The sequence below is a fragment of the Nelumbo lutea genome, chromosome 7 (assembly GCF_056320005.1).
Source record: "Nelumbo lutea isolate HS-2025 chromosome 7, American lotus-T2T, whole genome shotgun sequence".
NCBI lineage: Eukaryota > Viridiplantae > Streptophyta > Magnoliopsida > Proteales > Nelumbonaceae > Nelumbo > Nelumbo lutea.
Genome location: NC_142690.1, coordinates 1 through 59,740, shown reverse-complemented (window position 1 = coordinate 59,740; position 59,740 = coordinate 1). Strand labels below are relative to the sequence as shown.

The window sequence follows — 59,740 nt, the reverse complement described above, 5'->3', positions numbered from 1 at the left end:
ATTGTTAGGGGGCTGAAGAAAAGAGGGAAAATTCTATGGAGATGTGTAAGAGCAATTATATGTTGGACTGTTTGGGAGGAAAGGAACCAACGGACCTGTCATGGGAAAGAAAGAAATAAAGCTATAATTATTGAATTAATTTCCATAAGGGTGATTTAGTGGGCTAAGACCTTGCAACTTTTTGAAAACTACTCAGAAGGAGATATCATTAGGAAGTGGAAAGAAGTGACTTGGTCAGTTCCAAGGAAGAATGTATTTCACCCAGTTTGGTCCCCTCCAACTTCAAGGTTCACTAAATTAAACTTTGATGGAAGCAGCGAAGGAAATCCAGGTCTGTTGGGTATAGGAGGAGCTTTCAGGGATGATGAAGGTCAAATTATTGCATTGTATTCGGGTCCTATTGGTTGGGGGGACTCTCTTAGAGCTGAAATATTGGCTGCTATGGAAGGGTTAAAAAGAGCTCAAGAGATAAATATAGGAAACCTGATAGTGGAAGGTGATTCTAAATTGACTATCAACTGGTTAATGAAAGATGATTCTAGTTTGTGGAAGTTTCTGAATGAAAAGAAGAAAATTAGATATCTCATACAAAATATGGAAGTCAAGTTTCAGTGGACTAAGAGGTGCACCAATTCCTTGGCAGATTCATTGGCTAAACAAGGGGTGGGAAGAGATAACATGTTCTGGGCAACTTTGTAATCTGAATTGTTCTCTTGGGAGGGTTAAGAGTTTTTACCCCTCCCTTTGTATTTTTCTATATTAATATCTCTTGCTAAAAGCCTTTGTTATTTATCAAAAAAAAAAAATCCATCGCCTAGGTGCCCAGGCGCCCCCTAGTTGCCTAGCCTCACCTTGGCGCCTTGAAAACTATGCCTAGGACCTGGGCGAGGTGCATACCCTAAAATGTGCCTAGGCATGCCTCAAGCGCACCTTTTAAATCATTGAATCCACCATTTTGCCCATCCTGATCTAATTCTATAGGTGACATTCTCAATCTCTCCTGTGTTATGACTTATAAATTACGAACCAAAGTTTGTTAAGGATTTGGGGATATGTTGGATCATGCCAAAGTTTGTTAAGGATTTGCTCTGTAGCTGGAAGATCAATAATATGAAGAAAAGAGGGAAGCTGGTCTGGACTTCCATCCCGATAGTAGTGCTCTGGACTATTTGGTCTGAGAGAAACAACAAAACTTTTAATCAAAGAATGATAGGGCCAGAGGAAATATGTCAAATGGTTGTTTGTAAATTGATATCCTGGATTTTAGTACCCCAGAATTCAAACATGTAAATGTAGCTCAGTTACTGAGAAATCGGTCAATTTGGTGTGCTTGTAATGGGGGGTTCTCAGGCTTGTTGTTGTTGGCAGGTTCCTGCTTTGTACTCTTAAAGTTTTTAACCTAATAAATTTACCTTACCTTTTCAAAAAAAAACAAAAAAAAAAAGTTCTCTTCATCTCCCTAAGTTTACTCCTACTTATTTTAAAACATCTTGTTTCCAAGATATTCATCTATAAATTTTAAAATGTGTTAATTTCTACTTATGGTTCTTAAACCATTTGCAAGGCATATGATTATCATCAACCAAAAAAATCCATTAAGCAGTGATCACAATTGAAGATAATAAACCCAAAGTTGTTCCAATGATTTAAAAGGCGCGCTTGAGAATAGGCGAGGCACATTTTAGGGTAGGTGCCTCACCACCTAAGTCCTAGGTGCAGCACTTTCAAAAGGTGCACGCCTAGTGAGCCTAGGTGTGCACCTGATGTGCCTTGCGCCTTGGCCCAGGCATGCGCCTTTTGAAAATTGTACGCTTTTGAAAATTATGAGAGCTCCATATTTGCTAATGTTGTTCATTCATTAATCTTAATAAAATATCTTCTTAAAAGGCAATTAAAATTATAAAATCATTATTTTTATGTGATAATTAAGAATTTAAGACCCTAACATGGACTTGCTTGGGCTTTCCTTGAGGGGCATGGCACAAAGGTGACTCGTAGAATTAGAAATGTAATATGTTTTACATCACATTAGCTACTTGAAGTAATGTAATTGAGTAAAAAAAGAGATCATGGGCGTTCCATGCTTGAAAATGTTTTATATGTTTGATTTAATTTTTAACTTTTCATTTGAATATGCTTTACATGTTATGTTTATGTATTTTAATTTTAGATAATAGGTTTTTTAAAACATTAATTTTAAAATTTAAGTTTATATTTCTTATTAATATTATGTTTGATATTTTTTTGAATTTTCTAACATCTTTTTTATTTGTTAGTAATTTTTTGTATTTCTGCGCCTAGTCTAAAAAGGTGCACGCCTTGCCTTGCGCCTTGCACCTCGGGCACAAATTGGCCCTTGCGCCTTGCACTTTTAAAACACTGAGTTATTCTAGGAGAAGTTCAAATAAAGTTTCACCTATAGAAAATAATCACGAGGCAATGACAAGATACATCAAGCTTCAATTTTGGGGAAAAGAAAAAAGGAAATAAAGAAGACAATCATAGAAAAGAGAATTGAAAGAACCCCAATGCTTTGTCCCCTCCACTTGTATCATTAGTTATTACTATAACAACATTGACAACAACAATAATATAAATTAGATTTGTTGGTGACAACCCAGATTGTTGAGATACAAAAATAGAGAACCATAATAGTTCTTTTAATGGATATAGAGGACCATAATAGTTGATTACAACAAGGGTAAATTACAACTAGAAACCATGTACTTAGGGGTGGTAACATGGCCCCCTGAACTTCTAGATTCCAACACTTTGCCTGTTTGTCCCTTGCCCACTAACGGGGTTGATGATGAAAGTAAAATTACTAAATTGCCCATTTTGGGATTCTATATGAAAATAACCATTTCAAAGCACAAATTGTCCTAAAGGCATTTTCAAGATGAATTATGTTGAAAGAAAGTTGAGAAAAACACATCATAGCTGGGATTTTATAAAGACTAGGTTAAAAGGGCAAAATAGTCTCATAAAATAAAATAAGGGTAGTTTGAGGTTTTAGAAATGTTTAAAGAAACATTCTATGAAGTTACTAACGGACTGCTAACAATGGGAGCAACATGTCCATAAGTTCATGGGGATCTTTGTCACAAAATAAAGTAGAGGGGGCTAAGTGTCAATACCCCCCCAAGTATAGAGTGGCTGTGTAATTTACACTTAAAACAAATTATAAAATTGAGGGTACAAAACTGAAAACAATATCAATTGACTGCATAATGCGTTAAATTCTTTTTACGGTGCTTCAAGAAGTGAATAACATAGATATTTCCATCCTTACCTATAATGAAACACCAGAATCAATTATGAACTAAAATAAGTTGAAAACCAGAAGTTACATTACGTCCAACAATGAAATAAAATGCCACCTGAGGAGACAAACTATGCTCACTCCACTGGCATTAAATGAAAAATTGGTGTTTCTACCAGAAGAACAAGTATTAGTCAGGACTCAGGACCAACTAATAATGTTTTAACTTTTCACTCCACAAAGGAATGTTAAATTAATAGTTATAGACAACCGAAATATACAGATCATTATTATGTTTTTCTCTATTCCGGATGCTCCAATAAGTTAGTGCATTAGAAATGTATGGTCATAGAACAACATAATTGGATCAGCTGCTAACCAAATGAGCCTTCCTGAAAAAAGAAAAAAAAAAAAAAAGAAAATCTTACTATGCCCCAACCTTCACAAAACATAAACCTCCACACACACACACATTAAGAAGCACCTAAATAAATGCAAATTGTTTTCGTTTATATGATAGTCCAGAAAATAGCATCAAAAGTATATGGAGTACTAAAGGAAATTTACCTTCAAAAAGCGACCCCTTTTATTCTCGCCTATGTCAAAGTAAAACACCTATACGAATAACCACTAGACACAGTCACAGATCTACATCCAATTACACAGTTCTTCAAATTGATAAGAAGCAATGCGGAGAAGATAAAATAGAACTAAAGAGCCGGCAAAGAAGGTACACCTTGGTGTCGAACTGCAATTCCTTGCTAGAAACATCCTGTTCGTCGGAATTAACATAGTAATTAAAGAGATCTAAGAACCAGGAAATGCCGCTAACAGGAAAAATGATGGTTGATCTCGTCGCGGAAGTTTTCTCAGATATCTTCAAGTAACGACCTCGAGGGTTCTCCTTGAGGTCGAAGTAGAAGAGTTTGTGCTCCACCTGGAGAGTTTTGCATAGAAGTTCGACGTCGTTCCCGCCAGAATTCCCCTCCATTATTTCTGACGCAGAAAAGAGAAAAGCAAGATCCAATCCCTTGCACAAACAACTAAAGCTCTATGCTTATGTGAACCTATTTAACTTCGCTAACAGAATTCCTTGCCGGATACATACGAAGCAAGAAAAACTTTAATTTCAAGGGATGAAGTAGGATGAAAATGGAAACCCGAAATAAGGTTTCTTTTTTATAATTTTTGAGAGAGGCGGACTAAGGTGCCGCGAGATCTAGAGATTTTCGGGCCTGTACTCGTCTTCTTTCTTCTTCTTCTGGGTTCCTGTCTGATTCTTCTTCTTGTTGTTGTCGTTCTGCAAATTAGGGTTAGGGTTTGGAGACATGGTGTTTGACCAAGTTCCATCGTCATGCTCCTTTTAAGAATAACCCCCACACCCCTTTCCCCTCCCCTAACAAATCGCGATTTTACGCTCACCATGGGTCCATGGGCGCGCATTGTTCTACCTTCACGCTTCACCCCAGTAAAAATCCATCCATCCAGCCTCCAGCGCGTGCTAACCTCTGCCGCTACCGCTACCCACACAGACAGACTCACCCGTTTGGGGAAAATATTATATGGGATATGCATCTATGGGGTAAAAAAGATTAATTGCCTTCACCAATTTGACCAAAATAACAATCAGAGACTGAATGGGTTAACAACATATACGTGCGTGTCATACTCATGCATGCCCAACAACGTTCCCAACTCTCCATTTGCAAGTGTTTTTATTGTTTAATGCAGTGGCGAAGGTTATTTTGATTAAAAGCCCAAAGCACTTGCGTTTGCGTCATCCTTAGGTGCCTATTTGGGAGGGCTATCGCACCGCGGCTTCTCGCGTTTTGAGATGCGCCCTGTTCAGGTCATGATTAAGCTGGCTTTGAATGCCACGTGGCCATGTCAATGCCATGCCACTTCCGCAGCCACGTCAGCACCATGCCACTTCTATGGCCCCACCTTATTCCCTCAACTACGACGACTCTATGACATGCAGATAAGCATGACCAAAGACAGAAGAGCGGATGGGAAAAACTTTGTAGGGATTAGTCTTATCCCGAAGACCTTGGCAGCTAACATCATCCCGATAATTCCAGAAGCTTAATCCGATTAAGACACATACCTTCAGTTATAAAAAATTTCCTCCCACTCAAGGTAAAGGATTCATCCCTTGACTCTCATACCGTTACTCTGTTCGGACCAGTGATGAGAGTAGAATTTATCATATTTTTATCCCCAAATATTCTGTCTTTCATACTGAATTAGTACTTAATTGGACTCATATTTGTTGTATTTTGGTTCAGGGCATGAAAGAAGGCATCGGAAGCAAAGAAAGGCAAATCGGATGATTTTTCATAGTTTCGGCATCGTTTAGTAATTTGAGCCTAACTCGCGTACCCGAACTCCAATTGGGCTGATTCAAGACCCAATGGAAAGATAAGAGAAAAATCCACAACTTTTGTGTTTTAGGATTTTGCAGATTCGGCCTGCATCGAAGTCAAATCCGGGCCCGAAGTCAGGAAAAATTTGTAGGAAGGCCCAATCCGCAACTGAAGCCCAACTTGCAGAAAAGCCTGGCAGCAGCCCAATCCAAGAACAAAAAACTGAGAAAAGTCATTCCAGATCTAAATTCTTGATGTAATCTTAGAAAGATAAAATGATTGACTAGATAAAGAGATAAGAGTAGGATTAGACTAAGACTTTCTATTCTTGCAAGATAAACTTCAAGAGGAAGTAGGAAACCACCCCCTCCCCTTTAAGCTATATAAATGGGGGGCGGACCAGCTTTAGGCATCATTCAATCTCTGGATTGAATCAAGAAGCAAAGGAGCAATCAATCAAGAAAGGGAAAAACAAATCAAGAAACATAGGGAAGGTGATCAAGAATTCAAGAAACCTCAAGAAGAAGGTGGCGGCAAGAAGAGGAAATCTCAACACCATGGGCAAATTCAAGAGTTCTTTCTTTCCCTTTGTTTGCTTTAATTCTTTTATTATGAACTGATTTGTTTCTTGTTAGGGCTATGGAAAGCTTAACTAGGTTAATGAACATATTTTTATCTTTATAATTTATCCAAGATTGTGATTTCCATATAGTCTATGAATTATTGTGTTTAATGCAATTAAGAGCTTGGCCACCTCTTAATTGATTTGGGTTATGTGAATGAATCAAGAGAGGAATTCACATAATCGACTGAATAGTTCATAGTGTGAATTGAATGGTATATAGAGATATATATACATGATTCATCTGAATTTAATGGTTTTTCTTGGATTTAATGCACTTCCATCTTGAGAGTTCTACTCGAGAGATCGAATGGTTACCTGATGGGCATAGTTTTAGTATATCTCGAGAGAGAATATTAAATAAAATTGGAAAGACCCCAACTTATGGGAATGACAAGTAATCTTGGTTAATTGAATCCATTAATATTCACTACATTGGTTAGGTGGACCAAAAGCCCTAGCAATTTCATCCATTGCATATTCGGTTAGTGATCACCATTGCTTATATTTTCTTTTCCTAGTTTTTATTTTCAGTAGTTCATGCTCAAATCTGAATTTCGATTGTCCACATAATTAGGGAAGACTGTGGTTCTAATACTTATTAAATTCCTGTGGGAACAATATTTTTATACTACTTGATAACTAGTACACTTGCTAGGGTTATATTTATAACTATCAACCAACATCATTCTCCAACTACTCGACCCAACCACTTATTGCCTTCTGCTAACTTGAGCGTCAGAGTACTTACTCGGGGACAACTTCTCGGGTCTTTGACTTTTTCTTGGTTTTAGATCACATTGCCCGATTTCGTCCTTCCACCTTGCCTCCGCCTAGTTGACAAGGATTATCTAACTACGACCTCGATTCTTGCACCACCTAGGATCAAACAGCATCAGGCTCCATATGGAAAAGGCGGAAGTGATCTTTGGTGAAAAATCATAACGTAGGAGTGTGTGACTTCCAACAATGTTGACTGTTGAGAGAACCAGACTGGTCATAAAATTATATAAAGGAGAAAGAGGTTTACGGTTCAATGTTTCATCATGATTGAATAATATGAAATATGTGTAAAATAAAATTTTAGGGAGAATTGTGGTTCAACCGAATCAGAATTTTTAAGTCTAAAGTATAGTTGAAGTGGGTACAAGCTCGAAATTAATGTCAATTTATGAAGGGGCATTTAGTGAGAGTTTTTGACATTTTGAATATTTATAGCTTTGTAGTGGAATTCAGAAATCTGCACTGAGGTTGTCTGTATTTTTCCAAATTATAATATAATAAAGAATTATTAAACAACACAAATAAAAAATTGAATTAATTGTAATATTATAAAGTAATTTATGGAGGATGATTTGGCCCGACCTACGAAATGGTGGCACATGGATCTGACTCAGCACGAGCAACAACTCAACATCGTGGCCTAATACGATTAAGTAACAAGCCCATAAAGCAGCTCACTACGTCGTAGTTTGCAAAAGAAGGAGCTCGCTACAATGCGAGCTCCGGGTTCCTTGAGCTACCCCGAAAGGGATATTCCGATGAAACTTTAGTTCGCAAGCTAGGGAAACCAGCTCGCCCGAGCCCCCAGGCAGATAAGTCATCCCAGGTTCCAATTCTACTAAGGGTAACCCTGAAGCATTCCGAGCTCGCTACAAAGTAGCTCGCGATTGAGCAGCACAAGCGTTCCTCAGGAAGCTTCCATCTGACAGGCCATACCGATCAGACTGCACCACGTCCCTTAACCGATGGCACAATCCCTGTCCTTTTGACAGTCTGCACCCACGTCTCTCAGCAAGCGGAGGCGTGCCTACCCTTTGGAGACGTGTCACTCACCCGAGCAAGGAGTACGTTGCAACGGCCACCTGCGCAGCGCTGGCAGGTAACGGCTGTGGTAGGGGCCAGTGGCGGTTACGCCCGATCTGACAAGAACGCCCCTATAAAAGCCCTCAGGGTAGAAGAGAAACTTCTTCTTCAGACTTCTAATCTCTCAAGCATAGTGAAAAAGCACGACCTACACTCTTAGCTACCGCATACTTCTTTTCTCTTTCTCCTGCGTTCTAACTTAAGCATCGGAGTATTCCCACCGAGTAAAAATCCCCGGGAATCCTTCGTTTCCATCTTCTCAGGTGCCGTCCATCGCCAACAAGGAGCCAGTCAGTAGCCAACTAGGAGTGCCCAGATCATGCTGCATCATTTGGCGCCGTCTGTGGGAAGCGCTTCTAAAAGCCTCCCTCTAAACTTTCACAGTTTCTTATTTTCTGAAAACTTAGCACCCATGGCTTCTTCAAGCAATGTCGGACGTAGCATGGAAATGGACATCGTCGGGGAACAACCCCAGGTCCCTGTGGTCTGTATTGGGCAGTTCACTATTCCTCTTTCGGTGGACGGAGTCCCTAGCCTGAACGTGCCGCGAGCAGTGGTGCCTGTGAGTGTTCCCCTTACCCCCTCTGTTGAGACAACCTTTACCGAACTGACTGTTGTCCCTTCGACGACAACCCAGAGCCAACTTGACAACCTGGTGCAGTCCATGCGGGCCATGCAAGCCCAGATGCAACAGTTTCAGCAGTTCCAGCTCTACCAGCAACAAGTGCTGCACCAAGTCTCTCAGTATCACTATCAGCAGCAATTCCCTCAGCTTCAACCTCAGCTCCCCCCCGGCACCCAGCCTCATGGCAATCTAGGTCTCGCCGCCAGGATGAACGCCCTTCTTGCCAAGGAGAGGCTTCTAAGAGCCAAGCCTCCTCTTGAGGCTGAAATGAAAGACCAGCCACTCTGGTCTCACCGCAGGCAGTCAGGTCGAGAGGACCCTAGCTCGCCAGGTCTACGTCACCTCAGCAATCGAAGTTTGAAGCCCCACTTCTAGAGAACCGGTTCGAGATCCTAGTTGCAGACTCTAAGCAGAACCCCTCTATCCGCAGCCATCACCAACAGCCCGAGATGCTTCATACGCAAACTATTCCTGATAGCACGGAGGTGAGCAATACTAATGTGGAGCCTGCCAAGAAGCAAAGACGCCACCGCAGAGCTCGCCGAACTACCACCCACAACCTGCCCGAGCTCAGAGGTAGGGAAGAGGTAAGCTAGGGTGAAGTTAAAGCTCCCCCCCTTTATGTTCCATCCCCCCTGTCTCTCGAGCTCATGGTTGTTTCAATGCCCAAGGACTTCAAGCTCCCCCTTCTCGACAAGTATGGCGGGTCATTCGACCCGAACGATCATGTAGACGCTTTCCAGCCACAGATGCACCTAGCGAGGGCCAGTGAATCTTGCATGTGCATGGCTTTCTCCACCACTTTCAGAGGAGTGGCCCGCACATGGTACTGAAACCTTGCACCTGGATCGATAAGAAGTTGGGCGCAGTTCACGCAAGTCTTCACGTCCCACTTCATCACAAGCAAGTGGTGCCCGCGAGCTGAGGAAAGTCTTCTCAACATAGTCCAGAGAGAGGGAGAGTCCATCTGGGGCTATATCAAGCGGTTCATGATGCACGCATGCAGATACCACGCCTGGATCCCACAGTGTGCCTTGCAGCAGCCAAGAAGGGCATGACGCACAAAGAATTCAAGTGGCACATGGTTGTCAACTAGCCGGCGACCATAACTGAATTCCTTAGGCTTGCAAACAGGTTCATAGCCACGGAAGAAGAGATCAACTAGAAGGGCGAGAGCGTGCTCGAGAAAAGAAAAAGAGAAGGAGAACCTTCCAGCCAAGGAGACAACCGAAAGAAGAAGGACGTAGTTTGGGGGGCAAAGCCGGGTCAGCCGTTCCAACTCCCTGTAGCGGACCGAACTGATTACACCCCACTGAATGCGAAGCGGGCTGAAATCCTGATGGCAATCAAGGACGCCCTGTACGTGAAGTGGCCCCCCCGCCTGAGGGGGAATCCCAATGAAAGAACTAAAAACTTATATTGTAGTTTTCATAGAGACCACAATCATAGTACCGAGAACTGTAAGAATCTCTGTGACGAGATAGAGGAACTCATTCGTCATGGATATCTAAGAAGTTTTGTACAGAATAACAACAATAATAATAATAAAGTAGGTCGGCAAGGGGAGCACAGTAAGGACGCTCCCGAGTCTAGTAGCAGGCCGACAGAACAGTCATAGAGGCAGCCTCCAAAAGAGAAGCCAATTCGGGGCACCATCCACATGATAGTTGGAGGCTCGACCGTTGTAGGTTGTACCTCAGCAGCAGCTCGGGCGTTAGTTCGCGAAGCTTCCAAGGGAGAACAAAATCCTCTGAAGCAGCCGAAGACGGAAGAACCAATCTTCTTCACGGAGGACGATGCGCGAGGGGTCCACTACCCCCACGATGACGCGCTTGTCATAAAACTAAGGATCAATGATTTTGAGGTCAAGCGCGTCCTCATTGACTTAGGTAGCTCGGTAGATATCCTCTTCAAAGTCGCGTTCGACTAGCTTCAATTGCAGGGAAGTGACTTGCGGCCCACGAACACTTCCTTGGTGGGTTTTAGCGGAGAAGAAGTCAGGCCCCTTGGGAAAGTAACAGTACCTATGGAAGTTGGCACATGGCCCTGCGTAGTCAGACTCAACCATGACTTCCTAGTGGTTGCGACCCCCTCCCCATACAATGCCATAATAGGCCGGCTGATCACCCATGTCCTATGGGCAGTGGTCTCCACTTATCATTTGGCGATGAAGTTCCCTACAGACTTTGGTGTGGGGGTAGCGTGGGGTGACTAGCTTGAGTCCTGCAAGTGCTATGTCGCTGCCCTTAAGGGGTAGACCAAGGTGGTTGACGACCTCGAACTGGAGCGGCCTACGGAGCAGAGCGAAGAGCGAGCTGCACCCATGGAAGAAATAGTTGATGTTCCAACTTCAGCAGAAGACCCAGCTCGGACACTTCAAACCGGTGCTTCTGTCCAGGAACCCCTGCGATCCGAACTTGTAAGTTTCCTACTTCAAAACCTAGATATTTTTGCATGGTCCGCGGCAGAGATGCCCAGCATAGACCCTAGTCTTATAACTCACAAGCTGAATATTGATCTGTAGTTAGGCCCGTTAGACAGAAGAAACGCAACCTAGCCCCGGAGCGATGGAAAACAGTCGATGAGGAGGTCGCAAAGCTTCTCGCAGCCAACTTCATAAGAGAAGTCAATTACCCGAGCTGGGTAGCTAACCCTGTTCTGGTAAAGAAGGATAACGACAAGTGGCGCATGTGCCTCGACTACATCGACCTAAACCGAGCCTGCTTAAAAGACTGCTTCACCCTCCCCAGAATCGACCGCTTAGTGGATGCGACCTTGGGGCATGAGTTGCTGAGTTTCTTAGACGCCTATTCGGGCTATAACCAGATCAGGATGGACATGGCCGACGAAGAAAAGACTGCCTTCATCACAGAGTTCGGTCTATATTGTTACAAGGTTATGCCCTTCGGGTTGAAAAACGTTGGGGCAACCTTTCAAAGGCTTGTAAATAAATTATTTGAGCCCTTAATTGGCAGAAAAATAGAGTGTTATGTAGACGACATGGTCGTCATAACTCAGTTCTCACACGAATTAATACAAGACTTACATTTTGTCTTCCAAATTCTAAGATGATTTAACATGAAATTGAATCCAAACAAGTGTGTTTTCGGTGTTACCTCAGGCAAATTCCTAGGATACATCATTAACTGGCATGGCATTGAGGTCAACCCGGATAAGATTAAGGCCATTTTAGATATGAGACCACCCTGGAAGTTGAAGGAGGTTCAGAGATTGAATGGCCGCGTAACCGCCTTGAGCCGCTTCATGTCCAAGTCAGCGGACCGCTGTGTGCCTTTCTTTAAGGAAATTAAGAGCAAAGAGTTCGAATGGACCCAAGACTGCCAGCTCGCGTTTGACGAGCTCAAGAAATACCTCGCTAGTGTGCCAATCTTAACCCACAAAAGAGGGTGATGTTTTAGAGATGTACTTCTCGACGAGCGACGAAGTGGTCAGTTCGGTACTAATAAAGGAAGTAGATCGGGTCCAGCGACCCATCTATTATGTTAGTAAAGTATTGCAGGGAGCAGAGATGAGATATCCAGAGATAGAAAAGCTAGCCTACGCGCTAGTCATTGCAGCTCGGAAGCTCCATCCGTACTTTCAGGCTCATACTGTTATTGTCCTCACCGAAAAACCTCTAAGGCAAGTTTTACTTAAGCCTGAGGTCTCTGGTCGGTTGACGAAATGGGCCGTTGAGCTCTGCGAGTACGACCTCCAATACAAGCCGCGAACTGCTATTAAGGCCCAAGCCTTAGCAAATTTCATTGCCGAGTGTGCTTTCAGCTCCGAGGTCCCTAGGCCGGTTGATCACGGGGCTCCCAGTTTAGGTGAGCCCGGAGCTCCCAGGCTGGTTGAGTTCGAGTCCCGTGAGGTAGCAACCAGTGTGGCATCTCTCGTAGTTAGGCCAAGAGCGAACTGGAATGAGGAGTCCTAGATCCTTCACGTGGATGACTCCTCGAACCAACAGGGCAGCAGAGTTGGAATAGTTTTGCATGGCCCAAGTGGCACGAAATTGGAGTACGCACTACACTTCGAGTTCGCGGCATCCAACAATGAAGCGGAATACGAAGCATTGATAGCTGGACTAGCTCTAGCCAAAGAAGTAAAAGCCAAGCACATCGTCATCTGCAGCGATTCCCAGCTCATAGTCAACCAAGTCACGGGAGATTACGAAGCTCGTGAACCAGCCATGGTTGCTTACTTAGCCAAAGTAAGAGAAACTCTGCTCAACTTCCAGTCACACTTCATCAGGCAAATCCTGAGGTCGGAGAACGCTGAGGCCGACGCCCTGTCTAGGTTAGTCAGCACCAGCGATATCACTATGAGAACCGTGTATATAAAGGACCTGCCTCGGCCTAGCATTCTCGGAGGGGCAGAGGAGGTCGCTCCCGTCGTTCAAGTAGAGTCGAGCTGGATTGACCTGCTCGTGAGCTTCTTGCTACAGGGGACCATCCCTACAGATCTTAATGCGGCTAGAAGGGTGGAGCGCTAGGCAGCCAAATGCCTCATAATAGACGAACGGGTGTACCGGAGATCCTACACGCTCCCCTACCTGCGTTGCTTGTGACCTACCAAAGCCGAGCTCGTACTCCGCGACACTCGTGAGGGTTTGTGCGGCGAACACTTGAGGGGCAGGGCCCTCGCCCAAAAGGCAATACGACTGGGGTATTATTGACCAACAATGAAGGCAGACGCCACCGAGCTCGTAAGAAAATGTGACAAATGCCAAAAGCATGCCAATATTCACCATCAGCCTGCAGCCGACCTCAAGTATCTCACCAGCCCGTGGCCTTTCGCACAGTGGGGCATCGACATACTTGGATCGTTCCCGCCAACAGCAGGCTAGAGGAAGTTCTTAGTAGTAGCAGTGGATTACTTCACCAAGTGGGTAGAAGCTGAGCCTCTTGTAACGATCACAGCCCGAAACGTCCAAAACTTCTTTTGGAAGAACATTGTGTGCCACTTCGGGCTACCTCGGGTACTAATTTCTAACAATGGCAAGCAGTTCGAGGACATCAAATTCCAGAACTAGTGCCATGATATGGGGATACAACAGAATTTCACTTCAGAGTCATCCTCCGCGGACTGAAGGCACGGAGAAAACCGCCACAGGAGAGACTCCCTTCAACCTCACCTACGGCATCGAAGCATTCATCCCGGCAGAAATTGAAATACCTACACTGCGACTGGAAGCATACAATGATAAGATGAATGAAGATGAGCTACATACCAACCTCGATCTCTTCGACGAAGTAAGGGACCTCGTGTACATCAGGACCGCAGCGTACTAGCAAAGAGTAGCTCGGTATTATAACGCCAGGGTCAAGAAGCGGAACCTCCGCGTTGGCGACCTGGTCCTGCGTAAAGTTATGGTACCTGAGCCTGGCGCTGGTAAGCTCGGGTCCAACTGGGAAGGACCTTACTGAGTGAAATGAGTGATCGGGGAAGGAACATATGAGCTCGAGACCCTCGAAGGGGAACAAGTGCCTCGGGCATGGAATATTGTCAACTTAAGACAGTATTACTTGTAACAACTGAGTAGACTATGAGTCACTCCTAGAGCTTAAGGGCCAAAATGCCGAGCTAACGTGACCTCAACGTAATAAGACCCAATCGCCTCCATGGCATGGGCGGAATCCAAGAGTGGACTATGAGTCACTCCCATAGCCTAAGGGCCAAAATGTCGAGCTAACGTGATCTCAGTGTAATAAGACCAATCGTCTCCGCAGCATGGGCAAACTCCAAGGGCAGACTATAAGTCACCCCCGGGCTAACGAGCTAAAACACCGAACTAACTAACACTGTGACATTAAGAAAGACTTAGCCATTCCGATGATGATGGCAAAGCACGAAAAGCGTAAGCAGCTCGGGTTTAAACCCCGCCTCACATAGCTCGTTTTAGTATGTTGATTGAACCAAAGAACAACCGGCAAGTTTATGATTCGGGCACATATGGTAATCGCTTCACTGCGCACCATAGAGATGCCTTAAATGATTAAGGGACAGTTCAAAATAACGACTACGGAGAAGTCCTACTTCGGGTATGTAGCTCTAATAGCTCGGGTGTTGAGATCGACTTAGCAATAATAAAGAGAGCACATCATACTTGGAAGAAAAAGAAGAAATTTCATTACCATAAAAAAAAAGAAAAAGAGAAATAAAAATAACAAGGCAATAACCGAGCTAAACAGCTTGGGAAAGTCTGACAATCAAAGGGCACAACTGCCCAACCAAAGATCTTTAGAAGACCGGGTTTATGGTACCCGGGAACCACCAGCTGTCCAAGAAGACACCGCCAAAGCCTCTGGGATCCGCCTCCTCATCTTCGTCCTCTGGAGAGTCAGGCTCCACTTCCTCCTCCTAGTCCGCCGTCTCGGGAGACAAGCCCTTCATAGTGATGTCGTCAAGGTTGAGCCCAGAGAATTTCTTCCAAACCAACCACCGGCAGAGCTTAAACCCAGAACGGTATGAACTCGAGCCGTATTCCACCTGGAGGTCATGATATTCCTGGGAGTCCTTGAAATCCCAGACTGCTTTCTCTCGTTCAGCCTCCACCATCTAGTCAAAATTCTGAGTCCGATCCAAAAGAGTAGACTCCAAGTCTCGCACATGCTACTGGAGGAGTTCCCTCTCCGCCACCACCCTCGATGACTCCTCCCTATAACGCGCACCCTCTTCAGAAAGCCGGGCAATCTGTGCCTCCTGGTCGCAGATGGGCAACTCTTGAGATTGACTCCCCTTGTGAGTGTGATGGAGCTCGCCCCGAGTTTGGTCGAGCTCGCCCTGGAGCTTCTGATTGGTAGTCCGCTAGTCGATGGCGTCGCCATGGTGGATGCACGTTTGGAGGGCCATAGCATGGATGGCGGTATTCACCTGCCAACAAAAGGAGGATTAGAAGACAGCAAAAGGAAGCAAAACGAGAGAAGAAAGGAAAGAATCACTTACCACCATGCAGTGAGAGGAGACAAACACGACGAGGTCATCGGGCTCCATTTCCCCCGACTTGGTGACCTCGTCGTTACAGATCGCCCTCCGGCTCTTCCGTCGAGCCATGATGTAATCATTCACCCCCTCCCAATTCCCCACTGGGAACCGCGGATAAGGGAATGGCTGGAGAGGATTACGGGGAGTCACCCCCTGCCGTGGGAGCTCACCTCCTTCAAAGCCAACCCCACTAGCTCCTTCGGGGGGAGGTGGTGGGATTTCAGGTGGCGGAACCTCAGGCAGTGGAAAAGATAAGACCGGTTCGGCCGATCCGAACTCGGTGCCCCCCGAGGGGGGAGTCCGATTAGAGCGCGACCTCTTCTCTCTACGCCTCTGGTTGCTTGAAAGGAGGCGACGCGAGTCGATACTAGACATGATGGCTCCCAAGAAGAAACCACGAAGTGTTAGTTCGGTAAGAACGAAGTATATATAAGCACAATGTTATGACAAGCACTACGCGACCTAAAAAGGCAACCTACCCGGTCTTAGGCCGGCCTGCACAAGTTTCTCCTCGGTCAAGTAGTCCGAATAGAGGAAGCCTACCGATGCCCAGGACAGCATCGTTTTTTGAGTATCGGGGTCCAGCTCGACCCCGGAGTCTTGGATGGTGCCCCTCCAAGAAGTAGGGAAGGCCCACCCTTCAAGGTTGTGGACCAAAAAATAATCCTGCTTCCAAGCAGGAATATTTTTCGGAAGCTCATGCAAGAGCTTGTAGCCATGACAGGGAGAGAAGTAATAGAGACGCCTCTCCGATGGAGCCCCGGGGGTGGCATTCTTTATATAGAGGATAGCGGAAAAAATATCGAGATTCAAGAGAAGACAGTATTCCCAACACAAGTATATAGTCCCAACCATGTTCCGAATGGCATTGGGATGGAGTTGATCAATAGTGACATTAAAGTGGTTTAGCACCTCCACTCTCAAGGGGTGCAAGGGGAGACGCAGGCCAGCTTTGAGCTGCTCCTAGTAAATGACTATCTCATTGGGACCATGCTCCCATGAGACCCAGAGGGCCCTCCTATTTATAGCCCTCGCATCTCCGAATCAACGGCCCAGATTAAAGTGGATCCAATAGTTTGCAGGCATACTGACCGCATGCCTTCTGAAACCTGAAAGCGATTGGCTGCACGTCTTCCAGAATTAACGTAATGACGGCTATACGATGTCCGGAGTTAAAAGCCACTTCAGAACGTTTTGGGAATTCGAAAAGTCAGAAGATCTCCTGATTCCCACGAATGCATTTAATGTGAGTAGTCAATCAAGTTTGAATTTTGGTCAAATCAGTCTGTCATACTTCATGAACTCCTCGCCCTAAGGCAACGCTCTCAGCTCGAGGAGTGGGGGGGGTCAATTGATGGAGGATGATTTGACCTGACCTACGAAATGGTGGCACGTGGATCTGACTCAGCACGAGCAACAACTTAACATCGTTGCCTAATACGACTAAGTAACGAGTCCATAAAGCAACTCGCTATGTCGTATTTCGCAAAAGAAGGAGCTTGCCACAACGTGAGCTCTGGGTTCCCCGAGCTACCCCGAAAGGGATATTCCGAGGCAACTTTAGCTCATGAGCTTGGGAAACCAGCTCGCCCGAAACCCCAGGCAGATAAGTCATCCTAGGGATCAATTCTACTAAGGGTAACCCTGAAGCATTCTGAGCTTGCTACAAAGTAGCTCGCGAATGAGCAGCATGAGCATTCCTCAGGAAGCTTCCATCTGATAGGCCATATCGATCAGATTGCGCCACATCCCTTAACCGACGGCGCAGTCCCTATCCTTCTGACGGTCTGCACCCACGTCTCTCAGCAGGCGGAGGCGTGCCGGCCCTTTGGAGAATGCCCCTATAAAAGCCCTCAGGGCAGAAGAGAAACTTCTTCTTCAGACTTCTAATCTCTCAAGCATAGTGAAAAAGCGCGACCTACACTCTTAGCTACCGCATACTTCTTTTCTCTTTCTCCTGCGTTCTAACTTAAGCATCGGAGTATTCCCACTGGGTAAAAATCCTCGGGAATCCTTCTTTTCCATCTTCTCAGGTGCCGTCCGTCGCCAACAAGGAGCCAATCAGCATCCAGCTAGGAGTGCCTGGATCGTGCCGCATTAGTAATAATATCAAAATAAGAGGTAATGGATTGAATCCTAACCAATTTCATAAAATTGGGATTAGTTTATCAATCTTTTGGTTAAATCGGATTTTAGGTATTACGGTTCTTAAGCCCTGGGTACACTGTTTTTCGAGCGCTACATTTATGACTGTTAAATGAACGTTCAATGCCCATTTGGGAGGTCTCTCGAGACAGGCTTCTATCAATCATTGTGTATTGAATGTCTAAACCATAGTTTAAATAAGAAGTTACCATGGCTGAATCACTACATCTCGCTTTTAACACATAAGTCCTCTTAGGGCTGCAAGTCGGGCTGGGTTAGGTCAGGTTGAGCCCAACCTTAACCCAATCCTAAATTCTAAACCCCAACCCTAACCCTAACCCAACTCGGCTTTCAACCCGATCAACCCAATTCTAACCCTAACCCTAGCTAAATTCCTTCAACCCTAATCTAATTGGGTTTGGGTTGGGCCCAACCCAACTTTCTTCCCATCCCTTTAAACCTCATAGAATTTCTCGATTTTAGATATTAACTCAACTCTCACTACATATATTAGTCCTATGTTTCATTGATATTTATTTGTTGACGTTCTTTTTTTTTTTTTTTTGTTCTTTTGGTACAAAATTCAGAAAAACAAGTGGCAGAAATGACTATAGTTTATTATGAGTTATGACTTATGGTAGATCTTTCTTAGGCAACAAATAACATAGAGGAGATGAAGAATAAAATTTTCAAAAAATATAAAATAATGTTATTAAGGTTTTAGTCTTTCTTATTAGAATTAAGTGAAATGATTATCTTAAAAGAAATACATGATATTATATGGTGGGGGCTATACAAATATCATGCATCTAAACAAATCAATGTATGTTATATATTACATATAACATATATTTATATATTTATATATGACATGTACTACAAAGTCATGTTCAATTTGGGTCGGGTTGGCTAAGGGGTCAACCCTAACCCAACCCGAAGTAAAGTTGGGTTCATGAATTTCAACCCTAACCCTAATCCGAACATCAACCCGACCCAACCCAACCCAACTTTTTCAGGTTGGGTTCGGGCCAACTCGACCCAAGTTGCAAGCTTTAGTCCTCTCAAATTAGGAATGCAAATGGATCAGATGGGATTTGAATCAATGCATATTCGAATTTGATTTGATATTGTTCATGTCAGATCTGATTTGATTCAAAGATCCGATCGGATTTAATAGGACTCGATTTGAATTCGAATTTTATTGGTAAGTGAGATCTTTGGATCTGATTTGATTCAATTTGTTCTCTTTAAAAATTAATAAATTATTAAAAGAAAATTAAAATATACTAATTTAAATAAAGTAAAAACAGAAAATACAAGTATTTTTAAATTATTTTCATCATATATATACATGTTTTTTATAAAAAAATAAATAATATAACAAGTTTATAAAATATAAGGTAAATTACAAAGACCCCCTATACTATGGGGTTTATGACAAAGACCCCCCTATACTTTGTTTTGCGACAAAGATCCCTTATACTATGACCGTGAGACAAATACCCCCTTCTGTTAGCTTTCCATTGAAATACGTTGCAATATTTTTTAATCCCCATACTATTCTTGTAATAACTATTCAGACAAGTGGAAGAAAAACACTATTCATCTTCCTGTACATGAATACAAACGGTGGCAATCCCTTCTACCTCAGATTCCTTCACATTTGTCTCTCTCTTTCACTCGACTAAATCCAGATTTTGTAGTAAAGAAACTGCGACATGCCAATTAACTCTTCCCCTAAATAAAGTCATCACGATTTTTACTTTGATGCTTAAGGCATTAATCAATTTTGAATTTCCGGTGACCTGAATCAGAAATCTTATCATGTTTTCATCATTTTCCGGGATGGGTGTACCTAGCAGCCTGGTGAACCATGTGTGGTCACCGTGAATTGTTCAGACAAGACCTGCCTTGGATGCAATCTTTGCAGAATAATCTTCGAATTCGGGCCTTGCATTACTAGAGGAGGTCAGTGCGATCCTTGAGTTTTAAAGAAAGAATTAAATTATGCAATTGACCGGTATAAATAGAAAGTATATGAAAATGATATTACTACTTAAGAAAGGAAGGTGTTTCATAGTTAATAAATAGAAAGTATTAGTCTACTACTACTTAAGAAGGGTTTAGTAGAAACACTCCTCCCAAAGGTAAAAAAAATTATCTGAAGGCAATTACGAATGTCTTTGTTACCAAGGGATAGTAAATACATGGGTGTTCTCCTTCTCTAGAGGAAAAGAAAGCATGAGTCCTTAGGTTTTGTTTTGGACAAGCTGAACAATAAATTAGCTTCCTGGAAGGTCACTTGTCTATCTTATGCAGGGAGGAAAACTCTAATTCAATCAACCTTGTAATTTGACTTGTTCATGGGCCAGGTAGCCGGACGGGCTGGCCCAGCCCGATCCGTTATTAAGTCAGGCTTGGTCATAATTTTAGGCATGCGGGCTTAGGCCTAAAGCACCAAGCCCGATTTTTTTTGGGGTCGGGCTCGGGCTTTCTTAAAAAAGTCCAATCCGAGCCCAAGCCTGACTTGATACAATATATTAAATAATAAAAAGATATTTTATTTAATAAAAATATATATACACAATATTTTTTTTGTTCTTCTTCTATTTTTCCAAGTAATAGTGAAATGTTTATTATTTTTAAGTTTTAAAGGTTTTTAATATAAATAAAACACTTTTTTATTGAATAAAAAAGAAAAAAAATTGTTTTCAAATTTCTGGCCGAGCTCAAGCTCGGGTCTGGGCTTCCAGCTTTATATGAGGGCCGGGCTCGAGCTCAAGACTTAGGCCCGATGGTCAAGGCGGGCTCGGGCTTGGGCTTGAGTGTATTATGTTGGTACATATACAAGCCCGACCTAAACCCGACCCGACCCGGCCCATGAACAAGTCTAATTGCAATCTATTCCTATGAATTATATGACAATGACCGAATTCCCTTTGAAGACATTGAAAGAAATAGAAAAAAAATCCAACACAACTTCTGGTGGAAAGGTTCAAAAGAAACCAAAGGATTTAGGTGGGCCAGCCAGAATAAGTTAGCAACTTCAAGGAAGGATGGTGGTCTATGTTTTAAGAGAGCAGATATTCTAAACAAGGCTTTTTTGTTCAAGCTAGGCTAGAGGTTTCTCAAGGAACCCCAATCTCTTCGAGTAAAGGTTTTGAAAAACAACTATCTCCACCAAAAGAAACTGATTCCTTATAGAGTTTATGCATCAACTTCTCCTATTTGGAAATTTATCTGCAAGTCTATGTGGTTGTTGTTTCCAAACCTAGGAGTTCAACTTAGTAGGTCCTCGAATCTCAGTGTGTGGAATTTTCCTTGGATTAGGAATGGCTTGGGTTTTCTAACCCCAATGGGTCCCCCATCCTAGAGGAGACTGTTATAGTGTAGTAAGTGATTTTGTTTTGGATTGGTATGAAATGGAACTCTCTCAATCTTTCTCTCTATCAAAGGTGGAGTTGATACTCAATACCCATATTCACGGCTTCTTGTGTTAGGATGTGTTCATTTGGCTAGGCTCTAGTAATGGTAACTTCTCGATCAAGGACATGCATGCTCAACTATAGAATGAAATCAATGAACCGGTGGGTGAGTTTGTCAAACAGTAATCCATAAGGTTTGGAAACTTCAAATTCCCCCAAAATTCAAACTATTTCTTTGGAGATTGGCTAGGGGATTTGTGGTCACAAAGAGTAGGTTATGCCAGCTTGGCCTTCCTTATGACCTTATGTGTCCATTCTATGGTTTAGAAAAAGAAAGTCCAGTTCACCTTTTCCTAACCTACTCCTTTTAGAAAGTTGTGCTTTTTGCTTCCCCTTGGGGTTTTAGGTTTGGGATGTCTAAAGACTGAAGTCTCTTCTCTGAATGATTTCTTTAAATATCTTGTAGATTCATTTAGGGATAGGGCAATTCTAAAAGGCGTTATGAGTTGGCTTGCTATAGATTTTTTATTTTACTAGTAATTAAGCACATGCGTTGCACGTGAGGAATTTTTCTTCATATTAATTATTTGAATTTTAGATATATCATAGTTAAGATAGAATTGAAAATTAATAAAAGTAACAATATGATTAAAGATAAACTTAAATGCTTGTACCAATTAACAATTATTATTATTATTATTATTATATTTTGTGTTCCATTTCTATCATAAATAAAAATAACTTTTATTTTAACAATTATTTTTATTTAATATGATGAATATATAACATTAGAAATGTTTTCAAATGTTCTTGACAAAATTCTGTATATTTTCATTTTTTGGTGTTCTATCCTTTATTAAATATGTATTATTCAATTATGACACCATGGGTTTCTTAGAAAAGTTGGATCATTGACCCACCATCTAGAAAAGAAAATAACTTTGCTTTCAGATTAATTTTAAATTAGGGAAAATTATAGTCAGAACTGGTTATACATTTAAAATTAAGCTACAGGTTAGTGTAGAAATCAACAAAACTCTGACAATAGACTCTACTTTTCAAATTATAAAAAAAATTGCCATGTCATCGGAGGCTTATGTGGCTATTGCCAACATGGGGTTCTTGATCCATGTTGGACACAACAAAAGGCTTATACTGAAATTGCCCTTTAATGCTAGATGACTGGAAAATAAGAAAATGGTTTTTAGTTTCTCTCACTCATCCTCTCTCTCTCTCTCTCTCTCTCTCTCTCTCAGAGTCATCTCTCTCTGCTCAACGACTATGGTTTGAAAATAAATAAAAATGGTTTTTGGTTTTTGTATTTACGTTTTCTCTATCAATTTTTCTCATTCTTTCTCTACCTATCGTTATCCCCCAATCTCTCTCTTTCTCTTTTAAGGTTAATCTCTCATTCACTTGTAATTTCTATCATTCTCCCTTAGTTTCTCTCACACTCATTCTCTTGTTCTTTTTTTTTTTAATTTTCTTATACACTTATATGGTATTAATTAGACCGTATAAAAGAACATGAGACCAAACTTGGTATAGTTCAAAATTCATTACACCAATTTGATAAAAGTTCATAAGAAACTACTAGCTATGAAATTTACACCAATTTGATAGAAATTTATAACTTGATTGTACAAGTGGTTGGTCCTTTTAGTTCTTTTATACGGTTTGATTAATATTATAAAAGTTTGTAAGAAAAAAAATGAGAGAGGTAATGGGAGAAAGACTGAGGGAGAAGGACATATTAACCGAGATGGGGAGTGAGAAAGAAGAATGAGAGAGAGAGAGAGTGATTTGGCTACATACCAAAGCTGAGAGAGTGAGAGATCGAGAGATGACTACGAGAGTGAGAGAGAATGGAGGGAGAGCGAGAGACAGAAGGAGCAAGAGAGAAATTGAAAACCTATTTTCGGAATAGTTTTTTTTTTTTTTTGTCCAACATGGATTGAGAGTCCCATGTTGCCAACAACCACATAAGGCTCTAATGACATGGCAGGGTTTTTTATAATTTGAAATGTAGAGTCGGCTATCAGAGTTTTGTTGGTTTTTGGACAAATCTACAACCTAATTTTAAATGTATAACCGGCTTTGACTATAATTTTCCCTTTAAATTATATTTCATTTACATTATATAAATAATTTTTACTTATCACACTAAATTTTTGTTTGTCTATGATATCATTTGATCCAAATCACTAACCCACCACCCAAAAAGAAAAATAGTTTGATTTCTAGGTTGACATTAAATTTTGTATTACATTTCCATCATTGATTTTTTTTCTTATGTATAATACTTATTTTTGTTCAATATAATGAATGCATAATATTAGAGATGTACCCAATATTTTATTTTTTATAAATATATAACATTAGATATGTGCCTAAAAACTTCTCTATCTTTTTTTTTTAATTTTTGTGATTCTTTGTATTTTTTATTTTTAAAAATTTTATTATTTGACTATGACATCAAGAGACACTATTCAAAATTAACAGTCATTACCTATTAACTACCTTTTAATAGTCACAATTTTTGAAATTGTGACTATTCAATGAGCCTTTTTTGAACCAACACCTTTCTCTATTCCATGACTATTTAGAAATTATTTAAGGAGCGTGAATCAATCAGTTGCACACATAATTTTCAAAATTCATTTGGTCTTTCTCAATCTGGTCTGCTATTGTTTCACAGAAAGTTTTTCGAAAACTCTTCAACTTTGCTGGTTGTAGATTCTCATCAAAGGCTCTGTTGTATCCTAGGAACGGATTTGCTTGTAAACTGTAACCCAACAACAAACTCAATGAAACTGAGTGGGTGTAAATAACATTCTAAAGACAGTGTTTTCAGACACGCCTTAGAGCTTCTCCTCCAAGTTCCAGTGACCCCAATTTCCAATAATAAGTTTATCCTTTTTTTTTTTTTTTCTAATATGCATTTCTCATTTAGGATTCCCATTAACGTTTGAACAACTTAAGTTCACACTTTTTTTACATGGTTTGTGCTGATGCTTTGGTTCCTAAATCCTAAATAGTTTAACAACCTTAATCAATTTAGTGATAACCATGTTCTTTCCCATGCTTTGGCCCTCTCTAATAGGCAAAGAACTCAGACAATTGAGTAATTTCTAGGTTTGTTAATTGATTTTGCTTGACTTTCATTCTATGTTTTAATAGAACCATCCTCTGATTCCTTAATTTCTTTTGTTTGTTTTCGGAAAAGGGGGTGGACTAGGTTGGGTTGCTATACCTTTTTAGTTATTTTGGGAGTGTTAGATAGAGATTCATTTCTAGTCCTCGTGTTTGGATGTGAAAGGTAGGCAGGTATTGTTTCGCTAGTGTGTATACAATGCCATGAAGGTGGGGTTTCCCTTTCCAGCTGATCCAATTGCTAGATCACCCAAACAGTTCGGTTAACTTGTTTCTTACGTTTTAATTTCTAAGTCAGGGATTCCGATTTTCTGATTTAGAAAGAATTGGAAATTCTTGAACTCTAGAAACAGATGCATGCCGATGTTGTCGAGATCGATTTTGTGCTCTTCATAAAAAAGACCACTGGGAAAGAAGTGATTATAGAATTTTTCATCATATTTATTGGATTCCCGATGGGTTTGCAGTTGTTCACCAATACTTTGGTTCAATCTTAATTACCAAGAAAGAAGATGATGAATAATGTTTTGAAGGGTAATTTTAACATTTTAAAAAATTTTAAGTAACACATGTCATCACGTGATATACATTATTGACGATTGATTAAACAATAAATACTAAATAGGCATGTTTTGAAAGTTTAAATACTAAATTGACACATTTTGAAATTCATGGACCAAAATGAAATTAAGTCCAAAGTACGTCCTTAATTTTTTAAAATTTTTAATGTATTATCATCTATGGGCAAATTGAGGATTTTAAAACATTTAAAATATCACATCATCAAGAGCTCTCACTCACTACTTATTCTCACATTTCAAGCCAAAGGACATAACAGTTGCGCATTAAGAATATCTCCCTTTTCATTGAGATATTCCCAATACACGACATCAATGTTCGGTTAGTATAGATGTGGAGCAAGTAGTGGGTAATGAGTGCTCATCATGTGCGCCTCAAGAGAGTGCCCTACAAACACCCCACATGCACATCTCAACGTGCATTCGAAATGAAGTTGGTTTTCGGGATTTCGGGAGCAAAAGAAAAAGAAGAGAAGTTAAAATTTATCATCCCGAAAGCTCACAGGGAATGAAATTTCCGAAATGATTAAGTTTTTCCTTTTCTGGTAACAAATTTCCGAAATGCCAAACCTAGTGTAGAAGACAAATGCTCAGATCTTTCCCTCTGCGTTTTTCTCTATCTTCTTTCAGAGAGAACCTCCATACATGCTTAGACCGAGGATTTGTTTCCTTGTTGAGCCAGTGCTCAAACTTCAGACACATAATTCAAATTCATGGGTTCATGGTTCCAAGAGGGTTCGATCAGGACAATCTTCTTCTCAGTAAATTCGTCGAAACATGCTCCATCTTGAGTTTCAAGGATTATGGGTATTTGGTTTTCACCCTTAAAACACAACCAGATGTTTATCTATATAACACCATGATCAAGAGTTTCTCTCAAACCGACTCTGCTAAAGAGGCTGTCTTTTTATTCAATAGAATTCAAATCATGGGCTTTCGACCCGATACTTATTCTTTTCCGTTTGCATTGAAGGCTGTGGTTCACCTGTCTGCTATTGAAGCAGGAAAGGAGATTCATGGTCAGACAATTCGAACAGGGTTAGATTCTAATGTTCATGTGGTGACTGGTCTAATTCAGATGTATTCGTCTTGTGGACAGATACATGATGCCCGGAAGCTATTTGATGGGATGCCCTTTAGAGATGTTGTCTCATGGAATGCAATGGTTGCCGGTTACGCAAAGGTTGGTGACGTTGACAACGCAAGGGTTCTGTTTGAGCGCATGCCTGAGAGGAATGTCATCTCCTGGACAGCAGTTATTGCGGGTTATTCTCAGGTGAACAGACCAAATGAGGCAATAGAAATCTTTAGGAGAATGCAGCTTGAGGATGTAGAGCCAGATGAAATTGCAATGTTGGCTGTTCTCTCCGCTTGTTCCCATCTGGGTGCTCTTGAGCTGGGGGAGTGGATCCATAACTATATTGATAAACGTGGACTGTACAAGATAATTCCTCTTACCAATTCTCTCATAGACATGTATGCTAAGTCAGGAAACATACAAAAGGCTATAGAAGTATTTGAAAACATGAAGCATAGGAGTGTTATTACTTGGACTACAATGATTGCGGGGCTAGCTCTACATGGACTTGGCAGAGAAGCCCTTGAAATGTTCTCTCGCATGGAAAGAGCAAGAGTTAAGCCAAATGAAGTCACTTTTATTGCCATTTTATCTGCTTGTAGCCATATTGGATTGGTTGACGTAGGTCGCTGGCATTTTGATTGCATGAGCTCGCGTTATCAGATCACACCAATGATTGAACACTATGGGTGTATGGTTGATCTTCTTGGCCGTGCTGGTTATCTTCAGGAGGCACTGGAACTAGTTCGGAAAATGCCATTTGAAGCAAATGGAGCTATATGGGGTTCTCTTCTAGCTGCTTCTAGAATCCATGGTGATGTTGAACTCGGGGAATGCGCTTTGTGGCATCTCATTGAGGTCGAGCCTGACAACAGTGGCAACTACACACTTCTATCTAATATATACGCAGCCCTTGGGAGGTGGCATGAAGTCGGATTGGTTAGGAAGATGATGAGAGATAAAGGAGTAAAAAAGATGCCAGGTGGAAGTTCCATCGAAGTCAACAACAGAGTCCATGAATTTGTTGCTGGAGACAAGTCACATCCACAGTCTGAATGGATATATAAAGTACTTTATGAGATTAACAAGATATTAAAGATGACAGGATATGTCCCAAAGGAATGCAAGGGGTTACTTGACCATGATGAGGAATGAGGAAACAATTATGCGTCGTCTGACCGGCTGGGCTGCTATAATTTGTATAAGGAATCTAACTTATACTTGGAAATCTAAAGGATTTTTCTTTTTAATTTTTTTATTTGGGGTGGTGGGGCTGAGAAAATGGTTTCTCTTGAATCAAACGCCACAGGTGAATCGGATGATCAAATTTAAGAGTTCTTTCGACTGTTCAGACTGCCTGGATCTGAAAGCTAGACTTTACTGGGTCTCTTGCTATATGATATTATCTCTAATGGATTTGATGTTACAAGTGATGGACCTTTAGTGCATGAAGGTTCTCAAAGACAAACTCTATCAGGTACATAGTTAGATTGAAATGTTCAATGCTAGGCGTAGATATATAAATTTATCTCTAAACAATAAATTAAATGTCTAATTGATTAGATGACAACTTACACCCGATTTTCATAGAAGATGAAAATGTTTTTGAATAACCTTCTGGTTCAGAGGAGACACACATACAATAGAGGGATTACGATCCTTTATATTTTTAACTCCACATACTCTTATCAACCTGAAATGGGTTATATACTCGTATCAATATTGTAAAGATGACATGATTACTTATTTGCCCCCACTACCTAGTTGGTGGCCTAGGAAATAGGCCTTTAAAACGCCTAGGCAGTTGACGTCACCCATGCAATGCTTCTCTGTTTTTAACAAAAAAACCTGTACTGATGTGGCCATTATGCTTGTAAGGAATTTTAACATGTAAGAAATTTCTCGCGAAGATGGCATATTCCATTATTTTCATGGTTCGACATGATAATTTTTTCTTTGCTGGCTTGGTAATAAGTCTATCTCTGTCCACTGTAGAAATAAGAGCTAATTTCAGCTGTTTAGGAGACAAATAAAAGGGCACATTCATGTACCACCAACTGCCTAAATCCTCCTTACACCATACTGTTTTTGGGAACATAATAGTAGAACCAAAGCATATGTAGTTACACATCCGTTAACGTTTGAAATAAATCCAATGCATATTGACATGAGCCAGCAAGGCAACCAAAAGTTGTGCAGCTCTTGCGTGTCCAACTTGTAGGCTTGTAGCAGAGTAACCTTAGTCATACAGTTGTTTTGGTTGCATTGACTACTTTCTTTAATTTTCATCATCCAAACATTTTTTAATATGATCTTGCAATCTATATCTATTTCCAATAAGCGTTTTTGTTTAATACAAGGACAATATGGTTGTTATAAGAAGCTGTTGTGCAAACACTATGGCAGAACTTCTATTTTGTGTTTGATTATGTTGCCACTATGCACTGTTTCTTATCTTGCTGATGCATGCCTTTTGTAGCTTGATGGAATACAAAACCGGTAACATATCTTTGCATATATCATATATTCATTAATGGCACGCCAATATGATGAACCTTCTTTTTATGGGTCTAGGCTCCATTTTTTTGTCGATAACTGGAAATTTCATTGATTAATTAAAAGGATACATGTCTTGCGTGCTTGATTCTATTCACCAAGGGATTTTCCACTTTTAGTTTAAATCATCTGATAGCTGAGCAACCCTCCTATATGTGGCCATTCATCAAAGTTCATATTGTTTTGGTAATTTTGATTTTAGTCCATTTAAGAGGTGGCCATCAATTTGGTGGAGCAGCCTTGGACACAGGATTTTATGAAATAATTTTAACATGATCTAATTGCTAATAAAATAAAATATATTTTTTAGAGAGGAAACCAATAAAAGTTTATTCAAACAAAAGAGGGAATGTGCATTAAGGCCTTACAACTGAGCATATCTAGACCCCTCATTCATAATAAGTGTGAGGGCATCAGGGAACTCTATTTAGGTACAACTAATGCTCTTTTACAAACAACTTTGATAAAGTTAGCAATTCTATTTGCTTCACTAGGGGTGTAACTAAAATGGATTTAATTTAAGGTACATTAGTGCTCAGTAAAGAAGTTTTGCCTGAGAATACAATGTCTTGTGGTCAAGCCTTTATAGTTTTACTTCTTTCTTATGCTTGCCTTTTTACTTCTCTTTTATCTTGTACAAATATCTACATGTTGGAGCTAACTAAGTTCATACAGTCAAGGCTGTTCAACCCAAGGAAACCTCATAAAAGAAACAAGTAAAATGATTGTTAATGTCCTAAGGCAATTTCTATGGCCTGATTTCATGTTGTGTCCCATGAAAGCTCCTTTAGAGAGTCAACCCATAGAAGAAGTCATGGTTGAGTCCTAAGTTTTGAACTCCCAATCCCAGAAGAGCACCAGCACATATGATCTGAATTTTTTGTCGGAGAAGGTGATATATCCCTAACCAGAAAACAAGAACTGATTGTAAGATGATACAGAGTGTTCCAATGGATGGAAACCATTATATACTGTTGTTTAATTGGTGCATCATATCTTAAGAGAAACACATTGTAGAAACTGTACAAGATAAGAGGAAAAACATATATTTTTGAGTTCTCACCTAGCATGTGTATTTTCTCTGAGGACCCAAAGGAGATCCGTGCAAGATTTTGGTCTGCAAGACTTGGGTCCCTACATAAAGCTCTTTGTGATCTCATTGTGGATAAGAAATGCCTAGTGTTAGTTTCCATGTATTGAGGAGAGGCACATAAATTTCCATTCTCGTTATCTTCACTCTTTATTCTATCATCGGATGAGATAGCTTCTGTTTGGATCTTTTCCTCCCTCCATCCAGGGCAGGCCATAGCTTCATTGCAAGTTTCATTAGGCTGCCTTTGAATTTCTGGTTCCAATTTGGAATATAGAACCTGATCATGGGACTCTTCTTTCAAGTGAATCATATTATTCCACATTTTAAATGGTGAGTAGTTACACTGACTGTCCTTGCACATAGAATCTTTTGATGAATTGTGTCCATCTACTTGCTTAACGGATGTTCCATATACCCTATAATCCTCGCCCTGGTTCAACCTATCATACACCACAGCAGCTAGAGTAGGGATGCATTCATCTTTTTTTGTGAAACCATCTTTTGAATCCCATGTTTCTTCCATCACCTTATTGTTGGTTATGTAAGATGTAGAAGTGGGGTTGCAGCTGGAGTCATCAATCACAAAATCATCCAATTTACTTGGTGTTTCATCAACTACTATCCCGATAGTAGTCTTTCTAGCTGCCCCTGAATTATCCAGTTTCTTGATACTATCGTTTTTGAGGAACTTTTTCTTTGGAAAGTTATGATTACAGCCTTTTTCATGTTGTAATGTCTCTCCCTTGTTTTGTCCATCACACCTGCTTTTCTTCTCTGGAATAGGAATAGCTATCACCTGTTTACCCTGATGAATGTATGTGGAAGTAGTGGGTTTATTCTTCTGCACATGAATCCACTTTTTCATGGTTAGGCCTCTTGGAATCAGTTCTATTCTCTTTTCTATTTGCATATTCCACGTTACTTTTATGGATATGGTCAGTTGTTGAGCGAGACAAAGTCATTGGTGGTTCTTCCTGTTCTGGGAAAACAACCATTTTGGTGTCACATTCTGATGCATCTTGACTGTATTCTGTTTCATTATCTCCACTATTCATATCTAGATTCAATAAACAGCTAGTCTTGGAAGTACTGCATATGGAGCTGTATTCTGAAATGGAGCGGGCTATAGTCTCAGCATAAACAGATGAAGATCTTTTCCTTCCAGGGAGTGCATGCTTCTTCCATAAAATCTTTGAAGTTTGGTTGTCTGTGCCAGATTTCCTTCTACTGCAAATGGTTGGCCTCATAAATCTTGGCAGTTTTATTGAGGGATCTGCTATAACATCTCTATTGTTGTGCTTATCCATATCCATGTTAGAAAGTGGCAATTCATTATACAGATGCAAGGCCTCCAAGTTCTCATCATATGATGTTGTCTGTTATGGGCCCACGAATAGGATCTCGTCACGGGTCGGTCCACGGGGGGAACCCTCTGTTTTCCCTTGTTCCTCCCTGCTCTTGATGAACCTATCTAGGCGCCCTAATGGTGATTTGTTCAAGAGATCACCCAACTCTCCTTTACTCTCTTTCTTGACTGAATATTCGATATCCTCATTCAATTATGGTGTCTCCTTAAATAGGAGATTACAAGAGTCATAATCTTAGGGAGTCTCCTTGCTGAATAGGGAGACTTCCAATTCTATCTTGCTAAGGATAAGATAAACTAATCCTAATCTGATAATAAGATAAACTAATCATAATCTGATAACTTATTAACAAGATAAGATAAGAGCAATAGAATAAGATAAGAACAAGCAAGATGATCTAATTTAATCTGGCAGTGGGTCAGGTTCCTGTTGCTGCCGGCGGCGATGGTACGTCTTTCCGAGGAATTCGTCCATAACATTGTCCTTATAAGACGTTCTAATCTTTCTTCTAGCTTCTTGATATTCCTTTTAATGGCTTGACCCTCGTATTCAAGCTCATTCACCTTCTGTAGCAGTGTGGTCATTTCAATTTTCTTCTTGGATTGTATTTCCTGTTTTCATTTTCAGTGGTTAGGAAGGGGTTGAAAAAATCCAGACTAACAACATACATTTTATTCGTTCCTATGCTAGTGAGGAGATGAAGCTCCTGCAATGCAATCCTTGCAATACTATCATTTGACTCTTAGTTGTTATTAAAGATGAATTTTTAGCTTCTTTTGGGAATATATATTTAGAGGTTTTGTTTTTAAGGTCCTAAGAAACTTAAGTCTCCTGGCCCTATAAGAGAGATAAAATCTCTACTATGGTACAATAGATGCATTTAAGTATTACAAGGGTTCTTGCTATAAGTGAGACCAGTTTTTAGAAAGCACACCTAAAATTACAGGTGAAGCTCATTTATAGGGTATGCTGCACTTGAACCCAGCTGTACCTCATCTGCCTTTTTATTTTAATTAACCTTGAATCTGATGTTAAATAGGTGTGGAAAGTGGTACCGGATGCAGTTGTGTGGGCCTTTTGGGGAGAAAGGAATGCATATATTTTTGAAAACAAGGCTATGGAAGGTGTCTTGGTCACTAAGAAGATCATAGGGATGTTGCTGTCTTCAGCGGCTAGGTATGATTTATTTAAAGGAAGATCCTCTAGCACTTTTTTGACTTCGATTCTCTTTTCTTGTAAACAGAATGTGATACAGAAGCAAATCCTTGTAAATTCCCAATGTATAGCCTCTTGTTGTACATGGATCTTTTTGATTAATACAATTATATACTTCACCTTTTCTCAAACAAAAAAAAAATGATGTTAAATAGGTAACTAACTGTATTTAAATTGTTCCTATGATATTTAACATTTAATGGTTTTGTCAATGTAGGACTTAATATACAAGGCAACAATCTTTGTGTTAATAACACGGTCCTCTAATCAATAGAACTAATAGCTTTTTTTATTTTTTATTTTCCTTTATTTTAAGTGGTGACTCAATTCATTCTGACAAGTGTCTTCCCTTGTGCCTTGGGTCAATTCCTTCCACTTTAAATGCTTCTGCCTTTTAAAACAATGGATGAGACTGACATTTTATTTTCTTTCTGTAAATTGTATTCACAGATTTAATGAGATTCCATTTCCTTTTCTTTTTTCTCCTTTTTCTATTTCTTTAGTTTATATACATTAATAATTTATACTACATATATTTTCTTCTATTCTTGTTAAAGGAAATTTTAAAATGATGAATAAAACATTATAGTCAAAGGCTCATGACTAACATTTTTTTTCCAGAACCCTTCTTTTGACTTGCCAATTGTTTAGTAGAGACTGAGTCAGGTGCCAATTTTTGTGCTATAGAAATAAATAGATATTTCATGAAGTAATCATGGTGGGAGTTTATAACAACTTACATTTGATTCCTCCATCCCTAGATGGATACTTCTTGCCCGTGTTGCAAAACCCAAGGAACAAATTGTCTCACATAGATCTTCTTCTTTGGGTCTAACATGGACAAGCATTAGTGTTTTTGAATCCTCCCCTGAAAACAAGAGGGCACAATATTTAAGTGTAGAGGAAGACAGGAAAGACTCAGCCTTGTGATGAGACAAAAAAGAACCCTATTTTTATCCCTTAATATTCACTCTTTTACATTTATTTAGCATTTAAATGGACTCATTACTATTGTATTTCGATTTAGGGCAATAAATAAGGCAATTGGAAGAAAACAGGGCAAATCGGGTGATTTTGCACAATTTCGGCGACAGTCAGTAATCTGCGCCTAACTCTCAATTCCGGATTCCGAATTGGACAATTCAAGAAGCATTAGAAAGATGAAAGGAAGATCCACAACTTTTATGTTTTGGGTTTTGACAGATTCGGCCCGCATCAAGTACGAAAACGAGCCCGAAGTCGGAGCAAGTTCGTAGTCAGGCCCATTTCACAACTTAAGCCCAACTCGCAGAAGTATTTTGAAGCAGCCCAACTCGAATTCAAGAGTCAAGAGTCCAAATCTCGAATGTAATCTCCAAAGAGAGAGTCTTATCAGATCTAAATTCTTGAATGTAATTCTAGAGAGATAAGAAGATTGAGATTAGATCATTAGATAAGAGATATGATAGGATTAGTTCAAAAAAGATCAAGAGTCCTTAAAGATAAGATGATCTCCTAGAAGGAGTTGGAAAACAACCTCTCCTTTGGCTATATAAAGAGGGGGCGAACTAGCTTTAGCATCATTCATTCTCAAATCCAAGAGATCATCAAGAAGACCAAGAAGTTCAAGAAGGCAGTTCGGCTATGGAGAAGAAAAGCATGGAGATTGCGCAGATCATGAGCAGCTAAGCTTCTTTTTTCTGGCTCAAGGGGGGAGGTTCGATTGTGTCATTGTGGGGTTCTGTAATTAATTTATTTTCTTGTTTTTTTAATTCAAGTATTCATTGATTCTTGTGCATATTTTTATTGGATGTTGATGTTAATTAGTTTGACAAACTGAATTAATGTTGATTTTCCTATTGCTATCAATGATTTCGGTGATCCGTAATTGTCACAAATAATGGTACAAGTAGCAATTAGGTTGATATTTTTTTGGGTCAATTGTTCATGACAGCCTTTGACCAATGTTTTAACATGGTTCAACCTAAAGGAATCGATGTAACAAGATTTAGTAATTGCAGCTATCTCAATTATTGTTATTTTGGTTTAACTGTTTTCACAAATCTTAATGCTATCACTGTTTAACATGGAACACTATCGTACCCAGTTGAGTGGTGATAAGTGTTGATCGAATGCTGGGTTTGATCAACTGAATTAGGAAAACACAAGGTTTATTATGGCTATCCTAATAAATCTAAGGTTAAATGCTTGAATTGCAAGAATGTTGAAACGTACCTAGGATCGATGGCCAATCGATTCAACCCGAACCCTTGAACCAGAATTCGGTAAGACTGATTTTCTCTTGTTTAAGTTGCTATTTGTTTTCTTTTAATTTCAGTATTTAAATTCTCTCACTCAATTACATTACCCATTTGGCTAAGAGATTATTGATTTACTCCCTGTGAGATTCGACCTAGAACCACTTTTACTGCAAATATTTTATTGTGGGACTAGTATTAATTTTGAGATATTCGACAACCCGTCACCTTGCTACTAAATTCTACCATCCATGCATAGGGAGAGTTTATGGGCATACTTTGGTCAATCACCTGACAAGACAATCAAAGCCATATGATGCCTAAGCCTTTTCTTTTTTTCTTTTGTTCTTTTTCTCCCACTCAAAAACAAGTAATCCATACTTATTTTCTTCAGACATCCAGAAGGTCTAGCTTGGTAAGATCCCTCTGGTAGCATTGCTAGAATGGGGGGATGAACAGCCTGGTCTCTGTGCCACATATATGGCACAAGTTATCAGGATGATTTGCTCCTGTTCTCCCCTTCTGAGGACAAGCATTTTGTTTAAGAAAACTTAATAGAATGATTCAACCTAACAGGTTTGCAAATGAATAAAAAATGGGAAAAAAAGGAAGAAAATATGGAGCTGAGAGAGGTATTGTTACCAAGAGAATCTCTGAGAACTTGAGTCAGCTTGCTATTCCTATGAGAAGTGAAAATTTGAATTAATATTTTATAGCTAGATGCTGAAGGATCAATCAGTTGAACATATTTTGAAGATAACATCGTTTTGCAAAAATAACATCAATCAGTTAAACATTGAAAAATAAAACCCTACTTATAACATTTAAAATTCAGTTTCTTGTCATCCCATTGTTGGCTCTATCCAATCAATGTAAAAAGATATGCTTCTATGGAGAACAGACATTTGAAGCCTTTTATATTGAACTAGTCAAACTGAATAAATTCCAAGACAGTCTGCAAGTTAGAATTGTTTCACACTTGTAGTTACCTGTAAGTTATATGAGATTTTCGTCTCTGGAGTGCACTAATGACATCTCCTAAAGCAGAGAGTGATAGATTGATGGCTTTCCCTTCTTCAAGTCTTCTCCCCCATGCCTTTGTCTTTAGTACACGCTCACTTCCACCCAGATCAACCATCCATATTTTATTCATTTCTCTTCATCTCTCAGGAGCATTTGAACAAGTCAGTGATATACGGATCAAGCTGTTCGGGGGGGGGGGGGGGGAAGATGAAAAAATAAAAAACTTGACTCAAATTACAACAGCTTACTATCTGCTGATTGCTGTCCATGTTCAAGATTCTGATAAGTTTTGATTGGTAAATTAATTGTTGGTTTCCTAAGTTGGGGATGACTTCTCTCAGGCCCTATTTAACTAAGTTGATGCTTTCAATTAAGAACTCCATCATGGAGTTCTATATGCTGCCTAGAATTACAATTTTCGGGGAAGGAAGTTACCAGTGAGATCTGCTTGAAGTAAGGTTGGAATTTGTAGAAGCAGTTGATCTGAACTGACTCCCCAATTTGTACAGCCTTATTGCTTGGTTAATATTACTCACTCTGATGGCAACAAGGTTGTTGATTTTAACCCCAATTTTTGGACCTGTTTAGATTGAAAGACTGCGGGAATAAAGAAAACAAACTTAAAATGTTAATTAATGGGAATATAAAGTGCTATTTAAATTGTACAGTATTGTTTTTGCAACTTTCATAAGCCAGATTTATCTCTAAGCACATGGAAGCAACATAAACATAAATTCTTAAAAAACCACAGTACTGAGCCTTCTAAAAAACAGAAAACTTTTGAGTCATATCATTTCTACATCAGAGTATTAGACACAAACACAAGTGAGTTTTTCATAGCAATCTATTTCAGAACTACGAACTTTTTCCGTTTTGTCACATCCACACATAGGAGTTCTATCTCAGGTAATTTATATTTAGGATCAGGACCAGATTATCAATTTTAAAACATACCACATAAACTAAAGGACCATGTGGCTTACATTAAAAAAAATCATCATAATGGAGGAGTGAAGGAAACTAAAACTCACCATTTTGTAATGGGGTCTGTTGATTTGTTCATCTAAGGGACTAACAAATCCCTGAGACTACCCATGTAAATCTCAAGCATACTGAAAGTAAGGAGAAATGAGTGGCTCGTATCCTCCACCTGCTTAAAGAGTGCTTCAATTGCACGGGGTACAACACCTGGGGAATCTGATTTACCTTCCTAAAATGTTTATGCAAAGGCTCAACAATTAGAAGTTGTAACAATTAAATATCATTGGGTCCTCCTAAATCTTCATTACTCATTAGCTTGTCAAACTATAAAAACAAGACTCAGGCAGGTCGACTCCATGGTTCTTACGTGTCTCTTGCCCAAATTATGATTAGTATTTCCAAATATTTTTCAACTAGAATATGATGAAAGCATGATAAAGACATTTGTTCATCCAGTAAGAGAATCCTGACCATAGTAAAGGATTTTCCAGTGCCTGTGTATGATGCACACATTATAGCCATCTATTACAGACTTTGATCACTGGCTCGATCTCTGAAAATACTTCATCTGAGAGCATGAAAAATAATATGATTCAGTGAGGCATGACCACAGAAATTAAACATATGCAATTATGGTTGCAAACTGAACATCCAGATAAGCTATATATTGTCCTGATCCCAATAAAGGGGCGTTCTTTTTTCGGATTTTGAGAGGGGGGAAAGATGGTCAATGGGATTTTGGTTCCCATTGACCAAGAACTCCATGTTCTTTTTTCAGATTTATATGGGGACCAGGGAAAGTTTATTTTCCTGGGTACCACTTATCTAGGTAAGTGATACCCATCTCCTAGGTGGGTAAATAACTTTTCCACTTAGGGGGAAAGTTGTCAACACTTGAATGGGACAAAAATGCCCTTTTTAATAATGGATTTTTATGGCTAAAATGGTCATTACCTTATTTACATGAGAAATAAAAGAACATGAGTAAATGCACTTACCCGGGTAAGTGTTTCCCAGGAAAAACTTACCCAGGTAACTACATTTACCCGGGTAAGTAACTTACCGAAAAGCAAACAGGCCCTAAGAACAATTCGTTATCATCATAATCAGAGTCTAATTGGACTGGAAGCTGGGAATTTATGTATATCATAAAAAGAAAAAGAAAACATAGAATTTGGTGAACCGATGAAGAGCACCTTGTGATGAACCCTAGTGGAAAACCTTGTCAAAACTGTAACTTTTGTTCTTGTTGTTATCAAGTTTTAGAACCACATTACTGGAATCTGATGCCACAACATGCCCCAGATAGCCAGATTTCTCCTCCGTGATAATGGGTCTTATGCGACAAAATACACGAATATTCCCTGCAATTATGAAATGAATTGAATGTGCAGCTGGAACTTCTTCAATATTCTTCATTGGTACATATTACAATTATTGAGGTTGTAATGACTTGCTATAAACACCATAGCTTAAAATTAATGGTGCAACTTTTTTTCCAAGAACCTCTTTTAGTCCACTATTCCTAGTTAAAACAGATGACTTCAATTTGTTCTTGGAATTCAGGAAGGCAAGGTGTTTCATAGTCATTCATGTGCGCAACATCTTACAATATCATTTAGCACACTGAAGAAATTTTCAAGTTTCATTCTTTTTTTAGACTAGTATGGACAAGTTTTTACTCGCCATTTAGAGATAGCATGTCTAACCTTTAATGTCTAAGATTTCATTCAGGGCATGCCTCCTTTGCAAGTTCAACTGGCTTAGATGAGTATTTAAGACAGAAAGTTCATCTGTTAACAGGAAAAGAAAGTGAAAGAGGAGGTAGAATAATGATTAGGAAGCAATAAATGAGATTCCAAATAAACTAAGGATCCCACCTTTAATTTTAGAAACTTCTTTGCCCACATCAATATCTTCTTTCTCAGAGGAACCTTTACAATCAAAGTTAAGGCATTTCACCTGTGAGTCACTGGATGGTTCTTTAGATGTTAAATCTTTAATATTACTAGTAGTCCCTACTTCAGCATCATTGCTCTCAAAGGAACCCTTTGTATTATAGTCTGGATATTTTGTCTGAGAGCCTTTGTGTGGTTCTTCAGATGGCAAATCCTTGATGATATGACATACAAAATCAGCGCAACTAGATGTTAGATGTGTCTTTAACCCCAGAAGAGAGTTGATAGACTTGGCTAGGCTTTGCCCTGATCTTCTTGACTCCATAGCATTCAAAGGGATTCTTGTTTGCTCTATTCCATGTCTAAGCACTGCAAATAAAACCTTCACATGCGACAAAGGGAAGAAATTTCAATAAACTACTTAGACACTATTTCATGATTTGTTGGGGAAAGGGGTCTGATAAGTCGGTTAAGATGTTCAAACATAAGACTAAGAGGATAGAAAGAGGAATTCATCAATAAACATACAGTTCAATAGAATGAGAATTGAGATTTTACTGTTTTAATATTAATAGATGCACCAAAGTAGGATAAAAAATTCCTTGTTTTGAGATTATAATGACAAAGATAAGATTAAAGGAACTGCATCTGGATGGTACTCATAATTGTTTTCTCTGGAGCAAAACGATAGAAATCTATTAGGATAACAAATGCAAATAAGTGGACTTCTGCTTTTGTTTGACATGGCCGAACTGCTGGAGCTGAGATAACAAAGAAGATAAAAGAAATACTTGTTTCATGGTGCAGTGCAGAATTAAACAAATCGGTCGAAGCTCCGTTACAGAAGAAGAAAAAAAAGTAACTTGGAATGCGGCTTAGGAAAAGCACTAGAGATAAACAAAAAAGGAAATAAAACAAATGACGCCATGAGATCATTATATCTGGTTCAACTCTGCCTGAAATGAGCTATTGACGCTTGGATAACAAAGCAAACAGAAGAAACTTCTGACGACATGGCTTGTCATGATTTTTCGAACCGTTCCACGCATTGTGCTCGTACGAACACCGTTACCACGACTATAGGAACAATTTGCTAAACCGTATGCCACAAGACCCGTAAGTGACTTGTAAACCATCGCGTGAATCTAGCAACTAACAGTCCAGCACAACCCCAAGCTACGGAAACAGCTCCGTAGCAGAGTCAAAGACGTTGCCTGATGACACCTGAGCCCCAGATAGCTATAAAAGGACCTAGGATCAATCCAAAAGGTATGTGCACATAAGCTCTCATACTCTCTTACATATTCTCACTTAGTCCTACTAACTAACTTAAGCATCGGAGTGTCTCCCTGTGTAAAATCTACCCAGGCACTCTAACTCTTATTTTCGTACAACTCTTCTTAGCTCGAACTCACAGCTCACAACTCGACATTATAGCTTGGCATCGTCGGGTTGGAACCCTGTTCGGCCACATCACTAGACATGAGGGAGTGAGCAGATTGTGCTTCACCAATTAGCATTGTTTGTGGGAAATGCAACAAAAAGCTAGTGTTTCCTTTCATTCATCTTTTACCTTTTCTCATTTTGCTCGAAAAAATCTTTCAATGGCATCTTCTAGCAACCCTTCAACCAACAATGTCAATGGCCAAGTACCAACAGACACAATATGCCAGATTGGCGTTCCTTTACGGCCCATCGATGTGCCGGAAAACGTGAATATGCCACCCCCACCTCCGGTTGTGGATCCTGTGGCACCTCCCTAGTGGTGGACGCACAACAGTTCAACGACTTGGTACGGTGTGTGCACAACATGATGAACATATATACGGTCATGGGAAAACAGGTTCGTTTCATTGCTGGGCAACAACAACCATTCCAACAGCAGCAGTTCCGACAACAACAACAGCAGTTCCAACCACAGTAGCAACAGTATCAGCAACGACAGTAGTCCCAATAGAAGCATCACGTGGCACTAGATCAACCACTTCCCCGTGATAGTCAGCAGGTACTACAAGGCAGTCAACAACTCCCTCCAAAGAATAATAATTTGGAAGAACCACCTTGCCCATGGATACACAGTCAAATTCAGATCCTGGACAGAGAAGACGCAGCAGCCCGAAATGAGTAGGTACCCACGGAAAGCCAAGCCGAGGCACTTGCCGAAACTAATGCAACTAGCTCCACTAAGTGCACCAAGAAGAAGAAGTGTACGCATCACACGGAGAGAAAAATACAGCTTGTTCGCACGAACAATGGTGCCCAACCTGGAGAGAGCAACATGACGACCAGTAAGATGACTCCATTTTCATAACAGCCTAGCTTGACCCATGAAACCCCACTCGCACCAGAGGTCCTCAAAGCACCGTGCCCAAAAAACTTTTGAGCTCCTACTTTGGAATTTTATCGAGGAAAGACAGACCCAGTAGAGAATGCTAACAGCTTCAAGGCCCTTATGCTCCTTCATGAAGCAAACGACGCCAACATGTGCATTTGTTCCCCACCATGCTGAAGAAGGAAGCATGGCTTTGGTATTCAAAATTGGCCCCAGGATCCATCAGAAACTAGGATCAGTTCGCTAGGCTACTTATTAACTAGTTCGTCACCAGCATGCAACACTCGAAATCAGCAACATGCCTGTTCAACATTGTACAGAAGCCCAACGAAACACTTAGGGAGTATATTCGAAGATTCAATATAGAACGACTACAGATCCCTGACCTGGATCCCTCCGTACAGCTCATAGCAACAAAGAAAGGTGTCAAGCATCGTGAATTGAAATGGGAACTCGAATTACATCCACCGACAACCATGGAGAAATTCCTTGAAGTAGCCCACGACTTCATCAGGGCAGAAGAGGTAGTAGGAATGGAATTTGAAGCAGCAGGGAAATGGAAGCGAGTAGATGGAGGCAAGCACATGCTGGACTAGGCAAAGGAGCAGGTCGCCAAGAAAGAGCAGATCCCCAAGGAGAAGGCGTAGCAGCTCGCTATGCCACAAAAGTAGGTTGCCAGCCAGAAAAACAAGTTGGCATTCAGCAACACCACCAGCTTACACCAAAGTGTTTAGCCCATTAAACACCAGGAGAAAGGAAATCCTAATGCAGATTCATTTCAATCACTACGTGAAATGGCCTCCCAAGATGAAGGGAGACCCCAACACCCGGAATCCAAATAAGTATTGTCATTTTCACAAGGATTTTGGACACGACACTGAGCATTGTTGGAATTTAAAGAACGAAATCAAAGGCCTCATCAAACGAGGTTACTTGTGATGCTTCATCAAGGATGAATGACAACCCGAGGCAGGAACCAAGGCGCAGGAGCAGACTACTCGGAACCAACAAACATAGGAAAGGCAGGTCCGAGGGACCATAAACGTAATCACCAGGGGCTCAACAATAGCAGGCTACACCACATCAGGCAGGAAGAATGCAGTGCAAGAACTGAAGCAAGAGGACAGCCAGTTGTGTAAGCGTCTCCGAAAGGAGGAAGTTATTTATTTTACAAAAGATTATATGCGCGAGGTTCAGTATCCCCATGATGATGCCCTGGTGGCAAAACTACTCATCAACGACTTTAAGGTAAGAAGGATCCTAGTAGATTTGGGCAGCTCGACAAACGTTTTGTTTGCAGAGGCTTTTAATAGGATGGAACTTAGTAAAGGTGACCTGCAGCCCACCGACGTACCCTTAGTGGGATTTAGTGGTGAAGTGGTTTGCCCGATTGGTAGAGTTAGGTTGCCAGTCGAGGCGGGCTCGCCACCCCACACGGTGCGTTTTGAGCATGATTTCCTGGTAGTGGTTGCTGCATCGCCATATAATGCAATCCTAGGGGACAATCTTACATGCATTGCGAGCTATGGTCTCAACGTACCACCTCGCATTGAAATTTCCAATAGACACGGGGATAGGTATGCTTCGAGGAAACCAATTAGAATCTTGAAAGTGTTATGTAGCTTCTCTAAAAGCCAAGGGCAAGATGATAGTCGATATCGACCTAGAGCCACCATCAGAGAATGCGGACGAAAGAGCTTGCCCAATTGAGGAAACCGTTGCAATATAGGTCTCCGAAGCTGAGCCTAAAAAAGGCTCCAAATAGGAGCTGGCTTGAAGGAACCCATGCGATCTGAACTAGTAAGTTTCTTATTAAATAATTTAGAGGTTTTCGCTTGGTTAGCTGTTGAAATGCCTGGTATAGACCCTAGGTTGATAACTCATAAGCTTAATGTGGACCTTACAGACTGACCAGTCTGGCAGAGGAAGAGAAACCTTGCCCTGGAAAGGTGGAACATAGTGAGCGAGGAGGTGGGAAAGCTGTTTGCAGCAGACTTCATAGAGGAAGTCCAATACCCGAGCTGGGTGGCAAACCCAATTCTAGTAAAGAAAGAAAACAACAAATGGTGGATGTGCATTGATTTTACAAACCTGAACCAAGCTTGCCCAAAGGAAAGATTCCCCTCACCCAACATATATCGCCTGGTGGATGCGACCTTGGGATATGAACTACTCAATTTTATGGATGCCTATTGGTGTGATCCGGAGCATGTCGTTAACCACTTCGAAACACCAGTTTAAATACTTATAAATTTGTATGATTCTCAAGCAACTACTAACGCAATAAAATGATGAGAACGGGTCGTATCCACAGGGAAGCGAGGGAAAAATTAATACATACTCAAATCCGGATAAGAGACACAAGAGGGAAGTGTAGAAATATAAAAATTAAGTAATTAAACTAAAAAAAGATAGAATTTGAACATTGCAGAAAAATAAATAAATAAATAAATAAATGAAGGAAACGAAAAAAAAACAAAAAATCAGTAATCCGATCAGAGGTAGCAGTCTTTGGATCTCTCCTTCAACCCTCGAACTTCTTGAGCTAGGCCTTCCGTCTTACCTGGCCGAATTCCAGATCTGTAGAAAAGAAAATGAAGATCAAACATAATGAAAATAAATTGCGGAAAGGAAATAACAAAACTGGAATTGAAAGAACTAAAATTAAATCTAAGACTAATGGTTAGGATTCGAATCCAAAGGTGGCAGTAGTGGCTTTGGCGAAATACAAGTAGGGACCCCTCCTCTTGCCTGGGCGTCCTCCTCTTCCTCTACCCTTGAATTTCTCAATATCAGCATTTCGTCTTGCCTAGGGGTAGAATCTAACGCCTTCTAAGGCGCCATTGGGTCCTTTTTATAGAGAAGGATGGACACAACTGGGATTAGAGAGAAAGAGGGGGGCGACAACTAGGTTTTAGTAAAGATATGGGTGCCCTAGGGTTTCTAATGGAGGGTTAGGATGGTTTTGGAGTGATCCTAAGATTGAGAATAAAAGGAGAGGGCGCCCAATATTATGTAGGGCTGAGATTTGGGCGCCCAGAAATAAATGGTGGAGATTGAGGCACCTAGGGCTGAAAGGTGGAGATTAAAAGTGGTGGGTAGCGCCCTAGAGTGGATGGTTGGGATAGAAGATGGAATGGAGGGTTGAAATCTAGTGGTTAGCAGATGAATGGTGAGGATTAGCAATTAGGTGGTGTTTTAGGGTTTAAAAGCTACAAAAAGAGTGCCCTAGAATGAATGGTGGAGATTAGAAGAAGTGGAGGGTGGAGATTAAACAACTAGGGTGGCTAAGGTTTGCTAAGGATGAAAAGAATGGGTTAAAAGGCACCCTAGGGTTTAAGGAGAGGGGAGCATGCTAATACAGTAAGAGGGGCACCATTATGGGTTTAGCAAATAGGAGATGCCCTCATGTTTTCAGTTTTTCACAAAAACACTCCATTTCTTATCTGGACTTCGCACCATCTTCCTAAAAATTGCAATTCAGCCATTAAACCTTCTTAGTTTTGCACAAAATTTGCATAGAGACCCTCAAAGGTCACAACATTGAAAATAATTAGGAAAATGACACAATTTGACTACTCTAAGGCTGTAAATACCCCTGAAATGATGCCCTTAAGGTATCAGAATGCAGAGTTATCACACCCCCAACTTAACCATTGCTAGTCAAGCATTCTGATTCTAGAATTCTCAAACTCTGTATAGGTTAGTATTGGGTTTAAGGGGTCAAACTATCTTACTTTGAATATTACAAAAACTTGGTTTAAAATTCTTATATACCTTTCCATTTGCAAATTGTCTTGATAAGCTGAGATTGATTTTTAAAATCAGACTTGTATTCTTCTTATCATTTTTTGACGGTGGATTTTTACCCCTTAACTTGATTTGCACACTTATTTCTATTGTTACCTTCCACCGTTTTATGCAAATGTCGACACTTGCCTTAGGTGAAGAGACTCGGTTACTAAGTGTTAGGTGATTGTCTTTGCCATTCCCTTTTCCATTTGACGTGAATCTCGACACTTGACTTAGGTGAAGAGACCCTGTTACTAAGTCTAGGTGTCCATTGACCTTTTATTCTCTCGTTTTTTTTTTGGCAAACATTGTTCAGGGTAGTTCACTGTTTTTAAAAATTTGAATAATTTTTGTCTAATTTCTCAATCTTTCTCTTCTTATCTTTACATGAGCAAACTTGGGAGTATTTTCCAATTTCTAAACGGTTTCGACAATGTTCAAATAAGACCAATTTTGACTCCTATCACTTGCTACCAATTTCTACAAAATTCAATATTCTTTTATCAGTTTTCTCAACTTTTTATGTTTGGTAATCTCTTTTAATGTAAAAAAAATTAATTTTTTTTAGTGAAAATTTAACTCTACATATTTAAAGGCTTAACTTCTCTTTTTTTTTTTTTTTCATTTTTCTCTCTCTCTTTCCTCACCCCCAACTTAAATTCCATTATCCCCAATGTTATAACTAGACCGATGCAAAAAGGACTTGGGCCAAAGGGAACAATTAATAGGTTTTCCTGAGGGTGGTTCAAGGTCTACCAACTGGTCTTGGATCAAGAAAAGAAAAACTCTAATCTTAACATCAGAAACACTAAAACTATGTTGGGTTGCCTCCCAACTAGTGCTAAGTTTAACATCTTCAGCTGGACACATTCACACACTTTTTTCATCTAAACTCTCTGACTCACTTTCATCTTTCGACAAACAGGATTCAGATTGGGCCAACCAAAGGATAGGCATGGCCTCTAAAAGATCGTCCACTATATGCACCTTGCACTCATCTTCCCCTAGGTTTGGATACTTAGAGGCACTAAAAACATTTAACCGAACTTTCTGCTCCCCTAATTAAATGTCCATTTCTCCCGATTTATAGTTTGTATTAGCCGTTGCTAGAAATAGACATCTTAAGATTATCAGGATATGGTTCAGTTCCTTGGTTGGGGTCATGTCTATGATGATAAAATCAAATGGAAAATGACAACCCTCTACCGTGACAATGATGTCCTCAATAACATCTCAAGGAGTTTTGACTAACCAATCGGCGAGTTATAGAATTACCAGGGTAGGTTTTAACTCACCGATCCTGTACCTATCATGAATAATGAACGGAAGTAGATTTATACTGGTCCCAAGATCCAATAGGGCCCGATCGAAGGTGATTCCAGAGATTACACAGCTTATGAGAGGAGCACTAGGGTCTTTCATTTTTGGGGAAGTTGGTTTAGGAGAGCTGCACTAACATCTGCCAAGAACATCATTTTTTGTGGGGCCGATCATGGATCCATCGTTTGAGTACACAACTCTTTCAAGAACTTGGCATAGGTCGGGGTATATTGGATCGCGTAGAGGAGAGGAAAATTAATATGGACTTCCCGACTCTCCTCGTTGCGAGTCTCTTTGTTGTTTCGCACCGGCCCAACTGTGAGTGTAGTTGAAAAGGAAACTACGGGTTGGTTCACTATAGGCTCTTATTCTAAATTTTCCTTTCCTTTTTCATCCCCCCCCCCAACTTATGGTATCCTTGCTCATTTTCTTCTTCATTAACTCTCTTTTTCTCACATGGGCCCTTTAAAATCCTCTCACTCCTTAAGGTTGTAATAGCCTTAGTATTTTAAAGTTGAGGGTTCCTAGGAGGTGGTTGAATTTACTGTGGAGGAAAACTCGGTGGCTGATTTCTAGGGTTTGCAACCGGTTGACTCGGTAGTTGCCTTACTCCTCTTCTTGCCTGGCTTTGGCTAACTGTCCTATTTGGCTCTCTAATCTATCGATGGACTGTTGTTGATTTAGAATCAGCTGCATGAATTGGTCATCTACTGTACGGGTCAGAGGAGGTTGTGGGTAAGCTTGATAAGATTGGACTGGTTGGTTCCTATGATACATCTACTGGAATTGGTTCTGCCCTTGTGGGCTCTGAAATTCCTGGGCCATGGAGTTAGATGGATGGTAGTGCTGTTGGGACTGTGTGTAGGTTTGACATGGTTGAGTCGGTTGAGTCCCAGGGTAATTATTGTACTCCCAGTGAATTTGGGTTTTAGACCATTGAGAGTGCACATCTAGTAGGGGGTTTCTTGGACTTTGGCCCTATAAGTGAAGTTAGGCTGATTCCCCCTTTATAGGCGGCCACTTGGCCTGCCTCTTGTGGGGGGGGGGGGAGTTCTGGTTCTGCCTTTTTCCTTTTTTCAGCAATAGAGGACTTTGTTTCTTTCAATGTTCCATGCTTGTCTGTTGTGTGTGACTTAGTTGTGTTGTGTTGTTTCTGGTTTATCTATTGCCAACTGTTGGGTGAGCTGATTTCCGGTTCTAGTGAGCTATTCGAATCCCCGTTTTAGGCACAATATCGGCGCAAGTTGTTGAAGGGAAAGAAGATCCATCACATGGACGCTCAAAGATTGTGGAATAAGGGGGCGAATTTCAAAAATTTTTCTCTCCCTTCAACTGAGAATCAAATTCCCTATTTAGAAAATCATATTTTCAAGGATCTTTCTTGAACCATAAACTGAACCAGATCTGAACCAAAAAGAGTAGGGAGGGATAATACCTGATACAGAGAAGCAGTATCTCCCAATGGAGGTGTTCACGCCCAAGGAAGGATCCAAAATCTGCTCCCACTGAAGATGACGCAGTGCAGGGTGGAGCAGAATCAGTAGTGTTCTTCCAAAAGAACTTGACCCTTCGCAAGAATCAATTGGATGGCTTGTGAATACAACCACCAATCTTTTCTCCAAAAGATTGGTATCAAGATCAGATCTTGATTTCTCCCAAGAACTGGAGATCGAACTACTGGAGGCGGTGACTGCAGGAAGGAGGCGGCAAGAGAGTATTTGAAGGGTGCAGAATTCTCTCTTCTAGTAATCTCAGATCTGAAGACAAGGTGAAGAGATGAGAGATCCATCCCTTGGACGCCCAAGGATTGCGGAATAAGGGGCGAATTTCAAAAAAAATTTTCTCTCCCTTCAATTGGGAATCACATTCCCTATTTAGAAAATCATATTTTCAAGGATCATTCTTGAACCTTAAACTGAACCAGATCTGAACCAAAAGGAATAGGAGAGAATTATACCTGATACGGAGAAGTAATATCTCCCAACGAAGGTGTTCACGCCCAAGGAAGGATCCAAAGACTGCTCCCACTGAAGATGGCGCAGTGCAGGATGGAGCAGAATCAATAGTGTTCTTCCCCAAGAACTCTGTCCTTCACAAGAATCAGTAGAATGGTACGTGAACACAGCTTCCTTTTCAATCATTTCTCAAAGAACTGATGTCAAGATCCAATCTTGACTTCTCCCACAACTGGAGATCGAACTGGAAAACAAGACGGCAAGAACAGGGAGGCGGCAAGAGAGTATTCGCAGGGTGCGGAATTCTCTCTTCTTGATTTCAGCATTAAAGAGGATCTGATGTGTGTCTCCTAAAGGCTACCGCCCCCCTCCTTCTTTTTGTAAACTTAAAAGATCAGCTCCTAATCCCATTAGGAGCTGCTTATCCAAATCATATTTGGATCAGCCTTCTCTTCTAGTGATAAGGATAAACCCTTATCTTATCTGCAGATTAGATTAGCTTTCTCCTAATCCCATTAGGAGGTTTCTAGATCTGAATCACATTCAGATCTGGACTCTCTGAGTGGATAGGATTAAGACCCTATCCTATCTGCTAATCCATTTCAGAATTCGCCCCTTTAATTAACTAAATAAATAGCCCAGTTCGAAATGGGCTTTAGGCCCATTAAGCTTATGTGCTCACTTAACCTTCCTAACTGTTGCCCAGTTGGGCTTCCTTGTATGGCGTGGGACCCAAGCATTGATCTACACATCAGCCACATGGGTTCGGCCCAGCCTTTGTTACAAGGCCTGGTCGAATACACTGTTAAAGACAGTGCACCCCCTGAAACCCATCGAATGGGCTCTATGGGCCCAACACTTACCCTAAGTGGTCCCTGGGCCAAGCCACCTTGTAACACCCAGGGACTGTGGGCAGATGCAAGATTAGCCCATCAGGCATTATCCTCAATGGTCTTACACTTAACCTCTCAGCCCATAATGATCATACACTACCCGACAAGAGAGGACCTCTCCCTCGGCTGCAAGGAACAGTGTTGCACTCTCTACTTATATGGATCCCGGGAATTAAAACCTTTTTGCAAACATTTTAGAAACCATAATATTTATACTTTTATATCTCATATAAAATATATTTTGCAAAACAAATCTCAACGGTTGAAATCGGCTGCCAGCAGTCTTGGTTTCCAACAGTGAGAGTGCATCCCCGATCATTACCTTTGTCCGACAAAGGGGCTGATCCTGTCACTATGATCACCCACTCAGATGAATTCTCGGATTGTCTCAACATACCCAGGTTTTGACCCCCGCTAAGGATATCACTGATTGGTACATCAAAGACAGCCCGATCCGACACCTAGTGCAATATCATAATCGAGTCTAGGGGTCGGGTGTAACTTTCCAATTTTGCCCATCAATCTCCAAGGTCTAGGGCAATACTGGAAATCTGGTCCAGTTCAAAGATTCAATTAATCCCACACTGTATATGCCTAGGGTCTCACCCCGGTAGCTGAGACAAGCCACCCCAACCGACTTGGTGGCACCACAGTGTCAGCCTTATCAGGATAGGTCTCCCCAGACCGACCCACTGGCTGTGAACATTCTAAACTAACACGAGTCTCATTAAGTGTCCAGTTTAAGGGTATTACACAGAAACATACCAAGGGAACATGAATCAAATATGCACTTTTATTCATTTACAATAAACTCATAAAGTACATCAATTTTGATTGAAGCTAAGGGCATACAAAACTGTCTAACACAAGGATTTGTGGATTGCATTGCATGTCTAAAGGCTGCCACCCCTCCTCCTTTTATAATCTCAAAGGGATCAGCTCCTAATCCCATTAGGAGTTGCTAACCCAAATCATATTTGGATTAGAAGTCATTTTAAGTGATAAGGGATTTCCCTTATCTTATCTGCAAATTAGATCAGCCATCTCCTAATCTAATTAGGAGGCTTCCAGATCTAAATCTTATTTAGATCTTGGACTCTCTAAATGGATAGGGTCTGGGCCCAATCCTATCAGCTGATCCATCTCAGAATTCGCCCCTTAAGAGACTAATCAAATTAGCCCAGTTCGAAATGGGCTTAAGGCCCATTTAAAGTTATGTATTCATTTAGCCTTCCAAACTGCTGCCCAATTGGGCTTCCTTGTATGGCGTGGGACCCAAACATTGATCTACATATCAACCACATGGGTTCGGCCTAGCCTTTGTTACAAGGCCTGGCCGAATACACTGTTATGGACAGTGCACCCCCTGAAAACCATCTCATGGTCTCAATGGGCCTAACACTTACCCTAAGTGGTCTCTGGGCCAAGCCACCTTGTAACACCCAGGGACTGTGGGCAGATGCAAGATTAGCCCATCAGGCATTATCCTCAATGGTCTTACACATAACCTCTCAGCCCATAATGATCATACACTGCCCGACAAGAGAGGACCTCTCCCTCGGCTGCAAGGAACAGTGTTGCACTCTCTACTTATATGGATCCCGGGAATTAAAACCTTTTTGCAAACATTTTAGAAACCATAATATTTATACTTTTATATCTCATATAAAATATACTTTTCAAAACAAATCTCAACGATTGAAATCGACTGTTGGTAGTCTTGGTTTCCATCAGTGAGAGTGCATCCCTGATCATTACCTTTGTCTGACAAAGGGGCTGATTCTGTCACTATGATCACCCACTCAGATGAATTCTCAGAATGTCCCAACATACCCAGGTTTTGACCCTCACTAAGGATCTCATTGATTGGTACATCAAAGATAGCCCAATCCGATACCTAGTGCAATATCATAATCGAGTCTAGGCGTCGGGTCTAACCTTCCAGTTTTGCCCATCAATTTCCAAGGTCCCGACCAATACTGGAAATCTCACTCTGACAGCTGAGACAGGCCACCCCAACCGACTTGGTGGCACCATAGTGTCAGCCTTGTCAGGATCGGTCTCCCCAGACCGACCCACTGGCTGTGAACATTCTAAACTAACACGAGTCTCATTAAGTGTCTAGTTTAAGGTTATTACACAGAAACATACTAAGGGAACATGAATCAAATATGCACTTTTATTCATTTACAATAAACTCATAAAGTACATCAATTTGATTAAAAAAAGGGCATACAAAACTGTCTAACAGTTGTCTATGTTCCATGCCCGGGGAACCATTTTGCCTTCAAGTGTCTCAAGTTCGTATGAATTCCCACCAAAAATTTTAGAGTCTCTATAGGGACTTTCCTAGTCCGGACCGAGCTTCCCTACTTCAGGCTTAGGCATCATGATTTTCTAGAGTATTAGGTCGCCAACTCTGAAGTTACATTTTCTGACTTTAGCATTATAGTATAGCACAACACGTTGTTGATATGTTGCAGTCTGAATGTGAGGATTTGTTGGAAATCATTCTATGTGTGGTTAAGTAGGAAGACAATGACTATCTTTTGGCCCTTCCTTCTGAGACATAAATTCAAGAGGTGGTTCATGTCATGGACAGAGACAGTGCACTAGGGCGGGATGGTTTCACAGGACATTTTTTTTGTCTCGTGTTAGGATATTGTTGGAGCAGATGTGGTTGAGGCTGTCCAATTCTTCTTTAATGGTGGTCAGCTTCCGGTGAGTTACACTTACTCATTTATTTCTGATACCAAAATGCAAGGTTCCTGAAAGTTTCACAGATTTCCGTCCCAACAGCTTAGGTAATTTTTGCTACAAAATTATTGCTAAAATCTTTGCTAAGAGACTGGCTGGCATTTTACCTAAGATAATTTCACAAGAGCAGGGTCTTTCATTCAGGGGCGAAACATCATGGATAATGTAGCTTTGGTGCAGGAAATGGTTACAGATATTGAAAGGAAGGTTGTGGAGGGAAATGTAGTGCTTAAACTGGATATGGCTAAAGCTTACGATCGACTAAATTGGGACTTTATCTTCAATGTCCTGGGACGATTCAGTTTCAGTGAAGCCTGAATTGAGCTGATTAGAAAAATGGTGGTGAATTGTTGGTTCTTAGTTCTTTGGAATGGAGGAGTCACTAGGTATTTTCAGTCCACCAGAGGCTTGCGGAAAGGGGATCCACTCTTGCCTTATTTGTTTATCATTGTAGAAGAGGTACTCAACAGAAACTTGTCCAAGTTGGGTGAAAAGTATCCTACAAATGTTTATGTGGCCCATAGAGGATGCCCTGCTATCACCCACAGTCTCTATGCGAAGAGATGATTTTTCACTTCAACAAAAGCCTCTCATAGCAAAATCCAAATCAGAACATCAGCCATAGGCTACTTGCATAGGCCTCTTCCCTTCAGCTACCTTGGTATCCCAATTGGTAAGGGTTGTGTGAAAGCAGAAGTCTTTGATGGGGTTGTGCAGAAAGTGGTAGCAAAAATTTTGGGCTGAAAAGGGAAAGTGATTTCAACTAGAGGTAAGTTGGTCCTAATTATACATGTCTTGAGCAGTATTTTGATATACTTGATGTCGGCAGTTGCAACTCCTCAGAAGATTATCAAGCACCTTGAACAGTTGATGAAAAGCTTCCTATGGTCTTCGGATACAGGTAATCATCACCATTGGATCGCTTAGGGTTTAGGGGTTAGGGTTTAGGGTTTGGGTTTTAGGGTTTAGGGTATAGGGTTTAGGGTTTAGGGGTTTAGGGGTTAGGGTATAGGGTTTAGGGGTTAGGGGTTAGGGCTTTAGGGTTTTAGGTTTAGGGTTTAGGGTTTAGGGTGTATGGGTTTAGGGGTTAGGGGTTAGGGGATAGGGTTTAGGGGTTAGGGGTTTAGGGTTAGGGTTTATGGTTTATGGTTTAGGGTTTTAGGGTTTAGGGTTTTAGGGTTTAGGGTTTTAGGGTTTAGGGTTTAGGGTTTAGGGATTGGGGTTTAGGGTTTAGGGTTAGGGTTTAGGGTTTAGGATTTAGGGTTTAGGGTTTAGGGTTTAGGGTTTTAGGGTTTTGGGTTTAGGGTTTAAGGTTTAGGGTTTTAGCATTTTATGGTTTAGGGTTTTGGGTTTAGGGTTTAGGGTTTTAGGGTTAAGGGTTTAGGGTTTAGGGTTTAGGGTTTAGGGTATGGTTTATGGTTTTGGGTTTAGGGTTTAGGGGTTAGAGGTTAGGGGTTAGGGTTTAGGGTTTGAGGGTTTAGGGTTTAGGGTTTAGGGTTTAGTGTTTAGGGTTTAGGGTTTAGGGTTTAGGGTTTTAGGGTTTAGGGTTTAGGGTTTAGGGGTTTAGAGTTTAGGGTTTAGGGTTTAGGGTTTTAGGGTTTTAGGGTTGTAGGGTTTAGGGTTTGGGTTTTAGGGTTTTAGGGTTTAGGGTTTAGGGTTTAGGGTTTAGGGTTTAGAGTTTAGGGTTTAGGGTTTAGAGTTTTAGGGTTTAGGGTTTAGGTTTATGGTTTAGGATTTAGGGTTTAGGGTTTAGGGTTTAGGGTTTATTGGTTTAGGGGTTAGGGTTTAGTGGTTTAGGCGTTAGGGTTTAGGGTTTAGAGGTTAGGGTTTATGGGTTAGGGGTTAGGGGTTAGGGGTTTAGGGATTAGGGTTTTGGGGTTAGGGTTTAGGGTTTATGGGTTAGGGGTTAGGGTTTAGGGTTTGGGGTTTTAGGGTTTAGGGTTTTAGGGTTTTAGGGTTTAGGGTTTTATGGTTTTAGGGTTTAGGGTTTAGGGTTGGGGTTTAGGGTTTAGGGTTTAGTGGGCAAGACCAGGAAAGGGTCTGGTTCTAAACCAGACTAATGAAGGAACAATCAATTGATGTCGTCTGTGAAATGGTTATAGGAAAAAAGGGAAGTTTTTCAAATAAATTTTAAAACCTTGAAAAAAGAGTGGGTTCATCGTCTTATGTTGATGTGGTGAAAGGTGGAGCCCAGTCTGATCCTAGGTGGTTAAGTAGTTTGGGGTTAGGGGTTTAGGGGTTAGGGGTTAAGGGTTTGGGGTTAGTGGTTAGGGTTTAGGGTTTAGGGTTTAGGGTGTAGGGTTTTAGGGTTTGGGTTTAGGGTTTAGGCTTTTAGGGATTTAGGGTTTTAGGGTTTAGGATTTAGGGTTTAGGGTTTAGGGGTAGGGTTTATGGTTTAGGGTTTAGGGTTTAGGGTTTAGGGATTAGAGTTAGGGGTTAGGTTTTAGGGGTTTAGGGTTTAGGGTTTTGTGATAAGGGTTTAGGGTTTTAGGGTTTAGGGTTTATGTTTAGGGTTTAGGGTTTAGGGTTTTAGGGTTTAGAGTTTAGGGTTTAGGGTTTAGGGTTTTAGGGTTTAGGGTTTAGGGTTTTAGGGTTTAGGGTTTAGGGTTTTAGGGGTTAGGGTTTTTGTGTTTAGGGTTTAGGGTTTTGGGTTTAGGGTTTAGGGGTTAGAGGTTAGGGGTTAGGGCTTAGGGTTTGAGGGTTTAGGGTTTAGCGTTTAGGGTTTAGTGTTTAGGGTGTAGGGTTTAGGGTTTTAGGGTTTAGGGTTTAGGGTTTTAGGGTTGTAGGGTTTAGGGTTTTAGGGTTTAGGGTTTAGGGTTTAGGGTTTAGGGTTTAGAGTTTTAGGGTTTTAGGGTTTAGGTTTAGTGTTTAGGATTTAGGGTTTAGGGTTTAGGGTTTAGGGTTTTTTGGTTTAGGGGTTAGGGTTTAGTGGTTTAGGCGTTAGGGTTTAGGGTTTAGAGGTTAGGGTTTATGGGTTAGGGGTTAGGGGTTAGGGGTTTAGGGATTAGGGTTTTGGGGTTAGGGTTTAGGGTTTAGGGTTTAGGGTTTTAGGGTTTAGGGTTTTAGGGTTTTATGGTTTAGGGTTTTATGGTTTTAGGGTTTAGGGTTTAGGGTTGGGGTTTAGGGTTTAGGGTTTAGTGGGCAAGACCAGGAAAGGGTCTGGTTCTAAACCAGACTAATGAAGGAACAATCAATTGATGTCGTCTGTGAAATGGTTATAGGAAAAAAGGGAAGTTTTTCAAATAAATTTTAAAACCTTGAAAAAAGAGTGGGTTCATCGTCTTTTGTTGATGTGGTGAAAGGTGGAGCCCAGTCTGATCCTAGGTGGGGTCCTAATAGATTAATAAAGGAAAAGATCCTGGCCCTGTTTGAATTGATTAATGATTATGGGCCAGACCAGGAAAGGGTCTGGTTCTAAACCAAGTTGGGTCAATTTAATTGTCTCGTATGACTCTCTAAATAGTCATGGGGAGTTGTGTCCCTTGTGAGTCAAAGAACTCGAGGGGGTCAATAACTTTGATTTATCATCTTGCCCCTTAGCTGCTACAGTGAAGATTGGGCAGTTTAGGAACATGTAGAACATCAGAGAGGGGGTGAAAACTCGCTGAACGAAATAGGGGAGCCGCCTGGGGAATCTTGAGGTTATCCTTCCTTTGGTTCGGTGGTTGCTGCCACCGTGAATCCTTTTCCTGCTTTTCTTGATCCACCGGCGGTGGATATTCCTTGGAAGGTACCTTCGATCAAGTGGGGAGAACCGATGGTGCTTTTCTTAGAAGAAGATATTGAGAAATCTCTCTCCCCTCTGAAATTTTCTCTGGTTGGAAAATGTTCATATGGTCGCCCTTGCCTATTGGAGATCAAGGTTTCTGGTAGGTACTTTTAGACTCCAAAAAGCTATTGTGGTCACTGCATTAGATCCGAGGCATGCGCTTCTTGGATTTGAAAGTGAGGAGGAATACCTTAGGGTTTGGCTACAAGAGGCTGTTATTATCAAGGATTTTCTTCTAAGATTTCTAAAATGGATGCCCGATTTGGAATTAGGGTGGGAACTTTCAGTGGTTCCTCTTTGGATTTCTCTACCAATGTTGCCGATTAACCTGCATAATGACAAGTACCTGCGATCAATTGTGAAGGTAGCAGGAAGAGTGCTAAAAGTTGATCCAACAACTGCTCGTTTAATGAGAACAACCGCGGCTAGGGTTTGCATGGAGGTTGATCTGTTGAAAGAAAATCCTATTCGTGTTTGGGTAGGGCTCGACAAGGAGGGTTTTTAGTAGAAAATAGTTTATGAGAACCTCCCCAAATACTGCACATTCTGCTTTAAACATGGTCACAGTGAGGGGGAATGCAAAATGAAACTGAATAGAAATTCGAAATCCGAGGGAGGAGTCGCCAAGTCTAAATCCACTTCAGCTCAAAAGCCTATTGAACCTGAACAAGCACCTAGGAAAAAACAAACTGTGAAGCAGGTTTACCAAGAAGTTCGAAGAACCCCCATCAATGGTCCCAAAAATTGATGTGATAGAAAATACAAATACAGAATAGATCCAAACTCAACAATCTGAAATCCCAAAATAGATGATATTACCTATAGAGGGGGTTTGAAAATCCTTTGCTTCCAAAGATGATATTTGTTTGAAGCCTGTTCCGCCAATCCTTTGCAAACTGCATAAGTTAGGTGTAGTAGCAGTATTTGAACCCATGATTGGGGATGATAGACTTTCCCAGATTTCCAGGAGACTCAACATGACTGGTTTTATGGTTAATATCTTTTGTAAAATTGTTCTATTTTGGAATAGCTTTTTCTTTGTACAGATGATTGAGGAGTGTGATCAAATCCTAACTGTGAAAGTCACCACCACTACCAATGAGAGTTTTTTTTTTTTTTTTTTTTTTTGTGGTTTATGCCAAATGTGATCAGTTGGAAAGAATGTCTCTTTGGGACAAAATTTGGAACTTAGCCTCTGGTATTTCTGAACCCTAGTTGTTAGCTGGAGATTTTAACGTGATCACTTGTAGAGAGGAAAAAGTGCGGGGAAGAAATCCTGATGTATCTGTAATGGAGGATTTTGTAGATTTGATAAATGCCACAGGCTTGGTTGATTTGGGTTTCTCTGGGAACAGATTCTCATGGTGCAATAACAGAGAAGGCTTGGACTGTGTTTGGGCTCGTCTAGATCGAGTTCTGGTTAATTCGAGCTTGGTGTAATCCTTCCCTTCGAAGCTTGTGACACATCTTAATCGCACCTATTCAGACCACTGCCCTCTCGTTTTTTCTGTGGAGGAGGAAAGACAAACAGGTACCAAGCCTTTCAGGTTTCAATAGATGTGGCTCTCTCATCACTGTTTTCACACAGTTGTTAGGGATTGTTGGACTGAGGAGATTCACGCCAATCCATTGGTGTGTTTATTTCTCAAACTACATAAATTAAGGAGTAAATTCAAGCAATAGAATTAGGAGGTTTTTGAGAATGTTCATCAGGTGGTCAAGGAGGCAGAAGACAGGGTTGAACGTGTTGAAATGAATCATTTACAAATAAACTTTGCTGCTAGCTTCACGAAGTTAAGAGAGGAGAGGAAGAAACTTCTTGAAGTTCACAAATAGGAGGAAATTTTTTGGAGGCAGAAATCTAGAATTAAATGGTTGAAAGAGGGGGATAGAAACTCAAAATTTTTTCATCTCTCTGTTAAGCTGAATCGAATGCTAAGTAGAATCTGCGAAAATTAAAAATTCTACAGGTGATTGAATTTCTGATCCAGAGGAGTTGAAACAAGGCGTAGTAAGCTATTTTTGTAGTGTTCTTTCAGAGGAAGGGGCTGATGGTGATGAGGATTTGTTGGAAGTCATTCTGTGTGTGGTTAAGTAGGAAGACAATGACTATCTTTTGGCCATTCCTTCTGAGACATAAATTCAACAGGTGGTTCATGTCATGGACAGAGACAGTGCACTAGGGCGGGATGGTTTCACAGGACATTTTTTTTTGTCTCGTGTTGGGATATTGTTGGAGCAGATGTGGTTGAGGCTGTCCAATTCTTCTTTAATGGTGGTCAGCTTCCGGTGAGTTACACTTCCTCCTTTATTTCTGATACCAAAATGCAAGGTTCCTGAAAGTTTCACAGATTTCCGTCCCATCAGCTTAGGTAATTTTTGCTACAAAATTATTGCTAAAGCTTACGATCGACTAAATTGGGACTTTATCTTCAATGTCCTGGGACGATTCAGTTTCAGTGAAGCCTGAATTGAGCTGATTAGAAAAATGGTGGTGAATTGTTGGTTTTTAGTTCTTTGGAATGGAGGAGTCACTAGGTATTTTCAGTTCACCAGAGGCTTGCGGAAAGGGGATCCACTCTTGCCTTATTTGTTTATCATTGTAGAAGAGGTACCCAACAGAAACTTGTCCAAGTTGGGTGAAAAGTATCCTACAAATGTTTATGTGGCCCATAGAGGATGCCCTGCTATCACCCACAGTCTCTATGCGAAGAGATGATTTTTCACTTCAACAAAAGCCTCTCACAGCAAAATCAAAATCATAACATCAACCATAGGCTACTTGCATAGGCCTCTTCCCTTCAGCTACCTTGGTATCCCAATTGGTAAGGGTTGTGTGAAAGCAGAAGTCTTTGATGGGGTTGTGCAGAAAGTGGTAGCAAAAATTTTTGGCTAAAAAGGGAAAGTGATTTCAACTAGAGGTAAGTTGGTCCTAATTATACATGTCTTGAGCAGTATTTCGATATACTTGAGGTCGACAGTTGCAATTCCTCAGAAGATTATCAAGCACCTGGAACAGTTGATGAAAAGCTTCCTATGGTCTTTGGATATAGGTAATCATCACCATTGGATCGCTTAGGGTTTAGGGTTTAGGGTTTTAGGGATTAGGGTATAGGGTTTAGGGTTTAGGGGTTTAGGGGTTAGGGTATAGGGTATAGGGGTTAGGGGTTAGGGTTTTAGGGTTTTAGGTTTAGGGTTTAGGGTGTAAGGGTTTAGGGGTTAGGGGTTAGGGGATAGGGTTTAGGGGTTAGGGGTTTAGGGTTAGGGTTTATGGTTTAGGGATTTGGGTTTTAGGGTTTATGGTTTGGGGTTTGGGGTTAGGGGTTTAGGGGTTAGGGGTTAAGGGTTTGGGGTTTGTGGTTAGGGTTTAGGGTTTAGGATTTAGGGTGTAGGGTTTTAGGGTTTGGGTTTAGGGTTTAGGCTTTAGGGATTTAGTGTTTTAGGGTTTAGGATTTAGGGTTTAGGGTTTGGGTTTATGGTTTAGGGTTTAGGGTTTAGGGTTTAGGGATTAGAGTTAGGGGTTAGGTTTTAGGGGTTTAGGGTTTAGGGTTTTGTGATAAGGGTTTAGGGTTTTAGGGTTTAGGGTTTAGGGTTTAGGGTTTAGGGTTTTAGGGTTTAGGGTTTAGGGTTTAGGGTTTAGGGTTTAGGGTTTTAGGGTTTAGAGTTTAGGGTTTAGGGTTTAGGGTTTTAGGGGTTAGGGTTTTTGTGTTTAGGGTTTAGTGTTTTAGGGTTTAGGGTTTAGGGTTTAGGGTTTAGGGTTTTAGGGGTTAGGGTTTTTGTGTTTAGGGTTTAGGGTTTTTGGGTTTAGGGTTTAGTGTTTTAGGGTTTAGGGTTTTAGGTTTTAGGGTTTAGGGTTTTAGGGTTTAGGGTTTAGGGTTTAGGGATTGGGGTTTAGGGTTTAGGGTTAGGGTTTAGGGTTTAGGATTTAGGGTTTAGGGTTTTGGGTTTTTAGGTGTTTAGGGTTTAGGGTTTAGGGTTTAGGGTTTAGGGTTTTAGGGTTTTAGGGCTTAGGGTTTAAGGTTTAGGGTTTAGGGTTTAGGGTTTTAGCATTTTATGGTTTAGGGTTTAGGGTTTAGGGTTTAGGGTTTTAGGGTTAAGGGTTTAGGGTTTAGGGTTTAGGGTTTAGGGTTTATAGTTTATGGTTTTGGGTTTAGGGTTTAGGGGTTAGAGGTTAGGGGTTAGGGTTTATGGTTTGAGGGTTTAGGGTTTAGGGTTTAGGGTTTAGGGTTTAGGGTTTAGGGTTTAGGGTTTTAGGGTTTAGGGTTAGGGTTTAGGGGTTTAGAGTTTAGGGTTTAGGGTTTTAGGGTTTTAGGGTTGTAGGGTTTAGGGTTTAGGGTTTAGGGTTTAGGGTTTTAGGGTTTAGGGTTTAGGGTTTAGGGTTTAGGGTTTAGGGATTAGGGTTTAGTGTTTAGAGTTTTAGGGTTTTAGGGTTTAGGTTTAGGGTTTAG

General features: G+C 40.7%; 2 protein-coding genes and 1 pseudogene across 2 annotated transcripts in view; 1 reads left to right on the top strand and 2 right to left on the bottom strand.

Annotated features, from left to right (window-relative positions):
• LOC148844448 (transcription factor Pur-alpha 1-like) overlaps nt 1-5,009 on the bottom strand; it is a 10,155-nt gene extending 5,146 nt beyond the window's left edge. The window contains exons 1-2 of the mRNA XM_088954775.1: nt 3,999-5,009; nt 3,830-3,877 (exon numbers count right to left, since the gene is read on the bottom strand). Of these exons, the coding sequence (XP_088810901.1) occupies nt 3,830-3,877; nt 3,999-4,253 (303 nt within the window). The 5' untranslated portion in view covers nt 4,254-5,009. The remainder of the gene's footprint in view (nt 1-3,829; nt 3,878-3,998) is intronic.
• A 20,381-nt stretch (nt 5,010-25,390) lies between these two features.
• LOC148844447 (pentatricopeptide repeat-containing protein At5g56310-like) lies at nt 25,391-34,183 on the top strand. Its single transcript, XM_088953267.1, has 3 exons — nt 25,391-27,581; nt 32,160-32,296; nt 33,363-34,183. Exon 1 carries the CDS (start codon nt 25,613-25,615, stop codon nt 27,257-27,259), a length of 1,647 nt encoding a protein of 548 aa, XP_088809393.1. The 5' UTR covers nt 25,391-25,612; the 3' UTR covers nt 27,260-27,581; nt 32,160-32,296; nt 33,363-34,183.
• On the bottom strand, nt 29,448-38,799 carry LOC148844446 (kinesin-like protein KIN-14B; annotated as a pseudogene).
• Nucleotides 38,800-59,740: the final 20,941 nt, after the last annotated feature.

Bases quoted from the DNA above. Each gene is read 5' to 3' on its own strand.
- LOC148844447 (XM_088953267.1), top strand. From the start codon at position 25,613: ATGCTCAGATCTTTCCCTCTGCGTTTTTCTCTATCTTCTTTCAGAGAG.